At 33.7% G+C, this 72089-nt stretch overlaps 1 protein-coding gene and 1 long non-coding RNA gene across 2 annotated transcripts; one reads left to right on the top strand and one right to left on the bottom strand.

Moving 5' to 3' along the window:
* Window positions 1–1887: 1887 nt before the first annotated feature.
* On the bottom strand, window positions 1888–5042 carry LOC134266154 (uncharacterized). Its single transcript, XM_062748391.1, has 5 exons — window positions 4860–5042; window positions 4116–4333; window positions 3677–3916; window positions 3412–3480; window positions 1888–2459 (listed from the first exon to the last, which is right to left on the bottom strand). Exons 1-5 carry the CDS (start codon window positions 4922–4924, stop codon window positions 2446–2448), a joined length of 606 nt encoding a protein of 201 aa, XP_062604375.1. The 5' UTR covers window positions 4925–5042; the 3' UTR covers window positions 1888–2445.
* Window positions 5043–27886: 22844 nt separating this feature from the next.
* On the top strand, window positions 27887–34723 carry LOC134266160 (uncharacterized). The gene is made up of 3 exons (XR_009991906.1): window positions 27887–28018; window positions 28358–28522; window positions 34385–34723. It is a non-coding gene; the product is annotated as an uncharacterized LOC134266160 (long non-coding RNA).
* Window positions 34724–72089: the final 37366 nt, after the last annotated feature.

Raw genomic sequence — 72089 nt, 5'->3', positions numbered from 1 at the left:
TTTTCAATGTTTAGAAAACCTTTAATTCTGCATATCTACTCCCACTCCAATCTCCATACACCAACACTTAAACTTATATGCCCAGGCTGCAATAAAAAAGATGCTAGTTCTTCTGACCTATCAGATAACAGAATTTAAACAAACTCATGATAAAAGAAATAGAACACGTGGTTTTCGCTCGTAAGAGTTTTTGAGAAGAATTTTTTTTTGCAAATTTTATGCACATTTAGGGACAATTTAATATTAATTCTACCGTGAACAAACATACAGAAGCCCGTTTAGGACCTATCAAAAATATTTTTGAATTCGTCAAAACGATTTTTTAAATTCGCTATAACGAATTAAATTTTTTATTACAGATTTATTGAATTCGTTATAACGAATTTCAGAAGTCGTTATAACGAATTCAAAAATATTTTTGATAGGTCCTAAACGGGCTTCCGTACGGATCTGATTACAACAACTGTTTTGTTAAACCCAAGTTGTAATTTATTTTCTGAACCGTTTGCAGTAGTTTTGATCATGGTATCGTATGGCGCAGCCAATAAAAAGAGTGTTATCAGTCAGCAGATCGATAAACAGATTGATAAGTCGTCTTATCTTACACTTCCTAGCTACCTTATTCTAGATTACTCTGAAAATGACATTCATACTGGTAGGTTAAAACTCATTATGGCTTTTTCGTACTTACCAATTATGTTCATTCTATCCATTTGGTTCACAAATTCACAAAGGATGTATGACGACAACACGATATGTTGTAAGTCAGAGGACAATGTTCACCGGGAATGGTTCAACAAAAAAGAAAAATTTCTTACCTTTCGCCTTCAACAATCTAATATAACACACGTTCAGCAAGAAGAATTAAAAAAACTCAGAGCTGAGAACCAGGAAATTAGAAGTCGACTAACTATTCTTGAAAAATTATGGGACTCCAGTAAAGGTAGATATAAAACGCAAATAGTATTAAATTCATAGAAAAGTAGTGGGTAGTACGAAAGAACTCATAGGATGCATTAGTGAAAACTAAAGAAAATAATAACTCCCGTAGAAATTAAAACCTGGCGTTGATGTTTTGTCGTCGAAAAAAGATCAAATAGACATAGAAAATTTGATTTTGTTAAAAAAAAATAATAATGATAAGAGGCCATTGTTAACACGTTGAATCGTCGACGGATTTTTCCGTTATTTCCAAATCATGACAAGGAGCAGACGGCGGGTTAGACCAATAGGCAGGGGATGCTCACTAATCCATGGCACCCCATCCCCCATCTGATGTTTTAGAGGTCCGTGCTTGCTCTGCCCCGTATTTTTTTTTTTATTGTTTAATGGTCTTTTAAACTTGAATATTGTTCGTTATCTCTATGAATTCAATTATCATATTTGCATCCCATAAGAACTTGACCTCCGTTGAAAATTTATTCCTATCGAAACAGTGTGAAATTAATAAAAAAGATTATGTTTCGGGTGAAAATCATTATACAAATATGGACTCCATGTAGGTCAATATGCATTTATAATGACCCAGGATGACAGATTATTGACCGAAGATACATGGAGTATATCGACCGAGGGCGCTAGCCCGAGGTCGATATACTTCATGTATCTTAGGTCAATATCTGTCATCCTGGGTCATTATAAATGCATATTGACCGTGCATTGAGTCCATATTTATTATATTATATAAATAATAATTTCCGAAATTTATTAGTACAATGTATATCTTCCTCATGTTTACAGAGACCTAGTATTAACCATAAATAAGTTGAATGTATATGTTTCAGAATTCATTGAATGTTACTCAGAGGAATTGTTTCGGTAATAAATTTTAACCCATATCATAATAATAACGCAAGATATCTATCTTGGAATTTTGTATGGCTGAGATAACAAAAAAAAATCATTTAAGAAAATAAACAAAAAAAATAATGATAATATTCTCTCTCCCTCCTTTCACACCACACTCAAGCTAGAATAATATGAAACAGTGATAAATATACAAATATCTGATACAATGTAAATTACTTTAAATCAGCAGTCTTTTTGTTCAATTCGCGTATCAGATAATAAGATTAACAAATAGCTGTTCTTTATAAGAAATTAGAAAAAGTTCACTTTAATAAATAATCTGTATAATAGTTTTTGGAATTTCCTTTCTCAAATTTTATTTACAAACACAATTCACTGAAATTCACTATTCATGTCACTAGTCACGCTGAAGGACTCCCGCCACCACGTGCTAATCCGCCCCGATAAACTCACATGCGGACAATCGACAAAAGAGACTTGCTGGTCTCACCCTCCGGCTTGGAAAGAACGTCCTACGTCCTAAAATACCACACACCTTCAGCACCCGCATGACCATCCATACTGTCACCTCACACCACGTATAGGTCTCTTATTGGTGTCCGTCGAGGATTTTAACCAAACACTCCTCACGTCTTACTACGCTGTACGAACTGGAAATATCATACGTTTAACTAACCCTAAGATAACTTTACACAGAGAAAAAACCAAACAAAAGAACATACTTACAATAATGAAAACTGGTTTAGTGGAGGTAGGTCTAACTGATCCAGTCAAATGTGTCACATGGTAAAGTGGTTGTAGGTCCTACTGCTCCAGTCAAGCGTGTAACATGGTTAAGTGGAGGTAGGTCATACTACTCCAGTCAAGTGTGTCACATGGTTAAGTGGAGATACACCTCACTGCTCCAAATCAAGTGTGTCACTGGTTAAGTGGAAACCCATACTACCAGTCAAGTGTGTCACAAAAAATAATAAACAGAAACTAAACATGCATGCATTCACACAAAACTGAACAATAATTGAATCAACTTTATTATAGATCATACTGCTCCAGTCAAGTGTGTCACATGGTAAAGTGGACGTACAAGTAGCTCATACTGATTTAGTCAAGTATGACCGTTAAGTGGAGGTAGGTCATACTGCTCCAGTCTGCTGAAGAGACTCATGTCGAACAAAAATTCTCCGTTAGGCACTTAAAAATTGATTCAGATTTGTAGAGATTCCTTTCTTCCTTGCTCAACATTCACAACTTTTGTAAATGTTCTCATATAGAAGCGATTGCAGTTATCTTCATCCTTTTGAACAAATATTTTTCTATTTTTTTCTCCAGGAAAGAATGATATAATTTTTTTAAAGAAAAATTTGGTACATTTAAGGGTTTCAAATAGTTACTGTGTATTTTGTTATTTACAGTGCATGCAGTGGTACTGTACAGTATACTAGTATATATTTGATATTCCTCTTACATTGCATTATCAATCTTTGTTTTCATTTTTGATCAAGTGCAGTTAAGACATTTAAAAATTAATAAGAGGAGAAATATCCTCGTTTTAGGATATCAGAAAATAATGAATTTTTAGCATTTATTTTAGAATATAAATACCTGGACACCATTCTGCCAGAGGTTTTGCTGATGAATCGGGGTAATTGTTAGCACTATGCATGAAGAAGCCTGCAATCAGTCAAGATATCACTGTAGTACTTGTACACAACTCTTTTATCCTGATAATTGTTAGCATTATGTATTGAGAAAAAAAAACCTTCAATCAATGAATATATTACTGTGGTACATGTTTTTAGAGTCAATAAATTCTTTAGCTTAGATATTATAATAAATGTAGTACTAAAATAGATTATTAAGCATTTACTTTTATGTCTAATTGTTGGAGGGGGATTTCGACCCATTGAACAGGTTGCGTCGTCTTTTAAACGGTAGATTTTGCAATCCGATGAATACGTAAAGGTATAACAGGATTGCTTTTCTCTGCATATCTTCTCACACTGTTCTTCAGATGTTACACTATTGTAAACTGTATCTAAGCAGAACTTAAATGGAACCTCGTCTTTCAGGGATTCTTTTGCCGTGTCCTTCATACATGCCTCAAGTTCTACAATACAAATGCGGTAGATCAAATAAAATTGAAATGAAAAAAGTTTTAAACAACTAAAGTTGTGCATTGTTTAGCAATATTTTTGTCACCAATTGATATAGGAGATATGTAAAACTTAGAATACATGAAAATCCATTAAGATATGATAAATAACTCATGTCAAAGTTTTACTTATGTAAAATTTTCTAAAGTATACCTTCACTATTACTTTCGCAGATAAACATCTTTTCTTGAGAACAATCATCTGTGATGAAGTTCTGCTCTGTTCTGTTGTAGTAAAGACAAACCATATCACTCGGACCTGCATCACTTATCTTTACTGGAAGCTGAGGATCTAAAGATTTACAATTTTCTAACATGCTCTCATTGGTAGAGGACCGAAGGAAGGCTTTAATCCATACTCCAGTGGAATGACTGAAACCAAAAAAATCTAATAATATTTAGAAAAACATAATTAAATTGTTTGAATGATGCACAGAAAGATATGAGATATGAAAATAAAGAACAGGGATCATGCTCATATTAACATGTAATCATCCTGATAACGAACAGTATTCAAAGCATTCAAAAATCCAGAAAACAATACAAAATAGGAGCAGAGCAAAAACGGACCTCCAAAACATTGGAAGTGGGATCAGTTGCCATGGAGTGAGCATTACCTGTCGACCGGTCACACCCGTCGTGTGCTCCTTGTCATCCGGGAAATAAGGGGGAAATCCGTCGTTAATTCAGTGTATAAATAATGGACTAACAATTAGTATGAAAAATGTCAGTCAGCATTCCCTTCCCATCAGTCATATCTGTTGAGTGTTTCTTAAATTGTCATAATCGAACAAACAGGAAAAAAAGTAGACAATGCAATCATTATGTTAGTTCATATTTTATTGTTTATAAAGAGATGATTAAAATCATCTTAGGATTTTACAAGTTCTTAACATACCTGTAAATTAATGGAGTCAAAAACAATTCATCAACCTCCTGTAAGACTAAATCTATGAGGTACATCTCAGTTAACGATGTTATCGTAACTAAAGTCCTGTTGTTTTCGGCGCATGTGTCGTACGCTGTGTGCCATGACGCAACCGGAAGTTGGACTCTGTATCTACATTTCGGATCTTTCACTGGAAAATAAAACTTTAATTTGTGACTGGTGCTTTGAAAACCTCAAGATATGTTACATTAAATATTACCCCAATTATTATTCATTTCATAAACTGTTTCGATGTTGTGTTGATATGTCCCAAAGCATGCAAAACTAGAGTCATCGTTTTATTTCCGTCTTAATTTTTTGCAATTGTCATTCATTTTCAATCTCAAGTCTAAAATGCACTGTATAAGCACGTTTTCTTTTACGAAACAGTCACTTTCCTCTTATGAAACAAAATGAATATGGGATAATATCTGAGAATTTTACAAAACATTTGTCAAAAACGTGAGAAAACAGCTTTATGCACCATATAAGCGATACATACGAAGCATTTTTATATTACAAACTTGCTTACTTCAATTATATTAATTTAGGTAATCAATTGCCTTTTTAACGATGATTCGGTAATTCGTTTTTGCAGGGCAAATAAATAATGCTTGACGATAGTTCAAAGATAATTAAATCAAATCCCACCAAGAATAGTATTTTGCCCTGCAGTACAAGAGTACCCGAACTTTCTATAGACTGGTGTAACGACACTTAAGGTTACGTTTGCCTACAAGCACATAATAATAATGACTGGAAAACTTTTCAAACTACATCATTTTTTTCATTTCCTATTTATTTTATTTTGTGTGAACTCTTTAGCAAGCAAAAAAAATTCTAAGAACCACAAGACTATACGTATCCCACTTTCAATATTAAATTGGAATTGCATGGATCCCTGATTGTTCTTTCCCACAAAGCTGCATGAAATTTAACACCATTTTACTGGTTATTTAGGGAAACTCAGTTAACCTTAATCATTATACCAAAGTCTAAAAAAAAATTAATAGGTCAATTTATGTAAATTAGAAACATCTTGCTTCCTTTGTCCTGATATTTACTTCATTTTTTTTTTTTTTTTTTTTTTTTTGGTAAGTATCCGAGAAATTAAAATTGAATTTTTCATGAGCAGAAGATGCATTTTATCGACAAATATCTATATTTCTATATATGTTTGATGAGACTGTTGTCGAAGGGTTTTTCCTTGGGGGAAGGATAGAGAGAAATTTGAAGAAGGCTGAAGTATACCATGCGTAGATATCCGGGTCAGCCTCAGACATTCCATATTGTGTCAAAAATGTTGTTTTGCAAATATATTTACAAATCAAAGATAAAAAACATAACAATATTGATATATTCCTGCAAAATTTACTGGAGAAAAAACTGAAAATACAAATACATTTTCAAAAGACGTCTTCAAGAAACACTTTATTCTTAATATGTTTTAATTGTAAACAAACGAGAAAGACATTGTGGGATGCGAATTTTCTTGTTCCACACTTCGAAGTTACTCGTGTAAATGTACATAATGGGTACATTGAGCGATTTCGTGCATCACACTGTCTTTTGTCCATAAATGCGCACTTTTTATGACTTTTTATTCCCTTTAAAACACTTTTTTGAAAGGTATTGGCATAGCTTACATGGATGCTTTGAATGGTAAAAAATGTTATTGAATTAACAGACTTTTTTATATATATATTCATAGGTCATACTGCTCCAGTCAAGTGTGTCACATTGTTAAGTGGAGGTACATGTAGGTCATACTGCTCCGGTCAAGTGTGTCACATGGTTAGGTGGAGGTAGGTCATGCTGCTCCAGTCAAGCTTGTCACATGGTTAAGTGGAGGTAGGTCATACTACTACAGTCAAGTGTGTCACATGGTTAAGTGGAGGTACATGTAGGTCATACTGCTCCAGTCAAGTGTGTCACATCGTGTAATGAGTTCTTTGGAATTTTGTATGGCTGAGATAACAAAAAAAATCATTTAAGAAAATAAACAAAAAAAATAATGATAATATTCTCTCTCCCTCCTTTCACACCACACTCAAGCTAAAATAATATGAAACAGTGATAAATATACAAATATCTGATACAATGTAAATTACTTTAAATCAGCAGTCTTTTTGTTCAATTCGCGTATCAGATAATAAGATTAACAAATAGCTGTTCTTTATAAGAAATTAGAAAAAGTTCACTTTAATAAATAATCTGTATAATAGTTTTTGGAATTTCCTTTCTCAAATTTTATTTACAAACACAATTCACTGAAATTCACTATTCATGTCACTAGTCACGCTGAAGGACTCCCGCCGCCACGTGCTTATCCGCCCCGATAAACTCACATGCGGACAATCGACAAAAGAGACTTGCTGGTCTCACCCTCCGGCTTGGAAAGAACGTCCTACGTCCTAAAATACCACACACCTTCAGCACCCGCATGACCATCCATACTGTCACCTCACACCACGTATAGGTCTCTTATTGGTGTCCGTCGAGGATTTTAACCAAACACTCCTCACGTCTTACTACGCTGTACGAACTGGAAATATCATACGTTTAACTGTACAAACAGGCATCCGGCTGGTGTTATTACCGCTCCCTGATCTGACCACACTGGCCTAACCGGTCACTTTTATACTCACACCTCACGCTAAAAATAGCTTACACACTACACCAGTCTATGGAAACCAACTACCGTCAAAACATAGTCAACAAAATAATAAACAGAAACTAAACAACCATACATTCACACAAAAACTAAACAATAATTGAATCAACTTTATTACATGCACCCCCATTTGGATTCCAGGGGGACTCTACAACACAGTAGCAAAGTATTTCGGTTTTAGCTTGTAAAAAACGGATACATATTTGATTGGTGTGCAAAAATTAAGAAATATAATTCAAATTTTATCTCTCTCATGCATAGCTATGATCTTTCGACGTATTTGTCCCCAGTTCTTGAATCTTCATTTTTCAATCTTTAAAATTAAAATATTCATATTTTTATTTAAATATTGCATCACTATAGTGACATTTTTTTAAAATATGCATCTGGTGTTTCAAAATTGGTTCCGTAGTAGATTTACTAAGTAAATTTAAGCGAATCTGTTGATGCATGTTTTTTTCAACTTGTTTGTCAATATCTTGCCTCATTTATGAATTTTATTGCGTTCGTAGAACATGCATGTGTGTGTCCAATGATATGAGAGACATGCATCCAATATGCAGTGGTTAAGGATATTGCTATAAAAGTTAGGGTAGATGGCATTTGAAAACTAGGTCACCATAAAGCTTTGTTGTTAAGTTAAAAATGTCTGATAATGACGGGGTGCAATTGGTAATCACAGACATTTTCATGGGATTGTTAGGAGACATGGTCTCCAAAAACTACTTTTGTATTATTAATCAGATACTCAAGGATCTTTTCAAAGTCAAATTCAAAGTACTAGTGTTTATAATCAGATTTTTTACAAGAAAACAAAGGTAACAAACGCCCAAAGACAAGGTACGTTAATCAACAAGTTCATATTTTTATCAAAATAAGCCTTGCATGACTTCAATTCATCATAATAATAAAAGAAATACATAATCTGCGCAGCTAATATAATGAAGAAAGCCTCTTTGTGTAATCTAAATTTGATTTTGTCAAAATACTTGATATTTATAGCTAATTTACTTACATATATTATATGGTGAATAATCTAGTTTTTGGTTTATTAAATATTTTGGCACTCTATTTCGTTTCGGATATTTTACTTGAAAAAGACATTGCTGGTAATATAACAACCAAGCTCTATGATAATCGTGATGACTTTTTAAAAACTTTTATCGTCAACTGCCCTTACTTGCAGCAATATACCTTCATCACCTGCAAACGGAGTTTATAGAATCTTAATTGATCTGATACGCAAGAGCATGCTTTACGTATGAACATTTGTTTTAAAAGAAATAGATTATTGAAAGAAAATTTGAAGAAACAATTTCAGTTCAAAGCCATCATTTCGTAAGTTCTATGATTGATACAATGACCGTGTCAGCAAATTCAATTTATCATTGATTCAAACGCAAACTGACATTTTTCATACGCATTGTTAGTTTATTATTTATATATAAGGTTATGAATAAAACCATACTTTTGCGTATCAAAGCAATTGGGGGACATAAACACAAAAATCGTGATGGCTGATTAGCTGATTAGTTTAAGGTACTGTTTCAGCAATTAAGCATATATATATATATATATATATATATATATATATATATATATATATATATATATGTTCGTACAAAAAAATCAGAAATTCCAGCAAAGTAATTTTAAAAAAACACCAATCAAAGATGTATGTTGAAATTTTAGCTTTCTTAGTTTGATGAAGAAACATTTGTTTATGACATCAAAGGTCTCTTTAACTTATCGTGCCGAATATTTGTACAAAGCGTTGAAATGTAATAATTTTTTATGTTTGAAAAAAAGTGAGATTATAAATCCTAAAGTTGTTCGAGAATTTTAAAACCACCATTTGATTTACATTGCCTTTTGAAAATGTTGTACCACGATACTTCTGAAGTTTTCTCTTCACGGTAGTGAAGTTAGGATTGGGGTTTCGTTTAATATTTAATGGATCCTGCAATCTTTGCATGTCAGTATTTTTTTTTATGAAATTTGAACACGTTGAATCCAGTATAAAGTGAGAAACCAAATTTACTTCCACTTCGTCTGATAATGAAAAGGGGATGTTTCCACATCTTATTTCAAACAGTATTTCTCTGTAAACGCATTACAGTGATGTGTTACACTTCAAATGCTTGCTATGGAGAGGGCTATGTATTTTACATAAAATATGTTCAAATCAAATTAAATGCTTGAACAAAATTTTTAAATCAATTAAATTTTCTAATTTCGGAATTATAAACAAGTTATGTTAGTGACACACTGATGCCTCCGAATGGCAACTTAAAGCAAAGGTTAACCTTTCTCAAATGGAAATCAAATTATTTGGTACCCAAAGTAATTTCCTCTCACAAGAAATACACTTGAGAAATGTGAAAGCCCTTTCATCAGCTGTTGAAAAGTTATGGCCAAAATTAAAAGTTTTTAGAATAGGAAGTTAATATTCAGGGTAAAGGTCAAAGGAAGGTTTTGACACAAAGATGAAATTTTTGAAGTATGACACCTATAACCATTACTGCTTAAAAGTTAAGACCAAGGTTAAAGTTTTTTTTTAAAATAGGTCGATATCCTATGTAATAAAAAAACTCTTCAGAGCTAATGTTTCTTTGTTGATGTACTCGATTTTAAATAGATATCATCTTATCTTATCTTATCCTAAGTCAAGGTCAAAAAGTAAAAGTTGTTGGTATTCAAAGGAATATCTTGTCACAAAAATTTTATATGTGAATTATATAGAATCTGTAGCTTTACCGTTCAAAATTTATAGCCAAGCTTAAAGTACTTTAAAAGTAGGTCAAATCTCAGGACAAGGTCATAGAGTCAACGTTGTTGGTGTCCAATGGAAAGTCTTGTCACAAAAATTACATATGTAAAGGTTAAAAGTCCTATCAGTAATTGTGTAAGTAATATAGCTAATATTAGAGTTATGTAAAAGATTACAAAACTGGATCAAACTTCAAGGTTCAGGTCAAAAGATCAGATTTGATGATATCCAAAGAAATGTCTTTTTATCAAAAATACACCTGTGACATATAAAGCCATAGCCTCAACAATTAAAAAATTGGTCAAGGTTAAAGGTTTTTGGTACAGAGAAACAGACGGACAGGGGACAGGACAGAAACTATACATCTTCTCACCTTCGATTATGAGGGCATAAAAAGATGTCACAAAGTCTTTATCAGCTGAAAAAAAAAAGTGATCATGATAATGACTTTATTTTGCAAATATATTTTATAGTTTTTAATCTTGATAACGTTGAAAAAATTAGATAAAAGGGTAATTACTTTTATATATTTTTGCGTTTTAACATTACATAATGGAAATTTTATATTTTGTAGATGTAAATAATTTGATTTCACGAGTGTTTCATGATTTTGCGAAAAAATATTTTTACGACAAACAGTGATGGCATTGTTTAACGCTTGAAAAAACATTTGTTTTTAACGTTGTTGTTTATTACAATTGTTACGATGATACTAGTTTTGGAACTTCTAAAACATTAAAGCTATGGGGAAAAAAAGAAACATCAATGTTTTTGTTTGTTCATCAAAGGTCAATTAGATCATTTTTTTTCCCCGGTGTTAAGAATGTTTTTATATATCCTGAAATCATGGTTATCTTTTCAACCGAAATTTCTTCGAAGGTACATGTATATGTTATGTTTATTTTTCATTATGAATAGACATTTCCTGATTTGGAATGCTGAACATAAATGTAAGTATTCAAATGGTGGATCAAGGCGAACTCTCTAGTCCAAACAGCTTCTATGACATTCATGTCACAACATAACAAAGCAGTGGGTCATTCGTATAACAGATGCAGTTCTATTCTGCATACTGTTTCCTCTCAAATGTAAATAAAATAATAAACAACAATGTCAAAAACTTCACTGGGAAACTAACTCGGTTGGTACTTGATAAAAAAAGATGTTTATAATCACTGAAAAGATAAATTTTCTGATTAAATATCCTTTTGAACATGTATATATTGTTATCATCATTTTTTGCAAAATATAGGAATTAAATAATATAGTAAAAGATGGTACAGTCTTAATCAGTTGAATAGATCAAGCTGATTTGCATTTTTTGATGTAAATCCCACACAAATGGTTCACTCAGGCAATTAAAATTTCTTTAAGGAATAAAGCTTAATTTCAACTTATATTACGAGGGTTGTCCCAAAATTTCGTAGACTGACCTAATATCTTTTAAAGAAATTAATGCATCTTTATAAAATTTTCAGGGTGGATAAAGCGTGTTCTTGGCAGATATATTATGAAATTTTTTCATGATTACTTATAACATGTAAACAAAGTATATGCATGTACAGGTATGAAATAATAATAATTTGAAAACGTTATATTTCTACGCTCTTTTCGTCTGTTTTCGCTATTGGAGTCGCACAATGGAACTCTTGCCCATTTCTTAGCCCTGTCTTTTATTTTAATACTGTTATTCACATATACATAGAGAAACCGTTTAAGTCATTTTAAAAACCAAGGATGAGAAGAAGTTTCCTAATCTACCAAACATTTATGACTGGTACATTTCTGTAAGAGTGAATTCAGGATCAAAATACTTGATCATAGTCCACTGCGTCACCTGGGTCAACGCAGACGCCATTTTTCACAAATTCGGATTTCAACCCCATGTATATAAAAGGTTATAAAATTCATATTTATCAAAGCACAAAAATATGAGGAAATATAGTTAATTACCCAATATTAAGATTTTTCATTTCCATTAAAAAAATACGGGGTAGTAATTACTTTTCCGTAGGATTTTAAATATAATATACCAAATTTAAATTGAAACTTTTGGGTATTGCGCCGCCTTCTTGCACCAGACAATGAAATGTGTCTTTTAAATTGGAATAATTTGTGTAGTTACTCCATATTTGTCCATAAAATTATTAGATAGTGTTGGTTTAATCTATATACGAAGTTTCATTAATGTACATGTATGGCATAGGGTTCCTACAAAAGAAGGCTTGTCTACGGAATTTTGGGACAACCCTTGTATAACATAACTTGGAGCAGTTTACGCTTTATAACTCGCGAAGCGGTTTATAGAAAAGCATTAACGTCCCCAAGGTTTGTTATATCGTATAATATAAGATTAAATAAGCTTTATCCCTTATAATTTAATTTCAGTGCAGACAATGAGACAATTTTTCCGCCGAAAATTAATTAAATTTTAAAAGTAACGCCGAGCGGAGTAATACGTTTTTTGTCGTAACTCATTGTGACGTAGGCAAGCTATGTAATACAAAATGAATAAAACTTTAATCCAATCAAATGACGTCTTACAAGTAAAATCTAATTATTTGTGTATATAAAATGATTTAGAAATCCAACGGTCAGAGTGAATCTATGTAATTTTTCACATGAAAATTATACATTCAGTGTTTTATATGCTCAATGACGCTGTAATAACATTTAAGTACAAAATGTAGTTGCTAGCTGCTTTATAGTGAAATCATCATGTAAGAAAATTATTTTATTAGAAAAGTGACGATCTGGGGCTCTCAACATGAAGCTTGCTAAGTTTTGACTTATGTAGGGTCGTAAGTATGGTTTAGGAATATTCTTAGGACATATCTATGTACTACCTTCGGGCTGAGAATAAATCATTCTTAAATTTCAATTTCATTCAATTGCTCATTTAACACAGGACTGCTCCAAAGGAATTGCCATGAAATATTAGAAAACAATCCTAGGCTAAGAGGGAAAGATGGTGTTTATACTATTGGTGTGGGCTTAAGAATCACTCCCGTTTATTGTGACATGACTACAGACGGAGGCGGCTGGACGGTGAGTACGATTTGTCTCATGAGGACAGAAAAAAAGTAATGTCCATCTTCAAAACATAATGGTATCATTTAAACCTAGTTGTATCTTCTTTTCAATTATTATCAGTTATAATTGTAAGTTTAATTAAATTTTGACAGTTTATAAATAAAAATTGTGCTAATACCCATGGTCACTTGAGTAAATAACAATTCTGTAAAGAATTCACGGAAGTATAAAAAAGGAAATAAGCTAATAAATGGATATCTTTGCTCAAAGAAGTAGGGGTTTAAAGGATCGACAATATGATTAATTAAGTTCTAAATTTAAAGCACTACTATTTATTTTCATGACCGTGTAAGCGGGTCTGGTCTACATATATCTTTCGATGAAACTTAAGAATTTACTTCTTCCTACAAAAATTGCTCATGGTCTAAGAATGTGCCATGACGTTAACCTAAGGTCATTTGGCAAGTTCAAGGTCGCTGGAAGAAACTTTTTCATAAATCGTGTCCGACCCATATCTTCTGTATACACTTAGTGAGGTCCCATTTTACAGAAAAATTGCTTATGACCAGAGGTTGAGCCGTGACTTGACTTAAGTACATTTATGCAAGTTCAAGGTCAACTTTAAGAAACGATTCATAATTATCTATGAAAAAAACCTGAATCTACAACTTTGCACAAAGATGACCTGACGGTTTGTCATGACCCTGACCCAAATTATTGCGTGCAAGTTCAATGTAACTAAAACAAACAATGCATAATATGTAGTCTAGTCCATATTTTACTTATGGATAAGTTTGGTGTTTTTTTTTCTTTTATACAAATATTGCTTATGGCTTGAAGGTTTGACTTGACCTTTATTCAAGGTGCACGTTCAATGTCACAGGAAGGAAATAGAAATATGTACATGAATGCCCCGCCGAAGGTATAATTGTAAAGCAATATGAAAATTTGTATGAAATTTGTCCAGAATATCTTGAAAAGTGTTTGCATTTGAATTGCTTATATCAGTGTAACGTATTTACAATTAATCAAAAGGGATCGTACCTGGTCATTTCCAGGGTTTGGGGTGTTCATCATCAAATGATTCAAAATAATTGGTATGATCTTAGTGGACTGCCGAAATATACAAATATGTCCTAACCTTATCTAGGTAATTTAAAATCAAATGGTGAATCAATGTAACAATCGGAGGCAATCAACAAAATCAAATGGGGAGTCCTGATCTAAAATTTATATAGGATGCCCAGTCGCCCTCGGACTACCGCATGTACTGTAGGATGCCTTATTCAGGACAGACAGTATATGTGATAGCCCTTCAACCACTACACTCATTTTAAGATGCCTTATTCAGGACTCACAATGAGTATAGCAGCCTGGACAGACTGGTCAGCCAATGCAGACGAGACACAACAAACTATGGCTAGCCTCTATGTTGGAGATCAACCAAGTTTGTGGCAGGCCTTAACTGGGTTGGCCTTCCAAATCCACTCTCTAACTGTAAAACAGCCGAGGGATATAACACCTGTCTTCTATCCTTGGCTGCATCCGACGATCTCCCCACTGATCACTGCGGAGTCTCGCTATTTATATAAAATAAATGTCACGTGATGAACAAAGACTAATTGAGAACTCCGCATGGTCAAACTTGAGAATTCCGAAATCATTACACTACCCATGCCTCCAATGACATGCGCCCCGCATGTACAACTTAAAAACTAAATGATTCTTAACAAACAGATTACAAATTGAAAGACATGAAAGATATGTACAAAAGATTCCCTTTCTTTCTTTTTTTTTACCACTATATATAAAACTATGTACAACTTGGTAGAATCATTACATGTTATCTTGCATGTCTGTCTCATTCAACATGGGGAAAATCATGCCTTAATGGATTAGCATGGTATGGTGTGCTCGTAATAGAAAAACCTATCTGGCTCGCCATCATCGCCTCATCTTACATACTAAGATTGTCAGACCTAGTATATGCACATGGTAGGTTGGTCGTCCTATTTGTTTTAGGTCTTGTGCCCTCACTTAATTAAACCTATGGCAGTCCGCCTACTTTCAGGTAATCCTGAATCTCTCGCGGCCGTTTTTGCTCATTCTCCATTTATACTGGCCTGAAGCTTGCTTAGCTCATGCTCTAAGGCAGTCATCTCCGTATCCACAATGTCACTCTCAGACATATCCATAATTTATTTTTAAAAAATCTACTAAGATCAACCAAGACAAAAAAATGTAATAATAAACTTTAATATGATTGAATACAACCCCAAATCCCGACGCTGCCACCAAATTTTGTAACGTATTTACAATTAATCAAGAGGGATCGTACCTGGTCATTTCCAGGGTTTGGGGTGTTCATCATTAAATGATTCAAAATAATTGGTATGATCTTAGTGGACTGCCGAAATATACAAATATGTCCTAACCTTATCTAGGTAATTTAAAATCAAATGGTGAATCAATGTAACAATCGGAGGCAATCAACAAAATCAAATGGGGAGTCCTGATCTACTAAAATTTATATATGATGCCCTGTCGCCCTCGGACTACCGCATATACTGTAGGATGCCTTATTCAGGACGGACAGTATATGTGATAGCCCTTCAACAACTACACCCATTTTAAGATGCCTTATTCAGGACGGACAAGGAGTATAGCAGCCTAGACGGACTGGTCAGCCAATGCAGACGAGACACAACAAGCTATGGCTAGCCTCTATGTTAGAAGTCAACCAAGTTTGTGGCAGGCCTTAACTGGGATGGCCTTCCAAATCCACTCTCTAACTGTAAAACAGCCGAGGGATATAACACCTGTCTTCTATCCTTGGCTGCATCCGACTATCTCCCCACTGATCACTGCGGAGTCTCGCTATTTATATAAAATAAATGTCACGTGATGAACAAAGACTAATTGAGAACTCCGCATGGTCAAACTTGAGAATTCCGAAATCATTACATCAGTATGTATCAGCACATTAAGTTTGACACTGATTGAAGGAAAACAATTTGATAAAAAGTGAGGTCAAGGTCAAATGAAAGGTCAAGGTAAAAATGTTGATGCTGTTGAAATGTTTACATCAGTATGTTACACCATATGACGTTTGACACTAATTTAAGAAAAGTGAGGTCAAGGTCAAGCAAACGCCAAGGTCAAAAACTTTTGATTCAGTTGAAAAGCTCTCATCTGTATGTATCAGCATATAAAGTTGAAAAAAACATTATGAATCGTTTCTTTAGAATTGACATAAACACAATTTGATAAAAGGTCCAGGTCAAATGCAATACAAAGGTCAAAATGTTAATGTAGTTGAAATGCTTGTAAATACACAAGTATGTATCAGCATATTATGTTTGACACTAATTTTGGAAAGAAGAGGTCAAAGGAAAGTTCAACATCAAAATTGTTGATACAGTTAAATAGTTCTCATCAGTATATGAAGTTTGATAGAATATCTTGGATGGTTTCTTTAAAACTGAGCTAAACATCAATTTTAAAAAAGTGGTCAAGGTCAAGGAAGGGTCAAGGTCAAATAGTTTGAAACAGTTGTACAGCTATACTCATTATGTATCAACATGTGAAGTTTGATAACACCATCTGGAATGGTTCTTTAAAACTGAGCTGAGCACTAATATAATAAAAGTGAGGTCAATGTCAAAGGAAAGGTAAAAAAATGTTGATGCAGTTCCATAACTTTCATCAATATCTATCAGCATACAAAGTTTGATGAAAATATCTTGGAGAGTTTCGTCTGTTTGTCCGTCTGCAAAAGTTTCACATATTCAACTTTTTCTGAAGAACCACTGGACCAATTTTAGCCAAACTTGGTAGAAAGCATTCTTGATTAAAGGGAAAATTAAATTATTAAGATAAAGGTCCAAGTCCCCTTGAAAGTGGCGATAATCAAGACAAAAATAGTGTGCTGAGGACCATTAATTGTTCAAATCATAACCCATGGGAGTAAGGCAAGGCCAGAACAGGGAATCAAAATTTGCCTTGAAATATATGGGAAAATCCTTAATATTCTTCTCAAGAACGTCAGGGCCAGATAAACTGAAACTTAGATGCGAGCACTTTATGGTAGATTATCTAAATCATGACCCTTGGTGGTAGGGGTGGGGTCACAACAAACATAACAAGGCGTAAGGTTAAGATAACTCAGTTGTGTGATATCGAACTTGTACCCCACCCTCACAATTTCAGATTCCAGGGTAGGGGACTGGGAGGTACCCCAGCCCGATCATTATTCGCAAAGTATAATATAGTTCGGCTAGAAGCTAGTAAGTGGTAACTGACCCCTAGTACCAGACCCACAAAATTTCAGACCCCAGGGTAAGGGACTTTGATGTCTCCGAGCCCGAGGTTTATTTCTATAGCATTATAATATAGTGGTAAAAACTGGAGGGCCATATCTTGGAAACTAGAGATGGTACCATCACTATTTTCTAATATAAGTGGTAACTGACCCCTAGTATTATACCCACAAAATGTCAGACCCCAGGATAGGGGACTTCGAAGTCTTCGAGCCCGATGTTTATTCATATAGTATTTTAATATAGGGGTAAAACTGGTGGGGGTCACATCTCAGAAACTAGAGATGGTACCATCACCATTTTTTCATAGATGTGGTAACTGACCATTAGTACCCCACCCACAAAATGTCAGACTCCAGGGAAGGGGACTTCGATGTCCCCAAGCTTGACGTTTATTCATATAGTACTTTAATGTAGGGCTAAAAACTGGAGGGCCAAATCTCAGAAACTGGAGATGGTACCATCACCATTTTTTCAGGGAAGTGGTAGCTGACACATATTACCCGATTCACTAAATTTCAGACCGCAGGATAGGGGACTTCGATGTCTTCGAGCCCGATGTTTATTTCTATAGTATTATGATATAGTGGTAAAACTGAAGGGCCATATCTTGGAAACTAGAGATGGTACATCACCATTTTTAATATTAGTGGTAACTCACTCCTAGTACTCTACCGTCAAAATTTCAATCCCTAGGGTATGGGACTTCGAAGTCTTCCATCCCGATGTTAATTCATGTAGTATTATTATATAGGGGTAAAAACTTAAGGGCCATACCTCAGAAACTAGAGATGGTACCATCAAAATTTTTTCAGAGAAGTGGTAACTGACCCCAAGTACCCAACCCACAAGATGTCAGAACTCAGGATAGGGGACTTCGATGTCTTCAAGCCCAATGTTTATTCATATAGTATCATAATATAGGGGTAAAACTTGAGGGCCATATTTCAGAAACTAGAGATGGTACCACCACCATTTTTTTTTATAGAAGTGGTATCTGACCCTTAGTAACGTATCCCAAAATTTTAAACCCAACGCTTGTGTTTAAATTTTGAATTGCAAACTGCGTTCTAGAACGCAGTTCACTTTTGAATTGCGAATTGCGTTCTAAAATCTGAACGCCCCATTGGCGCAAGAAATGGTTCATTTTTTATATATATCTATGAAAAATTGCATTTCGTGCTGGACAAAAATGCTATTCATTAATTGAAAACAATGAAAAATAACCCCCTTAAATTAAGTGTTGTCACAGCTTACCCGCTATCTCCCAATCATGACAAGGAAGAAACAGCAGTTGTGACAGGTCGGCAGGGGAGGCATATTCCTCCATGACACCTGATTTCACCTTTTTTTTCTTTCTCATCATTTATTTCCCAGACCTGTAACAGTCGACAGCTGATAAGTTGGGCAGCTGCCAGGGATGGGGCCCTGACTAAGCTCCCTCTATAACAATACATAATAGTAATCCCTACAGCACCACGCAGGGTGCTTTATTATTTAAATACAAAGTCACACATAATTTTACATCTAATACATATTATAAATCAAATTACATACGTATATATAAATATGGAATCAGTTTTGGTGAAAATGTGACAATAAAATGTAAATATATAATATCTATGAAAAACGTAATTGTATTACTATATAAATCTGTACTTACGAAAACAGGTAACATTTAATCAAAGTCTGTAAGCATATCTAATGTTAATTTTAAATTTCTGTTGAAGTTACTCTTATTATTACCTGATTTCACCTTGATGTTTTGGAGGTCTCCTATTTTTATTAGCTCACCTGAGCCGAAGGCTCAAGTGATATTTCTGATCACATTTTGTCCGGCGTCCGTCTGTCCGTCTGTCCATCTGTCTGTCTGTAAACTTTTCACATTTTGGACTTCTTCTCAAGAACCGCTGGGCCAATTTCAACCAAACTTGCCACAAAGTATCCTTGGGTAAAGGGGATTCAAGTTTGTTCAAATGAAGGGCCACGCCCTCATTCAAGGGGAGATAATTGGGAATTAATGAAAATTTGGAGGCATGTTTTAAAAATCTTCTTCTCAAGAACAACTGTGCCAGGAAAGATGAAACTCGTGGGGAAACATCCTCAGGTAGTGTAGATTCAAATTTGTTCAAATCATGACCCCCAGGGGTAGGGCGGGGCCAAAATGGCCGACCAAACTTTTACATAGAAATATTTAGGAACATTCTTTAAAAATCTTCTTCTCAAGAATGACAAAGCATTAATTATCATATTTATATGGGAGCATGCTCAGTAAGTGTAGATTCAAGTTTGTTCAAATCATGACCTCCCCCCCCCCCGGGGTAGGGCGGGGCCAAAATGGCCGACCAAACTTTTACATAGAAATATATAGGAACATTCTTTAAAAATCTTCTTCTCAAGAATGACAAAGCCATAATTCATCATATTTATATGAAAGCATGCTCAGGTAGTGTAGATTCAAGTTTGTTCAAATCATGACCCCCGGGGGTAGGGCGGGGCCAAAATGGCCGACCAAAGTTTACATAGAAATATATAGGAAAATTCTTTAAACATCTTTTTCTCAAGAATGACAATGCCATAATTTATCATATTTATATGGAAGCATGCTCAGGAAGTGTAGATTCAAGTTTTCAAATCATGACCCCCGGGGGCAGGGCGGGGCGGGGCCAAAATGGCCGACCAAACTTTTACATAGAAATATATAGGAAAAATCTTTAAACATCTTCTTCTCAAGAACAACATAGCCATGATTGGTCATATCTAGAAGGAAACACCCTCATGTAGTGTAGATTCAAATTTTTTCAAATCATGACCCCCGGGGGTAGGGCGGGGACAAAATAGCCGACCAAAGGTTTTAAAGATATATATATATATATATATATATATATATATATATATATATAGGAAAATTTTTAAAAAATCATTTACTAAAAAATAGCAAATCCATGCTTAGTTATGGGCCTACTTTTTGGATTTAAACTTTACAATAAAAAGCCATTTTTTTTTACTTTTTCCTACCCTTAGTGCTCAGGTGAGCGATGTGGCCCATGGGCCTCTTGTTGTTTAATGTCTTAAAATTTTATACAGGAGTTGGACACGGATAGTCTCAGTATTCCTCAAAACTCTCTATGATAAATGTATATCAAAAAAGGGTTGCTATGTGTCATGGAAACTATGGCAAAATACCATAAATTAGGAAAATAGCCCATCATAAGAGGCCCATAGTTTATGATTGCAGCAGTGCAAACAAGAGGGAATGACTGTTTCTAATTAAAGCTGGAGACCTGAGGCTTTTTATGCATCATAGGTATATTCGAGAAATTTGGGAAATCAGCTATTATACAGAATATTATGTAAACAAAGTATTCAAAAATATTGAGTTGAATCCATTACTTTTTACTAAGACATACACTTAAAAATTAAAAGTCTTTATAAGTTGAAATGCAACATTAAGTGGGCGAAGGAAGAAATATGATACTTCTTATCGGTTGGAAAAGGTTGCCATGGCTTAATACCGCATGCTCAAAAGGATTAAAAATTCTATATTCATTTATCTTTTAATCTGATCGTATCTTTAAAAAACTACACTTCTGTTGATCATTTTTAAAGGCAATAATGTTGTCTTTAATTACGAGGGCTGTTTAATAAATAATGTCCTCGGTGCTCAGAAAGAAGCAAAAGATACTTTTCAATGATTTAGTCTTCATGATTTTACTTATTAATCTCTATTAATTCAAACACATGTCCTTAACATTTTTTAAATCCAATTTCTGATTGTTTTTAGAAGTCATTTTTTGACCCTTAGTATACTGGAAAATTTTATGACCTTTAGTATACTGGAAAATGGCGGATTCAATGATTTCTTTGACTTTTTTTTCTTCTTGAAAGGTTTTTTTTCACGTTTGGAAATAGAAACAAATCAAAAGGTCAAAGATCTGGCCAGTATTGTTAATATGAAAAAACATTAACTTCTTGTTTATCCCGAAAACCCCTTTACTCTTCAAAGAATGCGGGTTTGGACGCTGTCATGAAGAAATTCAATGTAGTTTATTCCTGATTCTTGGTCCTTCCTCTAATAAACCGTTTGATTTTTTTGCAAAAATAATGTTTTCTAGACTCCTCCAGATATCAAACTGTCTCCCCGAATACGAATTGGAACAACAATACCACTATCAAACTGTCTCCCCGAATACGAATTGGAACAACAATACCACTAATATTTCAGAAAATTGCATCTAAACCTGTCTTTGTGCCCTCGCATACCTTTGCTCTTGTCAGACCTTCGCCGTTTGCTCTAGTATATCTTATGGTAAATTTTGTTCTGATGGTTTTAAGCAATAGATTCAAGTTCCAATATATGTCTGAATATAAAAAAAAAAAAACGTGGATAACTACAATTACTGATATTTTAAAATAATTGTTAAGACTTTCGTATACGCTGTTGTTTTCACTCATTTTTCAAAATATAGGGTGACCTTTTAGTACCAAGCTTTTTTTTTACTGTCAAACGTGTCTTAAAAACAGTGTAAACTACTTCCGATATGATGTCTATTAAATTTTCTATGTGTCGTTAAGTCAACCATACATCATCAAATACTAGTAGTATTTGTTGACATTTGGCAATCAATACATAAGTTGTTATACTTTTTGTTGGCATGAAGGGTGCCCATTTTGATGCCCATTATATATATCTTTTTTATCATTGAAATCCACTTTCTCATTTGTCTATAAAACAAGCATTTGTTGCTGTAAATGACACATATTTTAGTGAATATTTCTTTGGGTTATTTAACAAGTTTTACAGAAGCTTTAATGAAGCTTTTACTTTCACTATAGTTTACTGATTCTTTACCATTCATTTATAATGCAGTGTCTCGAATAGCCCTTGTTTCCTAGCTTCTCACGATGAAACTTTGTGAGGAAAAGCGGTCACATAAACTGTTATAAATTCAGTAAAGATTCAATAATGAGAGATTGATTGATTGATTGTATATTGTTTAACGTCCCTCTTGAGAATTTTTCACTCATATGGAGACGTCACCGTATGCCGGTAAAGGACTTCAAATTTAGACCTATACTTGGCACTCAGGGCAATTGAGCAGTGAGGGTTCTTTATCGTGCCAGCGCCTACCGTGACACGGGACCTACGTTTTTAAGGTCATATCCGAAAGACCCGTGACTTTCACTTCTGATGCCGAGCGGTTGGCGAAGGAACAGTCGCTACCTATTTTTACGTCTTAGGTTTGACGCTGCGCCAGGAACGAGAATCGAACCCGGGCCTCCCGATCACAAAGCGAACGCTCTACCACTAGGCTACCGTGAACGGTCAATAATGAGAGAAAGTCGGGTTTAATGTCATATGATACCTGTATTGTATGCCTTACAGTTCAGGTCATTATTTATTGAATAGCCCTCATATATTTACATTTAAAAAAATCAAACAAAATCCAATAAATCGCTGTAAAGCGAGTAGGTTGACTTAGGAGAGATCAGCATCTTGGTTTGCGACGGTAGGTTTAAGCTAATAATCTTTGATTTTAACCCCAAACATGTTTATTCCGGCCCAAGCTTCTATATTTGTATTAGAGGTAGCTAATATGTTGATACTAGTCCCACAGAAATCATAGCACGTGACTTCCGCTGTAATGTAGATTTAACAACATTTTATAGAATCTAGAAGTGTTTGACCTGAGAAGCTATCATTTTAAACATAACCTCGGCTTGTTCTTCTCCCACAACTCCCTTTAAGAGATGCAGTGATGATGTCGATAATTTTGGAAATCTTTCCAGTCCACAGTGCAACAATACAAATGTGATGGGATTTATGATCATACACAGAGACGTAAGCGTAGCCAAGCGTATTGGTCTTACAATTAACCTTTAATAAACAATGTCTCATTGCTACCCTATGTAAATCAACAGCTAGGTCTACATCATATTCGCACGAATCTTTAATCTGTCTTAAGGAAACTTAAGAATAGTCTTTTTGAAAAGATGAAGGTAAAACCATATTTAAATTCCCCGACACCAGAATATAGGCTCGGATCTGTAATTATGGCAAATCATAGGCTTCTCAAACCCCCATGTTTTACTGAAGAAAATGCAGCCGAAATAATCCGTCTTTTCTTTAAACTTTGATATGCCAATAAAGGAAATGACGCGGTTATTAAAAGTAATATTCTTAATAAAATTGAAAAGGGTCGCAGTCTTGTATTCCACCATATTTAAGTTAAAGACTACATCTTGAATTTCCTACAAATGTACATCGACTATTGCTTCAAAATTTTTTAATTAAAAACTTTACATGGCCTGTACACCTCGGGTATTTAAAACATAATTCAATTGTTTTCTTGTCCTTCTTAGCCCTATAACTATAGGCCCGATGGCAACGTTATTACAGGTGATGTTAATAAGTTTATAATGAATACATTATATCACTTATTTTAAATAAAAAGAACACCGATCCTTAAACTGGGGTCGGAATTTATTTCATTAATATTATGGAATCTGTTGAAAATTTCGTCAGACGATGGGCTAGATATGAAAAACATGACGTTGACACTTTGTCAGAATGGGTTAAATGAATCAGATCCATATAAAGTCGCGTATTAAAAAACTGAGGGGTAATATGAAAACCATCTATCCTTCTGTGTTCAATAATCTAGAAGTGAAAAAAGAATTTGATAGCTCATTATATAAATTGTATTTTAGAAGAACTTGGATTTAATTCCACGAAAGGTAATCCTACATAAACTTCCTTTTCTAAGGAAGACATTCTTCAAATTCATATTTCTGTTTTAAATATGCATAAAATCCATAGAGTCAAAATGAATTTGAACTACCCTCCAGTCTTGTGTTCCACTATATTTCAAGTTAAAGACTACACCATGTATTTCCTACAAATATACATCTACCATTGCAGTCCAAACTTTTCAATTACAAAAACACTTTACACGGCTTGGATACCGACTATCTGAAACATAATCCTCCTTTGTGTTCATGTTCTTCTTCGCCCTATAACTATAGTCCTGCTGGACACGTTATTACAGGTGACGTAAATATAGTTCGTAATGAGGACCTAAGATCACTTATTTTAAAAGGTCCTAAATATAGGGAACCTCGATCCTTCAACTGGCGTCGGAATTTCATAAATATTATGGATTCTGTTGAAAATTACGCCAGACAATGGGCCAGATATAAAAAGACGTTGACACATTGTCAGAATGGATTATATGTATCAGATCCATGTTAAAGTCACGTATTAAAGATTGAGGGGCGACATGAAACCCATCTATCCTTTTGTGTTCAGTAAAACAGAAGTGAAAAAAGAATTAGATAGATTACACGATCGGTACGTACTAGTTCCTGCCGACAAAGCAGGTAACAACATTGCCTTTGTTTGTAAGGCTCATTATATAATTTGCATTCTAGAAGAACTTGGATTTAATTCTACAAGTGGTAATCCTACCTATACCTATACCTCCCTTTCTAAGGATTGATTGATTGTATATTCTTTAACGTCCCTCTCTAGAAATTTTCACTCATATGGTAACGTCACCGTGTGCCGGTAAAGGGCTTCGAATTTTGACCTATACTCGGCACTCAGGGCCATTGAGCAGTGGGGGATCTTTACGTGCCAACGCCTGCCGATGACACGGGGCCTTGGTTTTTAAGGTCTCGTCTGAAGGACCCGCAACTTTCACTTCAAAGTGACGGGCGCATGGCGAAGGAACAGTTGCTACCCATTTAACGACAACGTCAGTCGCGGTCGAGATTCGATTTCACGACTACCCGATTACGAGCAAGCGTGAACGGTTCCCTTTCTAAGGAAAAAGTTCTTCAAAATCACCTGTCAGTTTTATACACTTTTAATACTCCACAGAGTCAAAATGAATTTGAACTACCTTATATACATTGGATTCCGAATTCATAATTATCCTTACAAACAAAGATACAATGCAGGTTCCAGTAAATGTTCAACCAAGTCTCTTTCGTTTCTTCTCACCAAGATATTGACAGAAGTATATATATTCAAGAAGAGGTGTAAATCAGATAGGAATACTTTAAATTTCTAAAGAACTTTTGGACAATTTGAAATCACAAGACTTTACAAAAATCAACAGCTTAAAAACTTACAACATTTCAACTTTATATACCACATTTCCCCACAACAAATTAAAATCCAGGCTTTTTGAAAACATTGACAGCTGCTTCTTCAATAAACATGGAACTCATAAATTTACTTACCTCGTCACTGGTCATTTGCAAAATTATTTTGTTAAAGCAGATTCTGATTGCACACATAAGTACTCTAAAGTTGACAGCAAGAAGATGCTTGATTTTCTGATTGACAATATCTATGTGGTTTTTGGTGACCAGGTATTCCAACAATCTATTGGAATTTCCATGGTTATAAATTGCGCTCCGTTATTAGCAGACTTATTTTCAAATTCATATGAAGCAGAATTTTTGCAAAATCTTATGCGTGAAAAGAAGAAAACGCTTGCTATGGCCTTCAACTCGACATTTAGATATATCGACGACGTATTGTCAATAGATAATGAAAATTTCCATTCCTGTTTACAGGTGAAAATAAATTTCAGAATATGTTATCTTGGCGCTAAAAGTGTAATATAAACTTAAGAAAATATGCTGAGCCAGGTGTAAATCTTTACTGAATGTGATTTGTCTATATTCGTTTTTTTATTGAAATATTACTAATATTTTCCAAATATATTTCATTTTCCAGTTCTTCGGAGAAAAAATTCTAAGAACCATCCTCTTTTCTTAACTTGTGACATGATATTCAATCTTTTTCAAAGAAAATAATTGTTTGTATCATCTGTCCTTAAAACAATTCTACCTCCCTCCTGCAGAGGATATCTCACTTCTGGTTTTCCAGTGGTCTGTATTTTGGCCCTGCCTCAAAGATTTGCTAAAAAGATTTTTCAAATGATTGTTCACTCTTTTTTTTATTGTATATGTTTGTATTGAAATGGACTATTCATCAAACAGTCCATCGTGTTACTTTTCAAAAGAATTAAAAAGTATATTATTATTTATCTCAACGATTTATACTCCTTTAGTTGTAAGATTTTTCTAGCAATACCTAAAATAGAATCAAGATAGTTCCGATTGATTCATTATATACTTAAGTACTTTGTGAATATTTCATATTATAATTGTTTTTTATCCGTCATGAAGGTATTGTATGTAGATTAAAACAATAATTTTTAATGTTGTCAAATATTAGAGGTACGAGGGGTGATCAAAAAGTTCGCGAACTATCTCTATATCTACAAAACCACAATTCAGATTAGAATGAAATTCGGTTCACACATAGCCATACACAAAATCTATAAATAGCATATGCTAAGTAAAGTTTTTCTCCTTGTTTGTGACGTCATAATGTGAAAATGACGTCACTATGTAGGTCACTTGGGATGAAAAATGGTTGTCTCAGTCGAACACGCTCAACAAACGACTGTACAGTTTGTTGTATATCTTAGAAATCGCTCTGCAATATAATATAATAATTTGTACACAGTTTATTAAGATAAATGAGTTCCTATAGATTTAATTAATGATTGAATTGATCGTTTTAGTGAAGGAAGATAGATAGTTAAAAATGATACTTGTCATCTTGCCCAGTGTAAGCAAGATTGAAAAGATATGTCTTTTTAATTAAGCAATTTGCTATCAAAGACCTCCAATTTACATTTGAAAATTAGTTGAATATTTGAACAAAAATATAATTATTAAATACCTAAGATATCGTTTACTTTAGATTTTAAACATATAAGATACGATAAAAAGAAGGTACCCCTTCCATATCCACCTGGAATAAAGGTCTCTCCGGGACAGAAAATTTGTGTTTTAATAATCGCCATGCTTATTTATGGAAAGGATATTCTTATCCATCCATTCTGTTGCCGAGATTTGACCATTTCTGACGTATGAACTGTTCTTTTCATAAAAATTAACTCACATGGAAAGAAATATAAAACTCAGAAAATTTTTTCAACTTTTGTGACAGAACAACACGGAGGGGGTCACGTGACCGCCAATATCACTTGATTCGCGCATGCGCAGAACGGTGGTTGATGTGCATTAAAATCGGAGAGGATTCATTTAAAATATAATCAACATTGAAACCAAATATTGTTTCTTTTATGGAAGTTATTCAATTAGTTCGCGAACCTTTTGATCACCCCTCGGATCTTATCATTTTCAAAGGTTCTACAAAAAAGAATAGACGGCTCAACTGATTTCTATCGAACTTGGGAAGAATATAAAGTTGGATTTGGAGATCCTAGGAACAATTACTGGATTGGTAAAAATCAACATTTCTTTTTAAATACATACAACACGTTATGTATTACTTGACTCTGGCAATAAATCATATCAAAGAATATCAACGACATATGATGCAAGTTTTTTGGAATTTGATTCATTATTTGATGCATTTCTCAATGCTATTAAAGACACCAAGATATCGATGTTAATTTTATTTTATATACCTGGTATGAAAACTTTAAATTAATAAAATTTATAATTAGTCAATTAGTCAATACGATCACTTTGTTAAATCCGGATTTTTTTTAAATGATGGTAAGCATATAATTCGATAAAACATATTTTACTTTTTGGATTGTTTTCATCTGATTTAAAGGAAATGATGCAATCCATGCTTTAACCAGATATCAAGTTCAGAAACTGCGAGTGAATCTCCAGAGATTTAATGGGGACACAGCGTATGCTGAATATTCCACGTTTTATATCGGAAACGAGGCTTATAAATACCGATTGACACTCTCCGGGTACACAGGAACTGCAGGTTAACTACAATTATTATTTTCTAATACCTTTTCACGATATGTTGCTAGGCAACATACAAATTAGTATATAAAAAGTCCAAATAAATCTTTGCACGAAGAACATGCTCTGCAAGTGATGTGCAGCAGTTGAACTATATCCCTCGGTGTCTATAATATCGATTTCAAGGGGATGAAGCGAATCAATGTTTGAATAAAAAGAAATAATTGTATTAATGTGCATATTGAAATATATGAAGATAACGAACAGTATTCAAGATCAAAAGCCCGTTAAACACTGCAAAATGGGAGCATAGAAAACACAGACTTCCCAAACATCAGATGTGGGATCATGTGCCATGGAGGAATGAGCATTCATTATCGACCGGTCACACGTCAGTATTTGGATATTTTAGTTTATGCCTAAGGGTCTAGCCACCAGAATTTGGCACATCTGTTCATCCTCTGCCTTATATCATGATCAAAGCAGTCTTCTTTTGTCAAGAGAGGATGCACGTACCGTACAAACCGTACAAATTACTAATGTTGAGGTTGCGGGACATAACATGCAAAACTTATTACGCTGCAAGGAGAAAGACAATAGCTGCAGGGTCCCTCTGATAACCAAATACCACCCCAACATTGAAGGCTACACATTGGAGTACATGATAGTAGTGGTGATTGATCATGATTCAGAGGGACAGACAATAAGAGAAAAAATCAAGGAAACATTTTGGATGCACATATTGAAGTCATTCCGTCCAAATGGTATTAACAAACTAGCAAATAACTTTACCGGCATGAATGTGAACTAGACCCAATTCCTGATGGTTATTGTAGTATCTGGAATTAGCCAATATTTCCACAATCTGACCAGGAGACAGACAAAATCAATACAGGGTCCCAATGGGATGGATGGATAGGACGCCTGGAAAATTTGTGCATTGTCCTGAAATTAGTTAACCTAGTAGTGCCCGACGGTGAGGAACCTGATCAAAACATGATCAAAAGTTTTTATAGACGGTAGAAAAAGAGTCTTACTGTTACACTATGTCGGCGAGAGAACGTACGATATATACGAGGCTCAGAAGGGAACAACAACTCAGGATAACAGCGTTACAAAAAGGTACTTACTGATTATTTTCGCCCTAGAAAGAATACTCAGATGGAGATTTATAACTTTTATTGTTATAAACAAAAACGTTAATCCCTTGTTGAGTTCCTGATTGAGCGAACTGTGAATGTATTGACACAGACAGTGCAATTTCACAAAATATTCAGAACTGTAGGTCTAATCAGTTAAGATGAAGAGTACTTAAAGAAGATGACAAGACTCTTGATAAAATTATTCAGCTTGGTCGTGCAATGGAAATCTCCGACTCGCAAGCAACAGCAATGGAGAGGCTTGACACAGCAAACATAAACAAAGTGATTAACAAGCGACCATGTCGACATCACTCAATAACATTAAAGCAACGAAACCATGTCTCAAAACCAAAACTCAAAGGACAGTGTTGGAATTGTGGTAGACCTTTTCCCCACACGGACCGTCCATGTCCAGCAAAAGGACAACAGTGTCAGGACTGTCATTAAGTTGGGCACTACAGAAAAATGTGTGGAAGTAAGAAACCTCAGAAAGTGAGACCAGTCAAAAGAGAGGACAATAACAAAATTATAGTGACAGTGATTCTGATGGTTATTGTTATGGAGTTAAACTCATTGGACGGACAGAGAGTATCAGCACTGTTAGTTGACAGTGGATCCTCTGTGAACATTCTAGATGAGACAGATTATGAAAGGATTGGGAAATAAGCCTTAAACAAAGGAAAGGGCAAGGAAAATTAGTTCCATTTGTGTTAAGGACACAATTAAAGTGTTGGTCACATACGATGTAAAGATTGAAGCTCCTCAGAAATTTATTCTGTGTACATTCTATGTGGTGAAGGGGAGATGAAGATCCCTTCTAGGATACTCTACATCGAGTGAACTGAACATTATTAAAGTGATCAACAAAGTCGAAACACTTTGAAGTTATGTTGAGAATGACTCACCATCTGTTCCAAGGAATAGGTAAATTTCGAGGAGAAGTGAAGATTCATATTGATGAATCGGTGCCTCACGTAGCAAAGAAAACCCGTAGAACTCCATTTCAGCATCTACTGGACACAGTTAATATCGAATGAGAGATTTTGTCTGAAGAGTATGTAAACTTCATCGCCATGGAATCTTTCTTTAACACGGGCAAGAGAACTAGATGATGTGTAATGAGCTACACTGAAGACTTTACTTTGCAGAAGACCATCGAATGTACTAGAAATGGTGATTGGTACAATAGGTTGGCTCAATATCATATATCTCGCTGGGCATCATGGATACAGAGCATCCGGGCTACTTGTAATATCTGCGCCATTTTTGCGCCAAAAAAACAAAGACATTGAGAATACTATCAAAGAATGACTAAGGTATGCCCAAGAATTGGGGAGGAAGATACAGCCAGTTTGAAGAAAAGAAGGGGAAGGAGAAGACTCGGAAGAGGGATCAGATGGAAAGTGGCAGGGCGTAACTTTTTTCAGCTATATACTGTGGCAAACTTATAGTTCTACCCTTTTGTGTGTCTATTTGTCGGAAACAGAGACGTTGCAGATGCAAGAAACATTATTTTATTTAAGTAATCCATATAACGGGATCTATTTTAATATATTTTTTTTGTAAAAAGGGGCTTCGATCTTTTATTTTACCTGTACTTATTGATGCCTTCAATTAACTGATCTTGTGCATTCACAGCAGAGATGGGGGTTTACAATTTAATTAATTCCATAGTAGGTTAGGTAATGAAACACGCATTCAGTGACTACTCGGTGATACAGTCAAACTGCTGTCCCTCGGTAGTGGGGAAGACCTTGGAAACTGTTGCCCGAGACCGAAGTTTCCCAGGTCTTCCCCACTACCTCGGGACAACAGTTTGACTGTTTACCTCGTAGTCATTAAATGAGTATATACAATCTTTTGTATGCGTGATGTAACCTTAGGACCGTCATTTGTGAACACCAACAAATGAAAATGAGATTAAGCCCCGCCATTCTGTGACGTAAACGGTCCAACATCTCACTCAGCGGTCGAACATCGATTTTTTATGCCCTCTCAGTAAAACATTAGAAATGTTAGACTTTTCCCTTATAGGTTTCTGTAGAAACAAATTTGTAAAGGTATAACAATAAGCAGTGTTATCTATGCGACAATAAGAAGCAGTGTTTACTATGCAACAATGATTAGCGGTGTTAAATATGCAACCATACTTAGCAGTGTAAGTTATGCAATCATACTTAGCAGTGTTAACTATGCAACCATACTTAGCAATGTTAGCTATGCAACAATGATTAGCAGTGTTAACTATGCAACTGTAACGGTTTCGTAGTTATATTTTGGAAGTAAAAGTACGTTTCAGGGTTCAGAACATCTCCATTTTATTCACCACAGATTAACACATAGAAATACGAAATTGGTAACAGGAAAATGCTCTGAAAAATATAATAACAAATAATATATATATAACATAATATATTCTAATACATGTATATCCATGTCAATATAGCTAGTAATTTAATCTGCGGTAACAGATACACTGGATAAAGGGGGGGGGGTAACTTTTCACACGAATTACACATTATAAAATAGATGAATACCCCTTTCGATATTCTATTTGAAAAATAATAAAACCTTTATACAACAAAACTGATTTATATTTTACAATAATGTCTTTACAGACTTTACAACTTCAGAATAACCATAAAATATATAAAACAATAATATCCTACCAATCTATGGGGTCGAGCCTCTCCCATTCATGAGCGTCATTATCAACATCACTCACAACTTAGATCCAGATTATAAAACTACAAATTATCATAGTTTACATAAGTAAACTTATCATCATAAAAATATACACATATTTATTTAAAAAGAAACTATCTGTATCAATAAAACAGTTGCTCGTAAATCAGATTCTGAATGTGCAAGTGCTATGGAATTAACTTTGGCAAAATTACAGACTTTACAGTGAAATCAAATATTAGAAATCATATTAGAATTAGTATAAAGATGTTAACTTACCTTAATAGAGAGAACTATCGTCTAAGTCAAATGTCAAAAGTCTGATTTAGCCATTCTGAAGGCCATGAAATTCACAATTCACAATTTTGAAAGAGGCACTATTGCTTATCATAATTATAAACTTAGCATGCTTACTCTATTTACTTAATACTCAGAGATTGATCGGAGTATAAACAAAGAGAAAATGCACTTCCACTTTAAAACCAGTTTTGTACTTCACCCCAAAAGAACCACTGACCCTGGGGCCATTAAATTCACAATTTTGGAAGAGACACTCTTACTCATCATAACTGTGTGCTTTGTTAGTTTATTTTATACCAAGAAGCAGAGAAGAAGATTTTCAAAAGAAATAAGGCATTTTCACTATATATAATCAATATAGGGCCCCGCCCTAACACCATAATACTGACCCTGGGGCCAAAAAATTCACAATTTTGGTAGAGGCACTCTTGCTCATCATAACTATCTGTTTAGTTGGTTTATTTAATACCCAGGAGCAGAGAAGAAGATTTTCAAAGAAATAATGCATTTTCACTATATAATCAATATAGGGCCCCGCCCTAACACCAGAACCACTGACCCTGGGGCCATAAAATTCACAATTTTGGTAGAGGCACTCTTGCTCATCATAACTATGTACTTAGCTGGTTTATTTAATGCCCAGGAGCAGAGAAGAAGATTTTCAAAGAAATAATGCATTTCCACTATATAATCAATATAGGGCCCGCCCTAACACCAGAACCCCTGACCCTGGGGCCATAAAATTCACAATTTCGGTAGAGGCATTCTTGCTCATCATAACTATGTTCTTAGTTGGTTTATTTAATACCCAGGAGCAGAGAAGAAGATTTTCAAAGAAATAATGCATTTTCACTATATAATCAATATAGGGCCCCGCCCTAACACCAGAACCCCTGACCCTGGGGCCATAAAATTCACAAATTTTGTAGAAGCACTCTTGCTCATCATAACTATGTACTTAGTTTGTTTATTTAATGCCCAGGAGCAGAGAAGAAGATTTTCAAAGAAATAATGCATTTTCACTATATACTTATTTAGCCCGGCCCTATTACCAGAACCTCTAACCCCAGGGCCATGAATTTCACAATTTTGATAGAGGACTCAATGCTGATTATAATCATGCAAACAGTTTGACTGCTTGATGTCCAGGAGTAAAGAAGAAGATTTTTAAAGATTGCACTAATTTTAGTGGTTTTGGCCCCACTCCTCAGGCCACAGGGGGGCAGGGACCATGAAATTCACAATTTTTGTTCCCCTTTACCCACAGATGCTTCAGGTAAAATTTGGTTGAAATTGGTTCAGTGGTTACAGAGAAGAAGCTGAAAATGTTCAAATGTTAACACACGACGAACGACGCACGACGACGGACGAAAACGGATAGCAATAGGTCACCTGAATCTACTCAGGTGACCTAAAAAGAGTGTGTACTTCCAACCAAAGATCAAAGACCAGAGCCTTCATAATCCAAGGCAATAATAATTAGGTACAGCTGCTACCTGTTCTACCTGGGTGACCTTTAAGTATTCAATAGCAATACTTTTAAGTACAAATTAAAAACATGAAATATATTAAATAAACTAATAAATCTAATACTGTAATAAAACCAAAATTAGCAGTGTTAACTTTGCAATAAAGATTAGCAGTGTTAACTATGCAACCAAGTTAACTAACGCAGCAATACTTGCAATGTCAATACTTATTATGAATTTAATATTATCATTTTAAATGTAAATATTATCAATGTCCTGTTTCAGGTGATAGTTTGTCAGACCTAAATGGCAGGAACTTTTCAACAAAAGACCAGGATAATGACAATAACAATAACTGTGCTATAGATGGTCGTGGAGCCTGGTGGTACGACGGTTGTGCCAACTCAAACCTAAACGGGTTGTATTCCCTGTCTTCTAAGTATAGTTATAGAAACCTACACTGGGCACACTGGGTACTTGAAGCGCTTCAAAAGACTGTGATGATGATCAGGAATAAATAACTGAGATAAAAAAAACACCATCTGTAATATTTTATAGAATAATCATAAATATTAATGTGAGTTTGTCTTGTTAATATATACGTACTTGTATGATTAAGTCAGAAATAAGTTATGTTAGTTGTTTTGTTATTAGTGACGTATAAATATCCCCTTAAGATGCTGAAAAAAAAATTATTGTGCAATAACGTTTTATTCATGACATTTGATTTTAGCAAGGCACGGTGTTATTGTTATAGTGATAATTTTATGCTTTGAAATTATTATAATATTCAAACAGATAATTTATTAATTATATATTTATGATTATACCACAGCTGATTTTTAACTAAAATAAATGTATTATTCTGTGTGTCAATCAATATTGATTAGGATGAATGGTTCATAAATCAAATACGGCCATTCAACATTTTCAATGACACAAGACTAATCGAAATTAAATAGACAATCAGTTACGACTTCAGATCCATTCCTTATTCGACTAGTACACCTTTAAGCAGCTTCTTGGAAGAAAAACATAATTCAGCTTGATATTCGACTTTGACGACATAATTATTGCATATAAGTTTTAACCTTCACTTTACACTGACTACCAGATTCTACTATACAGCATAAATATCTTATTTACCTATTCTTATTAAGAACTATATTTCAAATGTTATTTATCTGAGTTATCCGAACTTGTAACGTATTTACAGAAAACGAAGGGATCATACCTGGTCATTTCCAGGGTTTGGGGTGTTCAACATTAAATGATTGGAAATACTTATTATGATTTAAGTGGATCGCAAAATGTAAAAATGTAATATTCCGGAAATTTATATTGTTATTACTAAGATTCAGTTGCAAGATTGCGTTTGTAAACATCCGCCTTAAAGGGTATATAAAGTCTGAATCAGCGTTATCAAGTGTTCATTCCAGCGCAAGCTGTGCTAAGAGTAAGACGTGTGCGAACCATAACAGCAGTAAGTGAAACTTAACAAGATAAAGTCAGCTTACAGAAGAAGTCCACCTTATAAAATAAATAAGGTGTAGTCTACACAAATTGTGAATTAATAAAGGCTGTTATGTTTTGGTGTGGCAAGCCACTCAGAGCTAACCAGCAACGGAGATTAGCCAGCACAACTGTAATTCGTCTGAAGCTTGTTGACCCATCTGGCAACCAGGCTGTTGAGTACAATGTGTCTGCCTGAATAAGGCTAACAGTGTGCACAGCAGTTGAAGGGCTGTCACTTGTACTGACTGTTTCTTGAATAAGGCTGCAGAACAAGCGTTAGTCCAAGGTTGGCCAGTGTTAGGGATAGGCTACCCACTGCCATTTACATAATCATCTGTAATTATTTGATTAACCTTTGAATATTGTCGTCGTGATTTTTAACCTAGATAAGGTTGGCCATCTATTTGTATATTTTGCAGGCCTTTGTAAACAATCATTTGTCAATCATATATTAAGAAAAAATATATTATATTGGAAATCATCCCCCAAAACCTTGATTCGACAAGGTACGACCCTCGATTGCTATTATTCTACCGCTCGACACGTTACATATCCATAATCACAGATATATATAGTCTATATTCAGTTGACGAGGAATCTAAAATCGGATGCTCCTTGGCCTTTTCAAGAAGACTATTTAAAAGTTTCAAAGGGACAGAGTAAACTTTTGTTCGAATACGATGCAGACCAAACTGTTGATTTACATAAGGTATTAATGAATCAAAAGAGACTTCGTGTATTGCAGGTTTTTTGTACGAACAATGCCCATGCCTACATTTACATCTCTGAGTATGGTTAACTGCGGACTGGAAAGATTTCCAACACTATCGACATTGTCATTACATCCATAGGGAAAGGCTGTCCCTAGTTTTCTAATCCAAAATTCTTCTCGTTGTCTACGTAAAGGTGTACTCAACGACGGACTATTTGTGTGGTGATAAATCTTTTCGAGAATTCTAACTTTCCTTTATAAAATAGAATGATCAAGTGAATTAAAATGTTTGTATAAAAGCTGCTGACCACCATGATTTATTTGAAATCGGTGATCTGATATTCTTTTGTTAAGCGATTCCTTGGTTTAACCGACAAAAACAAGTCCACACAGATTACATTCTATTCCATAAGCAACATTAATTTAGAAGATATGCAGTTCAGATGTTCCCACGTTTTAGTATAGAAGCTCTGTCCAGTAAGATTACTGGTGAAAGAAGTGTCAATTATCAAAATGTCACAGGTTTTACAGTTTCGCACAAAACATTTCGAAACAGATGACATGGGATCGAAAAAGGGATTATCCAATATATCTGTAATAGCAACTTTACACTCTTTCAATTTGGTATATGAGGTATTGGTTTTATACCAAAACTGGGAATCTGAAGACTGTACATATGAAAAATGTTTAATAACCCTGAGGATTATCCGAGGGGCACTATAAGACCTCCTTGAATCTGTGTCCCTTATAGACTAAAAGGAGTGACGCCTTTTTATACTGGGCGACGCGCCTGGCAGTATCATTTCGTTATTCTGTGTACTCATGCATGAATAGGTACCGAACGACAAGTATCCTCGGAACAAACTGTCTACAAGCAGAGATACATGTTCGGTGGTTAAAAGAAGGGTATGGAGATAACAAACAATATTCAATCCCAATGTCCATTAAACAATATACAAAACAAAGCAGAGCAAACACGGACCTCCGAAACATCAGAGGTGGGATCAGGTGCCATGGAGGAGTGAACATCCCCTGCCGACCGGTCACACTCGCCATGTGCTCGTCGTCATGATCAGGAAATAACGGGAAAAAAATCCATCGACAATTCAGTGTATAAATAATGGACTAACAATTGGTATGAAAAATGTCAGTCAACATTTGACTCTATGATAAATTGTATTTGCTGACAAGGTCATTGTATCGACCATAGAACATACGAAATGATGACTTTAAACGAGACTGCTGATATTCTTGTTTCATCAACTTGCTTGTCAATAATTTACCTCGTTTATGAAATTGTTCATACGTAGAGCATGCTCTTGCGTATCGAATCAATTGAGATATATATACTCCGTATGCAGGCGATGAAGGTATTTCTGCATAAGTAAGGGAAGTTGACGATAGAAAAAGTAAAGTCATCACGTTTATCATATAGCTTCGTTGTTAGATTACCATTCGTGTCGTTTTCAAGTAAATATCCAAGTATGAAGCAGAACTGTCGGACTCTGTGATATCTTTTATCTCAAGCTCACCAGGATATATCGTATCGACGTAGGAATGGAAATTATCATTATAAATTGACAACACGTCGTCGATATATCTTAATTTCGAGTTGAAGGCCATAGCAAGTGTTTTCTTCTTTTCACGCGTAAGATTTTGCATAAATTCTGCTTCATATAGATATAAAAATAAGGGAGCGCAATTTGTACCCATGAGAAGTCCAATAGATTGTTGGAATACCTGGTCTCCGAAAACCACATAGATATTGTCAATCAGAAACTCAAGCATCTTCTTGATGTCAACTTCAGAGTACTTATGTGTGCAATCAGAATCTGTTTTAACAAAATAATTTTGCAAATGACCAGTGAGGAGGTAAGTAAATTTACGAGTTCCATTTTTATTGAAAAAGCAGCTGTCAATGATATCAAAAAGCCTGGATTTTAATTTGCCGTGGGGAATTGTTGTGTATAAAGTTGAAAGTCGTAAGTTTTTAAGCTGTTGATTTTTGTAAAGTCTTGTGATTTCAAATTGTCCAAAAGTTCTTTAAAATTTTTAAGTATCCACATCTGATTAAAGGCGACTTCTTGAATATATAGTTGCACAGTACTCTTGAAGTTTTTCCTTCACTACTGTCAATATCTTAGTGAGGAGTAACGAGAGAGGCTTGGTTGAACATTCACTGGAACCTGCAATGTATCTTTGTTTGAAAGGATTCTTATGAAGTTTCGGAATCCAATATATATAAAGTAGTTCAAATTCATTTTGGCTCCTTGGAATGTTAAAAGTATTCAAAACTGACAGGTGATTTTGATGAATATATACAATATATACAATTATGATTTCTTCTGCGATAGCTGTTATACTTTCAGATACCAACAAAAAAAGAATTATTATATATTAAGATATAAAGCAAATCAAGAAAATACCCTCTCTTCCTCTTAGATGTCTGTTTTCTCTGAGATCATTTACCTATACTAGAAAAAGCAGAATGGGCTAAATATAACCGATGATTTACCCATCTGAAGTCACACATTTTAAGATAGCCATATCCACTAGAGTTCTACATGTAACTTCAAAAGTTTTTTTCTCTTCTTGTAATTGTCTAACGCCCCCACCCCCTATAAATATTAAAACCAGGTGTATATTATAAAAATTCGGCAGGCTAAAACGCGTTGTTTTCCTATAGAACTTTTCTATATATATTATTTAAACTTTAAGAATTATTTAAGAAGAATATAGAATTTACATTAGTGTGATAATTATTTTTTATGATTGATAATCATTAATTACGAAGGTTGTCCGATGAAATCGTGGAAAAAGCGTTTTTCTCGAAAAATAGTGGGCGCAATGAGCTAAAATTTTCAGTAAATGTTTATCTATCATATTTAAGTGCTTTATATTTTTTTGGATAAAATATACATGTAGACAAAAATAAAGATTTTATTAAGCTTGAATGTGCGCAGGGTAGGGTCCTACGGCACACGGACAAAAAGCCAAGGTATTATTAGAGAATACACGAGTAATAATTCATAATAAAAGTTTTAAATAGATAAATAAATATAAGATTGGGATAAAAAATTATGCTTATTCGATTCCATGCTCCATCTTGTCGCCTTTTAGAAAATTCAAGGCATTTGGTCAATTGTTGACAGTTTCCCGAACATTTGAAATAGTTATGTTCGAAAATTATTTAAAATTTACAAAATAAATAAATAAAAAATAAGGACGGTCAAATCTATACTTATTAATTAATAAATTTTGCAAATTAATTCCGAAACTCCTCTAGGAATACACTAGTTATAAAGTGATGCCTGGATGATATTCAAGCCCTGTTCACACGAAGAGTTTACGCCCTGTTCACATGGAGTGTTTAATTCACAATATTTACATTCAGTGTAATTTTCTTTATTAATTCCATTAGAAATCCACGACGTTCAACTTACTATAACACACGCGAAACCTTGTCACAGCGCGGTAGAACACACAGAAGGAATTACATGATTGTATTTTAAGTATTTAGGAATACCAAGATGTATATTGCTTTGATTCAATTTCATGTTAAAAAACTACCCTTGTAAAATTAACACTAGAGGTACTGTGAGCAATGAGCTCACTAAATGATACCCCCGCCTCCCATAATGTCCATGTGTTGCTATATTTTGTTTTACGGTAAATGTGTAAAGAGAAATAACTCTCCTATGAAATGTTATCCAGAAGCTTCTATGTGACGTTATAGGTAAACATATCATGGCAATGTCCATGTTTTGCTATGGGAAACTTAAATTTCGTGTCGAATAAAAAAAGTAAAATAGGAGGTGCACAATGGTGACATGAAATAAAGATTCTTTGAAAGTTTCAATAAATTTCACTCAGTAGTATAAGAGGAGTTGCAGATAATAGATAAAGCGTAACAGACGGACGGACAGACGGAAAGACTGACGGACGGACGGACGTACAGACGGACGGAAATAATATATACCCTCCACTTTTCAAGCGGGGCGTATTATAAAGTACGGCGAAAGTGCTTTTAAAACTAATATGTCATATTTTTATTTTCTCGCAATGTTTATTTGCGTTATTTAACTTTCCAACGTCACAAACGGCTTTTCGACTTCACGACCGGTTTTTACGTTTATCAAGCACGTCAATACTTAAGGGCGCTAAATTCACATTAAACATGAAGGAAATAAACAATTATGATAAAGAAAATTTAGAGAATGTATACAGTGGACCTTCAGATATCCGGATGCCAGATATCCTGATGCTTCAGTATCTGGACGATTTTTCAGCGGAACTGAATTTTTTAATGTTATTTTGTCTTGTTTATCTGGTGATTCAGATATCCTGATGCTTCACATATCCGGACAAATTGACTGGGAACAAAAGCGTCCGGATAAATGAGGCTCCACTGCATAAGCATGTTAGCGCGGTATTCAGTTTGACGGCACGGGCAGGTGTGTTATAGGACCGAAGATATCCCAAAATATGAATTCATGCTGAAGTAAATTAATGGGAATTAATGGGAAGTAAATCAATGCAAATCAAAATAATACAAATCAAATCCGTTCAGACGACAGCTAATGTGAAGTCAAACTAATGCGAATTAAGATTTTACTTCTGTAGCCCGGCGTCAGCACAGCTATTATGACGTCAATTGAAAATTACATCAGAAGATCCATTTGACGTAATGACAAAGTGACTGTATACACATTCTAATGATTACAAAATTTACCTTAGTTTTTCACTCAAAATAGCACAAGTACCTTTAGCTGACCATCGACAAGTGGCATTTGCCTAAATTCTGCCATGCATCAGAGTTTAATTTAGGAAACCCTTATAATTTAATTTTCAAATAATTGAATAACTGTGGTGTAAAATTGTGCTGCTTTTTATGAGTTCAAATTTGCCGCTCAATAAAACATCCCTAGTAGCGGAAGTGATTTGAAACAAGGGGACGTAATAACTGATACACAGATCTAGCAGCCATGATGTTTGTTTACTCGAGGTAAGAGCGAGTTACTGTTTGAAGTTAAAGGTACAATTATTAAATCTGGAATTTTCCATGTAATCCTATGGACTGGAAATGTGGGGATTGCATAGATACAGATGAATCAACTGGTTGTCAAGGAGGTGTGTCCCCATACCAAACCAGGTTATCAAGAAATGGTTTGCATTCCTTTTTGGAAATCAACCAATTAGAGTCTAAAAAAGAAACATAATTAAATTATTTCGAATAAGCTTCGCTTCACATGGAGCAAATGCGAAGTAATTTAATACGCAGTATAATAATTTGAATTAAACTAATTTGCATTGAATTCTCCGCGTGAACGCTAAGCGAAACTAATTCGCAATAACTTTACGTCTAATTCGGACTACTACGGAAACGTATAACCGCCTCGCGTTGATGTTTTAGAACGCGATATTATGATATAAAATGTTGTCAAATACAATGACTTCAAGCTTCAAGGTTTGGCGATATACGAGGGTTGTTCGATATGTATTGTGTATTGTACGATATCTCAAAAGCATTCGATTCAAATAGTCAAATAGACATTACATCCCTTCAAAGCATTCTCCGTGATTTGAAATACACAATTTTAATCTCTGAATCCATTTCTGAAATGCATCACGGTACGCTGATTTAGGTATACCTCTGAGGCACTGACTGACGGCTGAGCCAAGGGCCTGTCGGGACTTGTATCGACGACCAGATAAGAACTTTTTAAGTTTTGGAAAAACGAAAAAGTCGCTTGGTGCTAGATCCGGAGAGTATGGTGGATGTGGCAAGACGGTAACCTTCTCTGACTTCAAAAATTGCTTCATAAGCTCCGATGTATGTGATGGAGTATTATCATGAAGAAAGCGAACATGCCTAAATCCCGACACAGGACTTCGTTTCTGATAATATTTCTTGCGCTTTTTCAGTACAACATCTCGGTAATACCGACCTGTAACACGTTTGCCCTTCGGCACCGGAATTTGTACGGCTAAACCATCACAAGGGAAGAATATGCAATAAAGGACCTTCTTTGTGCTCATTGTCCTTTTGGCAACTACAGGCCTTCTACCATGTTTGGTTAGCCATAATTTGTTTCCAACTTTTCTTACTGGTTCGAAATAGTTAACCCATGTTTCGTCACCAGTAACTATGTTTGCAAATTGTCTTTGATTTTTAGCAGTCGCTTAGCGGTTTGTGTTCGTGCCTGTTTTGGTCATCTGTCAATATATGGGGTATCCATCTGGCAGAAATCTTTCGTACTTTCAAAATACGCTTCAAAAAAATAAAATGCACCCGCGATAGCGATATGCCAACAACTTTGGCTATATCACGAATCGTGTACCTGCCATCACTTTTAATTATTTCCTTGACTTTTGAGACATTTGTGTTGCCTGATACAGTAACCCGATTTTGCTGCATCTTCGACGGACACTGTGCCAGTCAGAAATTTCTGTCTCCACCTACGAACTGTCTCATAAAATACCTTATCTGACCCATAAACTTTTATATAAGCTCTAATTTCTTTAATATTCTTCAATATTCTCAACCCGTATCCCCATTTTTACAACAGTGGTCAACGAATGACTCTATTGATATGACGATTATTTTATAACCATGTGTAGTTGAAGGCTCGTGTTTATACTGTTGGCAAGGTATTGAATAGAGTTATCCAGGCGTATAAATATCGACGAAATCATGCAATGCGTTATCGGTGTTATTGTTAAAATCCACCTGTGACGTCATTCTTTTGTTTGAACGCTCCATTATTTATAAGGAATGGAGCGTTCGGAAAGTAGGTCAACCATTGTTATATTTAGTATAACACAATAACTTTTGATAATTTTTATTTCAAGCAAAATTACTTCACTTTTTATTAAATGAAATATTTACAGAGACTTGAAAATCGGATCCGGACTTGACACATTTACAATGGCTATTGTTATTGATATCATTATCACTGTCTTTATGTCCTTGGAGAATTTCACTCAAATTCCGTTTTTGTGCTGCGGTTGTTCGTTTGTAGTTCCGGATAGCATTCGATCTATGGCCAGTTACCTCCGAAATAAGCTGCTCATCCACGCCAGCGTGATACAGTCGAGTTGCTGCTGAAGCGCGTAACGAGTGGTTTGTTCTAAATCCATATAGTCCTCCCTGTTTGCACAGATCAGAAACAACATTCGCAAGTTTATGCCTACCAATGGGCTGAACAGAATACCATTGTTCCTCAGTTGGTTTTGCAAGTGGGCGAAGATAAAACGCGTCACACACTTTTACATCGGGACACTTACTTATATATTTCTCATAATATTTCACTATACATCTGTTAGGCATTTGCTTATTTTCATATGCTTGGACAGATTTTTTGGAAATTTTTCTATGTTTTAATCCACCTTGATTACTCTTTGATGTGTCCTCCGTATAACTAAGAAATTTCCCCTGAGTGTCCTCAGAAACAGATAATTGTGAACGGTCTCCTCTTTTTAAACTTCGATGCTCTTGTCCCCCACGTAAAGCGAAATGAAGGCCAATTAGATAGAGTAATGTATACAGAAGCTGTTCAGGATTGGTGTCCCCTAGAATACCTTTAGACCACAATATATCTTCCTCGTCCTCTGTAATTGGTAATGCCTGTTTTTTTTGCGCCACCGACATTATCTTTGGCCTTTGATTTCATAACATTATCCAAGGTGTTTTTTATTTGAGAAAACTCATCATCAATTAAGAACTTGTAGTTATATCCAAGGGTATCCATGTACAACTGTAAACAGATCACAAAACTATACAATGTTTCTGGTGGGTATTCCGATCCGTCTACTTTTTTGGCTTCACATATAAAACGTGACACTGTGTAATTCAACTCATCCATTGTCATTTTATCAATATCAACAAGAATGGGACTAATATCCGATCGACTTTTCGACATTTCATTCCGAAATCTTTGCCACTCTCTGAATGTGCTGACGGCCCACCGTATTTTCGATCTAGTTGCGGGTGCAAACCTGAAATGAAATAATTTTGAGTAAGAAAATAATCATCATTCTAAATTTGATATTGCATCTTGTTTTCATCTTCGATCCTTATAGTAAATTATCCTGTTCTATAAAACATGCTATTAAAATAGAAATATACATCTGTAAAACTTGAAAACTTAACTGTTTTGTTTGTAGTTCTGAAATTCTTTGTCCGTTTTTAGATCGCCAAAGCGGCATTCTTTTTCCACCTTTTCTGCCGTCAGAACGAGTAAATCGTCATCTGCATCGCTAATATCGGAGCATTGAGGCGCATATGGCTCATTTTGAACAGGTATTTTGAGATTGGGCTGAACTTCTTCTAACCCTAGTATATCAGATACTAAATTATCAGTGTCATAGTCACTGTTTGTAGTATCAACCTTGTAATGTCGCTGAGTCAAGAAAATTTCATCATCACTGCTAAATGCTTCCATATTGATATGATAAAGAATTAGTAAGGTATAGACTTTTATAGTTGATTTGTTTTAAATGACCCCTCCATTACTTTAACAATAGGTCACCCAACTCTTCCTGTTTTTCATGGTTGAGTTGGTGCAAATGACCTCTCCATTACTTAAACAATAGGTCACACCATTCTTCATGTCATTCTTTTCAAATGACCAGAAGTATCCATTCATAAAAAACAAGGGGCCCAGTAAAGGTGGATTTTAAGCGGGTCAATATACTCGTAGCGCTCCATTCCTTAAAAGCAATGGGCCTCGGCCCCTTCGGGGTCTCGGCTCCATTACTTTTAAGGAATGGAGCGCTACTCGTACATTAACCCTTACGTACAAAACACAATACAAATCGAACAACCCTCGTAATTATGATAACTTTCTCTGATGAATAAAACATTTCTGCTATGTTTTAGACGACTTATACACTTTGATATATCCAAGTTGAATTCCTGAATGTCACACTAAAATAATGTCTAAACATTATGCCGCTTTAGTTAAATATCGCATACAATAGTGCAATATAATAAATATGAAGACTTCGCTAAGACGACTCAATTTAATCAAAGAGAAAAATTCAGCAAAATTTGAACGACATGCAACATCAAATTTATACAAGATAAAATATTTTACTAGTCCTATTCGGGGCCCTAAAAGAGCCAAAAAAAAAAGGATTTACAAACAAAAGGAGGAGGATCCAACTGATAGAACAATCATGATCTTACATATAATGAGAGCAAATGATAAAACGTATATAAGAGATATACTGAATATGCATACATGTATTGTGTATGTTATAATAATATTATATTCAAAGGCAAGAAACTGGGAAAAAATACTTTAATGCATGATATCAAAATATCCTCAATTAAAGTAGATTACCAAGGAATCTAGCAAGTGATCTAAGGATATCAGGGTCTTCATTAGACATGAGCCAATAAAAATCATTATCATAAGATAGAGACTGAAAATTTTATGTTTAATTTTACAAATATTTATGAGTTCAAGTCTTTGTACATTAAGATGAGTCAAGCAAGGAAAAAATTAATATATTACAGGCCTTTCCCTAATTAAATAATAAATCTCATGAATATTGCTTCAAAGGACAGTCAAAATATTTGGAAATACACGTGTACTATTCAAACTATAATAACGATATTTTTAACCATGTTCTTAGCTTGGAGAACATATGCAGAATTATAAGCATTAAATATTTTCGTCTGATTTGATGTTATGCATTAAATATGACCTCAAAATATTGTAAATTCAAAATTTCAAGAAAGTTGTATATTTTCTGTAATAATTCAATTGGAAAAAGCACATCTGCGCATACTCTATCTTTTAACAGGATAATTATGTAGAATGATAAAATAAATGAAATAATTTGCATTTTGTCCTCTTTCTTTTTAAAGATAACACACAAGCTCATTAATAAGTGCTGTCACAGACACAATTTCCCCACCCCCAATCATGCTTTGATTTATTTGTTAAATTCAGATTTATGTTATAATTTATACCATCATATATTTTTTACTGTTTACACATTATTTTAGTGCGACATTAACGAATTCAACTTGGATATATCAAAGTTTATAAGTCGTCTTAAATATATCCAAAAAGTATTATTCACCAGAGATTGTTGTCATTATTAAATCGCCAATCCTTGAAGTAATTGTATTTGAAAACATTTTATATCATAATATCGTGTTCTAAAACAACAACACGAGGCGAGGTCTACTTTCATTTTCGGTAAACAGCCTCAAAATAGCATTAAATAGTTTTTAAGTATTAGCCTGCTAGCATTGTCAGATTTTTAAGATTTTGCATGGTTTAGTAATCAAAAGATTAAAATAATATAGATGCCAGGAAAATTTCAGAGGGATCAGATATAATTGAGGCGTAAACATTTCCTATTTATTGCCCACATCTGCTTTGAACCCTATGTATTGATCAGGTAGATGGAACATTCAAGCAATAGAAATCTGAATAAAACTAAGGCTATTTATATGAAACAAGTCAGCCAACAACAGCTATGTGATAGGCTGTTTGAAAATATATATATATGATAGGGTGAGTTAACCATGCATCGGACACAAATCTTGCTTCGGACAACTTTAGGTAATTAGCCCTCCTTCAACCTAAGAGTTCCATATATTTATTTGTTTCTATCTTAAGGATGACGTTTACTCAGGTTTCAGAAAACAGAAAGAAGTTTTTCCAATTCAGTTCAATAGTTTATTCTCTTAAACTGCACAACAGTATAGAGAAAATACAACATAAATTATGTGCAATACAATACAATACAGCATGCGTGAGAAAAATAAAATAAATGATGAAAAATTACAGTGTCATAAATCAAGCAACCAACTCTCTCAATAATACACCCAATAGATTTACATAGTATAACTAGTTGAATTTTATTGTTTTAGATTAAATAATGTTCGGACTCAAAACTTTAGTATTTGTATAGTATACATTAACCTGGAGGGGTAACTCTCTTATTAACTATAGTAATGAATTTACAAAGGTTATTGATAACGGATACTTTTTTACATGAAAATAAATTTGAAAACTTGAAAGCACTTGGTCGAGTTGTATATGTTGACGGAATTAACAGTTTTCTACTATCATTTAGAGCTGGACACGACATAATATAATAGAATTCGTCTCCAATATCATTATTACATAAAGTACATAGTCTTTAGTTTGAGGGTATATTACTCCATCGGCCTGTTTCTATGGGTAATTTATGATTACTGGTTCTAAATCTTGCTAATGTAATTACAGTATTAGTTGACACATCGATATTTAAATACTGCCTAGATGTAAAATTACTGTTAGTGAACAATTTATAAATTTTGCCTTTACTCGATGCATCACAATTTGAATTCCAATTTTGTACGAATTGATCAATAAGTGTTTGCTTAATTATATTTAACAACCATTTTTCATTTTCTACATTTTGAGACATCCAGATATAATTCAAACCACATTCTTGTAAAATATTTCGTATATATTCAATCCATTTAGAACTACAATTAACATTGTTGCACATTGATGAACTGTATAAAAAATTATATAAAATGTGACATAATTTTGTTTCTTTACATGTCAACAGTTTTACCCAAAATTTTATCATTCTCATTTTAATATTAACATTCAGTGGATATCTACCAAGCTCGCCATAAACCATATAGTTTGGAGTAGATGTCTTAAGATGAAGTATAAGTTTACAAAATTTTAATTGAAGTTTCTCAATAATGTTTACATTTTCAAATCCCCATATCTCGCAACCATAAAGAAGGATAGGTATAACCATTTTATCAAACATATCAATTTGACAATCAATGGACAAATTCAATTCTCGTGCTTTTTTTATTATGGCGTATATTAACTCTGGTTGCTCTTTGCACAGTATATTTTCTTGTACTATAAAATGATCCAGTTCTTGAAAAAAACACTCCTAAATATTTAAATTCTTTTACAATTTCAATCTCATTATTATTGTAAGTAAATACTAAATTAGAAGATTGCCTGCCCTTACCAAAAATCAAAATTTTTGTTTTATCAACATTCACATGTAATTTCCATTTTTCACAATACTTTTGAAAGCAACTGAGTTGATATTGAAGATCTTCCTTAGTTTCAGACATCAATACAGTATCATCTGCATAGAGCATGATCATAATTCTTAAGTATACATCTAACTTTTGTTCAATTTCTTCAGACAAATTTTTTAATCCAATAACATTTTTTTTCTATTAAGAATTCTTCTAAGTCATTTAGATACAAAGCAAAGAGAAAAGTAGACAAATTTTCACCCTGGCGAACTCCATTTCGACAAGAAAAATATTCAGAAAAATCATTGTTATGAGATATTCTAGACTTACAATCATTATACATATTAAAAATAACTTTAAAGCATTTTCCCGTTATATGGTATTTAACAAGCTTTTCCCACAGTCCTACTCGCCATACTTTATCAAATGCAGCTTTAAAATCAATAAAGGCACAATATAATTTCTTTTTCTTAAATAATGTCAGTTCTATCAATGAATGAAGTACAAACATGTTATCAATGGTAGAATAATTTGCCCTAAAGCCGCTCTGGTTTTCCTTAATAAGGTCAATATTATCTGCGTATGTGGTCATTCTTCTACACAATACAGATGTAAAAACTTTTCCAAGACAACTTAACAATGTTATAGGACGATAGTTTTGTGGATCGCTATAACTACCTTTTTTCTTATAGATTGGTTTTATATTTCCAGCTAACCATGCCTCTGGGACAATACCTGTATCAAATACTAGATTAAACAATTTTACATACAGTGACACCATAACGTTAATAGATGACTTAATGTACTCATTTATAACAGTATCAGGTCCTAGAGATTTATTGTTTTTAATTGTCTTCACCACATTCAGAATTTCATCTGGGGTAATTGGGTCATTAACAAAGGAACTATCAGCAAACGATTCCACAATATGATTGTCTAGTTCGTCATCTGAACCTTCTGATTCGTATTCATTTTCATTAACATTCTTAAAATAATTATAAAAATCTACAATATTTATGTTGTGATGCTCTTTAGGTCCTTTACCATTTACAATATTCCAATATTTTTTTGGGTTTGAACTTCTTAGTTTTTTAATATTACGTTGTAATTTAGCTCTATAATCTTTGTATGCTTTATTTAGAGTAGATTTATATTTTCTTTCGGCGTCTTGTAATTGTTGTTTGAAAATATTAGATCCATATAATTTGTATCTGCGTTTAGTTTTTTTACAAAATTTCCTTGCCTTGTAACAATCATCGTTAAACCATTGTTTAGTTCTTTTGTTTCTATTTGTATCAAAAGTGCGTGGTAAAAATGTACCAAATGTAGTTTTTGCCGAGGATAGTAATAGATCAGCCGTGCTATTAAACAGTTCTACATCGCTTTTACGAATATTATCAGGGTCTAATATTTTGTTGTCTACAGTTTGCTCAATATTCAGCAGTTCTAGTGCACTTATGTTATTACAGAATCCATTCGATTTAGTGGGATCCGACGATTTAGTTCTTTCTGGTAAATTTCTTTGTATCACATTTTCTAATTCATTATCACCACGTGTAATACAATTTAGATGACATGTCGGGGGCATATGAATATCCGAGTACAAACAATTAAAATCTAATACATCAAAATGTCTTACAAATTTAAAAAAATCAGCATTGCATATGAAATAGTCAACAACACTTGATCTTGTAGTTGTAAATTTCCCCTTTTCTTCATCTTTTGGTACTCTACCGTTCATAATATATAAACTATTTGCCTTACAAAAATTCAGTAGCTGATATCCATAAGCATTTGTCTTTCTATCATTATTTTTTCTGTCAATATTTACATTATATGTACCCAACTTGTTAACATCGCTTAAATTATCACAATCCTCATCTAAGGTAATTTCGTATTCAGACAATTCATTATCTTCAAAATATCTTTTTTGTCAGACACCCTAGCATTAAAATCGCCTGTCATACAAACAAATTCAAAATTATTTATTAAGTTTAAATATTCTAGTTCTATTTCATCAAATGCCTCTGGTGAACTATACAGTGAGCCTTGTGGAGGGATATATACAATACCAAATAAAACATCACTTTTACAATTAAACAAATCACCCTTCACCTTTAACCAGTAAACAAATTTACAGTCAGTTTCTATTGGTGTAATAAATTCTGACAATGATTTGCGAAATCCAACTATTATCCCACTTGATCGGACTCGCGCACATACGTGTCTATTTTTAGATAACAATACGTAGTCTTTCAGCTCAACGGTGTCAAGGTCGTCTGTTTTGGTTTCAGTAAAGCATAACAGATCGTAACGGTTCACTAGTTCGGTAAATTCGGGGTAATTTAGACGTCTGTTTATACCGCATACGTTAATAGAAAGTATTTTTAACACTGTATCCGAAGATTTTTTTGTTTTAACATTTGTATCAGGTTGTTTGATAGAATTTTCAAGAGAGTCAGAGTCTGATGATTCACTAAGATATCCGGACGCGTTTTCACGACACCCTCCATGGTCCTCCTATCTTCGACGTCCCGATCTTTTTCTGGATCCACCTCGGCCCCCGCCTCTGGGTCTCGGTGTAAATTCCGGAGCCGCTGCTGATAAGCGTGGGTCTGTACGACGTCCTAGCGGCAAGTTTGAATTGTTATCATGATCTTCTTCATCGTCTGATTCGTCAGGTGTGAAAAGTTCCCCATAAATAATAAGTTTATCGTAGATGAGTTGCGCTTTCTTCTCTTGTTGCTTCGCAGCTTTATAATACGGATAAAGTTTTTTTCTCTTTTCATTAATTTCACGAGGAAATTGTTCACTTATTCCAAATTGTTTATTTTCTTCTCCTGCTAATTTATATGCTGCCTTCCTCACCATTTCCTTTTCCTTGAACAGAACAAATTTTGCGACAATTGGCCTCACTTTGTCAGGTACCCTGCGTCCCATCCGATGAAAATCTACATTTTTATTTATCTCTAATTTTTCTTGCACAAATGTTTTTACTTTTTCTTCACAATTTTCATCTTTAGACTCAGGGATTCCGTAGAAAATCAGGTTGTCTCTCATTGTTCGAGCTTGTAATTCAACATGTCGACTGTTAAGTTCCTTAACTTCAAAACTCAGATTTTCCAATTTTGCTGTTAAATTAGCATTTGATCTCTCAAGAATTTGTATGGATTGTAATTTGTCTTTGATTTCGTTACCAATGACTTCATTTTCATCTACCTTATCACAGGTAAACTTCACACTTTTCTCTAATTCACTCACCGTTTTTTTTTTTCAATTCTTTTTCAATTCAATCACATCGCTGGTAACCCCTACCATTTTTTTCCAAAGTATAATATAATAATATGTTAAATCTAAAAAATTGATTTAAATGGATAAGATAATTAACGGGATTGCTCAAAACCCTGCTAATTACTAATTAATTGACTCAATATTCTTGAATAAATGAGGGCGTTTAATTAAAGTTATTGTGATCTCATTTACACATGCGTATTTTGACAATTGTGTACCCTATATAAACACTACTATGAAGGCGCATTGTATCATCATAAATGCTCCGCATTAAGAGTAAACTATGTTGCAGTATAGACATATTTAAACAGCATTGAGACAATACTTGGAAAGACAACATACTTGTAAGTAGCTGGGTTTTTTTTCATCCGATGTAATTTTAGACTTTTCACAACCTTTAATTGTACTGAATTGATATTATTTATTTAACACGATAAAAAGTCTTCATTTAAAAATAACTATTGACCAAATCTCCCTAGTATATATTGATTAAAATCTTTAATTTGTTACATGAAATTTTATTTTCTTCTTTGACACTTTAACAATGTGGTATTAGACCCCAAGATTTATTTCTTGTAGTGATTTTTGCTATATCACACACAATCAAGGATTCAGAACAAAAAGAAGGTAGAAAACAAGAACAGTAAAAGGGCATCCAAGCAGTTTTTATTCGAACACTGTCAATTCACCTGTTGATATACTAGTAGATATACTCAATGATTGCGTACTGTTCCTTAAGAGAATGTTTCACTCATATGAAGAACATACTCGTATACCCTGCATTCTAAGCTATAGAACTGTGAGGGCTCTTTATCTTGCCAACACCTAGTATGACACGGGACCTCGGTTTGACGGCCTTATACAAATAACCTTTGGCATAAATCCTGGTGCTGTGTGTTTGGGGAAGGAACAGCCATTACCTGTGTTTATATATCATATTTTTGGTGAAGGAAAGGGATAAGAATTGATTCAGGGCCTGCCAATTACCAAGAGAGCGCCCTACCCTGTAGAATAAAATATACCTATAAGTAAAAAAAATCATTGAGTACACATGTAAACCGTCAATACACTAATAGATTTCAATGGTATCTTTTTTCCGAGATTTTAATAACTCCAAATTTAAGACAAATAAATGTTTCTACTTACTAATCAGCAAATACAATTTTTCATTGAGTTGAATGCTGACTGACGTTTTTCATACCAATTGTTAGTAGATGCCTTATACACTCAATTGAAAACGAATTTTTTCTGTTATTTCCTGATCATGACAATGAGCACACGGCGGGTGTGACCGGTCAGCAGGGGATGCTCACTCCTTCATGGCACCTGATCCCACCTCTGGATGTTTCGGAGGTCCTTGTTTTCTCTGCTCCTATTTTGTATTGTTTTAAGGACTTTGATATTGAATACTGTTCGTTATATCCATATCTTTCTTCTTAAATTTTATCATTATGCCTTCCCGACTTTTTCTTATGAAATCGGGTCTGTCGTGTTGTAACCCTGTTCATAATGTTATCCTCATGAATGTAAACAATTAAGAAATAAATAACAAGTTTATAAACTTCAATGGGAATTGAAGTGGGTCGGACACGTGATCAAATCCTGTGAAGGCCGAAGGCCTTCTCAGAAGATTTGATCACGTACCAACCCACATCAATTCCCATTTAAGTTTATAAACTTGTTATTTATTACTTATATATACATTTGAGAGAGACTATTTGAATATTTTCGAATTTGAATTATTGCACTAACCGTCCGTTGTAGATTTTGAAAATGACGCAAGGTGTAAATCGGCTTACATGGCGGTTACGCTTCGAATGCAATAGGCTAAGGAATCTATTTCGAAGGGAATATTTTGTGAAAGGCTACTTGTGATCAGTAATAGTGAACAGACTGCTGTCTGGGAATATTTTTATTCGTGAAAAATGATAATCGATGCTGAAAAGACACAAGAAACACGTCCGAAGTTTGATGATAAAAAGTTGGAGGAATATCGGTCGCCGGAAAGGAATGGATGGATCCGATGGATTGAGACACCTGTCCGAGCCAGTTTATTTGTAATTTGATTAAAAACATTCTACGGTTTCAGTAACTAAAGGCATACTTATCGTAAAATACTGATAAACACGGAGACACTGGCGACAGCTTTACATTGAACTAAGAAAACGCTGAGGTGTTTGGCAGTTGTTCATAGCATGATTGCAATATTTTTCAACAGATTTACACATTTATCGTGAGTAAAATTTAAAGATAAAATAAAAATTTATCATGAAAATTTAATCAAAGGTCTACCCAAAAAATAAGGATGAACGTTAGAGACTGTGCAGCTGACAAAAGTGAAGAAAAAAGTAAACAAAGGCTAGGCTCCTCGTTTTTTCTATGTACACAGGTTGAATCGATAGCCCCAAAACTGTATGAAATATAGAAGTATAACTGTATCTGTTTAAGGCAAACAAATTCATCCTTTTATTTACAAATTGTTTACATTTGAAATAAAATAATTATCATTTCACTTGCTTATTTTTTTCATTTTTATACATGAAAAGCAAGTAGAGCAGGTCTTTTTATAATTTATGTACCGATAGATATCATTGCGCCGTGTGATTAGGTCATGTATTGACCTCTGACCTCTGACAAACTTCATACAGAATTGAAGATATTTTCTCTCTATATGTTTATATAATGGAGAGATTCCACAAATGTAAACAATAAAATATATACTGACTGTTTTCAGTAATACATTGATTTTAGCTATCTTACTCCAGCTTGCCGTCTATAAGATTGATCAAGGCGATTTTAATTTTTCTAACAGTTAGTATAAAACATAACAAAGGTTCTGCAAATAAGTGCATCTCGTCTCATGCTTGATTGGGTGTTGTTCGACAAATTTTACATTCATATAGTGATTTAGCCACATTTATTTGAAAGGCTTTAAATTTAGACCCTTACTCGATACTCAAGAGCGTTTATAGCAATAAGAGTTCTTTATCGTGTCAACGCCTACTGTGATACAGGACAAAACTTAATTTTGAGAGAGAAAAAATGTTTACAAAAATAAATCTTAACAATAAACCATTTTTCTTCAGAGATTTTATTTAATGAGGACTAATTATAAATTGGAAGTAATAACTTCATTTGTTTAAATAGTATTTCATGAGAAAAGCACAGTAATGTTCTGATGAGTTTTTGATGACATTTTTTGTTCTTTGAATCAGTGGGTGTTCAGGCACTTTAATAATTGTTGGCAACTCTATATTTAGTTAAAAATGCTAATGCAACAACCTTTTTAAAGGAAGCATTTCAATAACTCTAGAGTGTTTATAAAGAAAATCTTAACATATACATGTCATCATTTTGTCAGATTTTCGCTGAAGTATTACATATAAATTATCAGCCCTTTATTTTATACACTGGAAATCAAGAGATGGCATCAAAAAGTGTCAAGGATAATAATAACCTCTTGTTGAACCATAACAACCAATCTGAGCGCTATGCATTAATCAGATTTATAAAACAATGTATATGTATCTAGTCAATTATAGTATAAAGGATATGGAAATAACTAACAGTATAAATCAGCCTTACAATGAAACGCATCATTTATAATGTGATCTAATGAGGGGTTATATTTAAAAACAAGATTATCATATCGACCATCAAATTTACAAAATGCTGACTTTAAACGGAATTGTTGAGTTCCCTTTAAATATAACTAATCTGTTGGTACTTAGCCCAATTAAAAAAAATACCCCGCTTAGGGCAGGGTTTTGAGCAATCTCGTTTAAAGTCATCATTTCGTAAGTTCTATGGTCGATACTATGACCTTGTCAGCAAAAAAATTATCATTGAGTAAAATACTGATTGACGTTTTTAATAGTAATTGTTAGTCCTTTTTTTACTCACTGAGTTGACGACAGATTTCTTCGTTATTTCCATATCATGACAAGGAGCCCGTAGTAGGGGTGTGACCAGTTGGCAAGGGATATTCACTCCTCCATGGCACCTGATCCCACCTCTGATGTTTTGAAGGTCCGTGTTTGTTCTGCTCTTTTTTGTATTGTTTTATGGACTATTGATCTTGAATACCGATCGTTATCTCTAAATATTTCAGATATTGTATTCATTTTGATGGATCTAATGCAACCTCTGATGGATTGGAGGACCATGTTTTTTTATTCTTTGCTCCTGTCACAATTTGTGATAAATGGCATGGAAATATTCCCTCGCTGTAACTAAACCTTGAAAAAGAACAAAGAGTTCGCGTACTAAAAAAGTCTATTATAGTGCTCAAAACCAGATATAGAACATCTGCACACACACAACACGCATAACTACAACACTCGCACAAATAAAAAAAAAACAAACAGATAAAATAGATAATAAACAAAAAAAAATACAATAATGATAGTGTCAATGTACCGACTATAATAACGTCATACCAGAACCCGAAAAATGTTTCATTGAAATGTGCGAATAAAATCGAAATGGGAGACATTAACTGTCGAGACCAATTTTCTCTAGGAAGGACACACCTTCTCACTTCCACACCCTGCTCTGAACTTACACGTAGACAATTTTGTTCAAACCGGTCTGACAGTCTGTATAACTTAATTATAATTGACTTTTATTTGAATATATACATTTGTGGTATCTCTCCATTATATAAATATACAGGGAGAAAATATCTTCAATTCTGTATGAAGTTTTTCAAAGGTCAGAGGTCAATACGTGACCTAATCACACGGCGCAATGATATCTACCGGTACATAAATTATAAAATGACCTGCTCTACTTGCTTTTCATGTATAAAAATGAACAAAAAAGCTACTGAAATTATAATTATTTTATTTAAAATGTAAACAAGTATTTCATACAGTTTTTGGGTTATCGATTCAACCTGTGTACATAGAGAAAACTAGGAATCGAGTGTTTGTTTACATTTTTCTTCACTTTTGTCAGCTGCACAGTCTCTATCGTTCATCCTTATTTTTGGGGTAACCTATGGTTAAATTTTCATGATAAACTTTTATTTTATCTTTAAATTTTACTTACGATAAATGTATAAATCTGTTGAAAAATATCATTGCAATCATGCCTTGAACAGCTGCCAAACACCTCGGCGTTTTCGTAGTTCATTGTAAAGCTGTCGTCAGTGTCTCCCTGTTTATCGGTGTTTTACGATAAGTATGCCTTTAGTTACCGAAACAGTGGAATGTTTTTGATCAACTTGCAAATTAACTGGCTCGGACAAGTGGTGTCTAAATCCATCGGATCCATTCATCCCTTTCCGGCGACCGAAATTCCTCCAACTTTTTATCATCAAACTTCAGAAGTGTTTCTTGTGTCTTTTCAACATCGATTATCATTTTCACGAATAAAAATATTCCCAGACAACAATCTGTTCACTATTACTGATCACAAGTAGCCTTTCACAAAACATTCCCTTCCAAATAGATTCCTTAACCTAATGCATTCGAAGTGTAACCGCCATGCAAGCCGATTTACACCTTGCGTCATTTTTCAAAATCTACGACGGACGGTTAGTGCAATAATTTAAATTCGAAAATATTCAATTGTCTGTCTCAAATGTATATATAAGTAATAAATAACAAGTTTATAAACTTCAATGGGAATTGAAGTGGGTCGGTACGTGATCAAATCTTCTGAGAAGGCCTTCGGCCTTCACAGGATTTGATCACGTGACCGACCCACTTCAATTCCCATTGAAGTTTATAAACTTGTTATTTATTTCTTAAATGTTTTCGTTGTAGCCATATAATCCATTCGATCTCATGATCATATCACTTACATTTTAATATTTGGTGTATGCAATAACCATAAACGTAAATCTTCCTTATTCTTGTGTATTTGAAACCATATGAAGGGAACAATACTTTACATTTACTATTAATTGTTTTGCTCGACACACTACATTTTAGTCCCGATTATAGTTCAAACTTTCAAACATACGTTTTAATAACTCAGAAAATATAAATGCTATCTTTAGAGATTGTTATATTCACAGTATTATGTGGTATGAATTGGGCAATGTGATTCTAAACGCTTTGTTCTATTTAATGCTTTTGAATAATAAAAAAAATAAAATTGTGTTCTAAAATTCCTTTCATAGACACATTGAAATGTTTAAATGTTCTATAGGTAAATGAATGAATTTTCGTTTTTGTTTTTACAGAAAATGATTGGAAAAATATTTTCATTTTGGATTTTTCTTGTTATCCAAGGCGTAAGTACAGTGAATGGACAAGAAAATAATGACACGATTGCATGTAGAGTTAATGTTTCTAATATTGATGAGCACCGACAGTTATTTAAAAAAATGACATCAGATGGAAATAATCAATTTATCTATATATATCTACAATCCTCGCATTTCAAAAAAATCGCAGATGACGAATTCGACAAAAATAGAATGACTGAATGGATATGGGTAACTCCTGACTATGAACACCTTTTACAGTATCCACTAGATGTTGATGTTTACACATTTTCACTGCTGAGGAATAAAGTTGGCGAAATGAAATTGGAAATTGACATTGAAAATATTGAACTTTGCAAAAATGTTTCACATACAGAGTTTATATATATGTACATTTCAAAAGTAGCGGATTTAACAAAATCACATAAACTGTGTCATCGATATTTTAAAGATCAAGAGTTTAAAGTGCTTTTATTTAATTTTTCTCATGTATCTATTGGATATGACTTTGAATGTTTAGGAAATGCTTCTTTAAATCATGTTGAGATAGTATCTAAATCACCGATCATCTACGTTGTTGTAGTTATTGTAATTTTGCTAATTGCATATTATCCGGCTCTTCTTTCATTGGCATTTCATGAAGAAGAGGTCATCCAACAACTCCAAAATTTCACAAAAGCAGACTACCCGTATACCCCACGTCGTTGTCTACTTCATGCAGTATTTGATGGGTCAAGAAATTCAGTTGTTAGTACGCTAAGATTAACATTGATATTTTTCGGTTTTGGAATTACACTGTATGGGATAAAAAAGTTCATATGGAAACATTGTGACTGCATCCCCACTGATGAGTTGATATATCCAAGTGTTTTTGAACTGACCACTGGTTTTTGGGAAGATGATCAAAAAAATCGTGTAATTTTTGGCCTTGTTTTCCTGTATTATTCATATACTTTAAATTTTGGAGGCATATATTTCTCAGAAAAATACGGTGACAATATTATCATTGTTGACTTTTTAAATTGCTTTTGCATTTGTCAAAAACACAACTCATGCAAGTACTTTCAGGTTATTCATTTTATACCAGTTAAAAATTTTATGCATGAAGATGTGGAAAATAAAACAATATTTACACAGATTGTATACCGTTTTAAATTATTGTTTTCAAAAACCTTTTGGTGTAAAGTTCTTCTGTTTCCTATGAAATATTGCAAAAGAAAAACGTATACAACAATGAAAATAGTTTATGTAATTTCTGCTATACTGCATTTCCCTCTGAATGCTTGTTTCTTTTTGTTTCTTACTATTGTACCAACATGGAATATAACATGTAGTTTTGCTAATTTGCCGAAGGATATCGGTGATAAAGTTTTTTGTTTTCGTAAATGTGGTAAATGTTGCTCCAAAAATACTGTAGTATTAAAGCAAGTTTTGCTTCTGGTTTGCTTTACAACTGCTATTGGTTCGTTTTTCTTTTTTACAAACAATGTGGTTACATATGGAATAATATTTTTATTACAGTCTATTATTTATACTGTATTTGTTGCAATGCCTCATTTATATCTTACAAAGCTTAGTACGTTTGTTCTGATTGCTATGTTTTTCTTTTATTTTTTGAGTTTCCTGAAAAGTTTCTTAGATATTTACATAGCTCTTCTTTTGAAACTAATAGAAATATCAGGAAAAAACAAAATACCGATAAGATGGTTTGACAAAGTTGCAGCTCAATTTTATCCTTTACGCAATCAGTTGTTTTTATTGTTTATAAAAATAATCATGCTAATGTTCATTATGCTAATAGTGTATTCAACAATAGAGACCATACCTTTCTATGAAGAAAATAGTGGGAATGATTTTCTAACCATTTCAACACTTGTGATACCTTTAATTGCTCCTGGAATTTTCGATAAATATTGTTTTGAGGCCATTGATGATAACATGGAACGCAAAAACAAACTTATTACCGAATTAATGTCAACACTCGAAAACCCTATCGAAGAAGAGGACAATAACGAGTCATGTATGAAATTTTGTTTACGAATCATGCGTCAGTGGATAGAAAAATATATTAAAGCCTGTATTTGTTGCAATACCGTTTACGGTGAAGTTAGTGAAAATGATATTGAATACAAAACTCGCAATTTATTTCAAATTAATGATCTCTGTAAGATAATGAACGAACCTGAAAAAGAATGTGACGATAAGAAGTCTGATTTTGTATAAATTACATATATATATTGAGTGCACGTTGTTTTCTATTTTTGATTTCTTGAGAAAAAAAAATCAGTTTTTTTTATTATTAAATCATGAATGTCTGTGTGAAACAAGAATTTTTTATTTATCTATTTTTCAGAAACGCATGATATATTACATCAAGAATATTGAATATTAATTGTCAAATACAATGTACTTGTTATCTGTAATGACACATTATATATATGTGGAAATAACGAACATTACTCAAGCTCAAAAGTATTTTAAACAACACAAAACTGGAGCAGAGAAAACATGGACCTAAAAATATAGAGGTGGGGTCAAATTCTTTAGTAGCTGCAATAATGTAGCCCTCTCCCTTTTTTTGGGAGAGGATTACAACTTGTAAGGATCTCTCTGCAATTGGTGCAAGCATTTCGGTTCAAAATATTAATAAATGACTCTTAATTGCAGTGACATTTCTTACCTGAACTATGGAAATATTGACAATTTTTTGTGATTAAAAATGTATCATTAATCGGGATTATGATAATAATTGTAATTATGGTTAATAACTCCATGTTGAAGACGATTAAAGTTTATATTTAGACTTGCACGTCAAATGATTTTTTTGCACATTTTCTTGCAGTATTGAGGTCACCTCTAAATTTCACAATTGCAAGGTCATAACCAAGTTAAAATTCTAAGTTTAGTTTATAAATATTTTTACGCACTGTAGTTTCTGCTGCGATCTTACCTAGATTCTGTAATGTCGTGGTTAAAATCATATGTATGACCGAATGCTGTTTTTTTTTTGCTGGTAAAGGGCATGAAATGTTCATATTATAATTAAATTATTTTCAAGATTTCATCAGGATCGCAGCACTTTTCAGATACAATACCTTAATACTTATAGAATCAATTTGTAAAAGCTTACTATGATCCATTAAGTGTATGCCCTTGCATTAGATCGCTTTATTAAGACCTTCACATTACCCTTTAATGTACTTACATACAAAAAATACAGCAGTTTAAATTAATTTGGAAATATACGGAAAATATATTCATAAAATCGTGGATAAGACATTGAATCCAAGTTGATTGCCTATAACATATCTGTAAATGATATTTCATTTGATTAAAGAATACATTTTTTGTTAGGAAAATATCACTTGATTTGCCTCTCACTGCATACAAACTACGTCAAGTTTTACGAAATGACGTCATATCGATAAGTGCATTGTTATTAGTGACCTATTTGTAACTTGTTATGAGGGATTTAACTTACGACAACTCAGCATTCTGTGGTAAGTTCTAATGTAGTTTGATGGTTTCCTACGGGTTATAATAGCAGAGGGATTTTGTAAGATTCGGAAGTGTCAAAGAATGAAATCTTACAAATCCCTTTTGCATCAAGAGCAGAAGATACAGACTGGATAACATTGACCCTGGGTATTTTCCTGCTCCTCATAACGTTCACATAGATCTTCCAACATTCTATATTTCCAATTTTTCTGTACCAATTGCGTCCAAATTGCACATCTAATTTTACTCATATGAAGCAGAATTTATTCAAAACCTTCTTTATGAGAATAAGAAAACACTTGCTGCGGTCTTAAATTCAATAGTTCAATATACAGACGATACAATAGTAACTTCCATAATGTGTCAATTGGATATACCAATGAGCTTGTTATAAAAGATGCCACATCATTTATCTTTATACATTTTAACAGAAAGAGAAGTTGATGGCAATCTAACGTGATGATTTCATCTTTTCAGTTGTCAACTTTGCTACCTTATGTAGCAATATACCCTTATCACCAGCAGATCGGGTTTATGAATCTCAGTTGATTTAATATACAAAAGTATGATCTGCATATGACCGATTTCTGAAATAAGTCAACAACAAGTTGATGAAAGAATGATATCAACAGTCTTGTTCAGAGTCAAACATATCAATAAACAAATATCTCATAAATACTCTAAGCCACACCGATCGTTAAAGGAGACGGAGTCCTGAAAACTACAATGTGTGGACCCAGTTGCCTTAAACAATCGGTACTAAAATTGAAGTTATTGTTTCCACTTCCGTATTTTAGAAGTCTATGTTTACTCTGCTCTTAATATTTAAAAGGACCTTCGATTTATTCTAACCGGTCACGGTAGCCTAGTGGTAGAGCGTTCGCTTCGTGATCGGGAGGCCCGGGTTCGATTCTCGATCGCGGCGCCGCGTCATACCTAAGACGTAAACATAGGTAGTGACTGTTCCTTCGCCAAGCGCTCGGCACTAGAAGTGAAAGTAATGGGTCTTTCGGATATGACCTTAAAAACGTAGGTCCCGTGTCACGGTAGGCGTTGGCACGATAAAGAACCCTCACTGCTCAATGGCCCTGAGTGCCGAGTATAGGTCTAAATTTGAAGCCCTTCACCGGCATCGGTGACGTCTCCATATGAGTGAAAAATTCTCAAGAGGGACGTTAAACAATATACAATCAATCAATCAATCAATCGATTTATTCTGCGAATGGTAATCCAACGTATACTCATACTTCCCTTTCTAAGGAAGCAATTATCGCACACAGTGCAAGTTTACTCTGTTTAGTAGAACCGCCGTTCCGGATACTTTCATTTTTTCTAACCAATAAAAAATTAACCTTACATGAAAAATTCACCTTACTTTCTTAAAATACTGTTGCGTCATATTACCCATAATATAGGGTTATTGAACTTATATTGGCGAATATTTATACGAGTTGGCTGTTCAAATGCACGAGCTTGCGAGTGCATTTGAACAGCCAACGAGTGCCAATATTCGCCATATAAGTTCAATAACTCCTTTATTATATAGCTAAAACATTTCAACATAATTTAAAACAATTACTCAAACTAAAAAACCCCTCAAATTAATTATTTTTTAGTATCGGTATTCAAATTAACGTCTGTCCTGTTAGCGTTCAATATCGCATCATTCCGATGACCTTACCGAGCGATATGATTTGATTATTTAGGTTTTAATGGGTCTTATACGTACTATATTTTAATAAATAATTTCATTTTTGTGTGAAAAATAAACACATCTTACCTAGATGCCACTTCCTTTCTTAAATTTAGCTCTGAGAATTTGACCAGACGACTTTTTTTGTTTACAACGGGGCGTTCGATATTGAACGCTCGTATTCGGAATGTTTCGGGCATACTCATATTCGTAATACAAAGTTAGCGTTCAATAAAACGTCAAGATATTGAACATTAAAATTCTCTAGATTTTTGGTAGTATTTTGTTAGAGACTATTTGTTAGCTATTTAATAATGCAAAATATTGCACGAATGTTGTAGAACATCACAATATTTTGAATATACATCACACGATTATCGAATAAACATCACAAGATTTCGAGCATACATCACAAGATTATAGAATATACATCACAAGATTATAGAATACAGTTAATTCTCGATAAACCGCCACCTTTTGTAATTTAGAAATCATGGCGGTATAAGGAATTTGGCGATGAATTGAATTTCCTATCTTTTAGAACACAAGAAGTGGAGTTACCGTTCATAGAAATACAATTTATCAATTCTAGTCTTATCATTTCATGTACATGTATAATAAAAACATATTTCTGATTGAAAATAATTCAAGTATTTTTTTAATGTGCCGATTCGCAAAAAATGTGTAGTGATGAAATAAAGACAAATACATTTGTATGCATGTAAATTTGCACGTCTGATATTGAAAAAAAGATACTGACTCGATCGTCGATCGTCATTATATATTGCTGATAGTACGTGAAATGAATTCTTGAATAAATTCATTATTTATGGCATCATTGTTAATGAAACGCGTTAACAATTTATTCCTTATCATTATTTTCATCAAACTTTGCATTGTTTAAAGCAGAGTTCATCAAAATAATATCGTTATTGGCGTACTTTAAGAACGACCGATTTCGTGGCGAAGCCTTGCCTAAATGATTTAATTAAACAGAAAACAAAATTATTCTAACAGTTCATGTTAAAATTATTGTTTATTTAGTTCTTGTTTAATTACTTAATTACATGTACCTTGTCTGCCTTTGCATGCTTTTTTCAAGTTCAAGTTCAGTTTATTCACCCAAACCAAAATATTGGTACATGGGGTACAATAAAACATATAAACATTTCAAACAAACTGGTCAGAGGTACAAATGAGTATAATATATACAATACAAAATATGTTACAAAAAAAAAGAAGAAAATGAAAAAAGGGGGAATGCGACAAGTATAGGTTACATCATAGAAGCCGAGTAGTATTTATTATATCGTTTTCATGGGGCGTGGAAATCGAGGGCGCGGAGCGCCCGAGATTTCCACGCCCCATGAAAACGATATAACCAATAGTACGAGGCATCTATGATGTAAGTAACTTGTCGCATGTCTGATGACGTAAATTTCATTGAGAGTGTCAAAATTCAATAATTAAAAAAAGATTCATTTCAAGCTAGCCCTCCAACATGTCGGACGTTCTTAGTGAATTTGACTTTGACTTTTTAACTGAGTTTGAAGATTTTGACCATTTATCTTTGAGCCAGGTACCCGACAAATATGAAATCACAGAAGCAAATATCAAGGATTTTATCCATATAAAGTTTGGGGATTTTACCGTAACTTTCAAAATTTCAAAATGGATTAATCTTTTGAACGACCGGGCATTTTTAAACCGAGTTAAATAGATGTATTTTAATTTCTTTAAAGGCTAAGAAATAGCTTAACATATTCATTTTTCTGTGGTTTTATGAACTTGTGAAATAAAGTCAGATTTTTTCTCATGACCTGATTTCTGCCTCCTGCAGTGATATATGAAGGGGCGTGGAAAGTATTATATGATATATGATATGGGATATATCACCACAGAAAGATCAAAGAAAATCACCGCAGATATGCGACAATTACAGAGTAAGTAGTATATTAAGGAGGACAGACAGCGTCATAAACTTTTAAAATAAACATACATAATTTTTTTCAGAATTTTTTCGTTTTGAGTTGACATAAGTTCTGTAAATTTTATAATATTCGGTCTATGAGAATAATAATTACCTAGGTAATTCTTCCTAACATTATCCAAAGCTTTATACTCTAGAATAAAGTGAAATTCATCAGCAATTTGGCCATTACTACAAAGTGTACAAAGTCTTTCAGAAAGTGGTATACCACACCACCTTCCAGTTTCTACTAGTAAGTGATGATTTGTGGTGCGAAATTTTAGTATAATTTTATTTAAAGATTCTGTAATTTTGTCCTTTTGATGAATTATTTATATCACTGAATCAATTTTGAATAAATTGATCTTGTAGTATTTGCTTAAAAGTGGCACTTATCCATTCATAATACAGTAAATATTAACACCTTATTGGTTCCATACATTTGATAAGCCACACATGTTACAGATTTTCTGTATACAGTTTAACCATGGATTTGTTAAATTTCCATCACAATAAAGTTTTAAAGTATATTTGTATAACACGTTTACAATTTTATTTTGCGGGCCTGAAAAAAGTTTTGCACTGTAAGAAATCATTCTACTGTATATTGAAATATAAAGAGGAAAACGACCTGTTTCACCATAAACCATATATGATGGCGCGGAACTTTATAGATTAAACACATGTTTTAGAAATTTCAAATGTAAACGTTCAATTACATCTAGATTTTCATAACCCCATACTTCAGAGCCATACAGTAAAACTGGCACAACTACTTTATCAAAGGGATCAAATTGGCAGTCAGTCGATTGATAATTTAAATTGTCTGATTTTCCTGATAATGCCGTACATAGCTTTTTGTGCTTGTTCATACAGATGTCTTTTTTTTTGTTTTACAAAATGAACCCGTACGTGAGAACACAACACCTAAATATTTAAATTCTTTCACATTTTCTATAACTAAATTGTCATAATGAAACTGTCTTTTCAACATTGGTCCTCTCAAAAATACAAGAATCTTTGTTTTTTCAACATTTACATGCAATTTCCATTGTAAACAGTATGTATGAAATTCATTTAGTGCATGTTGTAGTTCATCAGCTGATTCAGTCAAAATTACAGTGTCGTCTGCTTAAAATAGTACCAATAGTTTAAAATACTTTAACAGTTCATTTTCAATATCATTTGTAATACTTTGTAAGCCTACAATATTCTTTTCAATAAGAAATCTTCAAGATCATTTATATACATTGAAAATAAAAAAAGGGGAAAGATTTTCTCCCTGTCTTACCCCGACATTACAACTAAAAAAATCTGTCGACATGCCATTCAATTTAACCATAGATTTTACACCTTTGTACATATTTTGAATGTATCGAAAACATTTGCCACGTATTCCACTAATATGTAATTTGGACCAGAGACCATTTCGCCACACAGTATCAAAAGCTTGTTTAAAATCAACAAAAGCACAAAATATGTTCTTCTTTTTTTGCATTAGAATATTAGATAATAATTGTTATGTTAAGATATGATCTATTGTAGAATAACCTTTCCTTAAACCTGCTTGATTTTCTTGTAGTAAATTTATTTCCTTTGCATAATCTTCCAGTCTCCTATTTAAAATGCACGTAAACACTTTTCCTAAGCAACTGAGTACAGTGATGGGACGATAATTTTCAGGCTTTGTTGGATCGCTTTGTTTTTGAATATCGGCTTTATTATACCAATCAACCATTCTTCCGGGACAATTCCATTTTCATATATCATGTTAAAAAATTTCAAATAGACCGGCATAATAGAGATAATGTTGATGAAATGTGCTCATTCAAGATATTATCATGTCCTCGTGATTTGCCATTTTTAATTTTTTTTTAACGGCCTGTCTTATTTCATCTTCTCGTATTACAGAATTTAAAAACTCATTAGATACATTGTTTAAATCATTTGTGAAAGGGGCTGAATTATCACAAAATGAGTTTTGCTCTTCATGATCACTTTCGATAACTTCTTTCAAAAACTTGAACATATCATTAATATTAACAGCACACTTTTTCTCTTTATCAGAAGCGTTTAAGATTTTCCAATAATCTTTCGAATTTGTTGAGCGTAGGTTCTTGAGTTTATTTGATAGATCAATTCTATATTTTTGTATGCATTTTTCCATCGTCTTTTTATACACTTTACTCATGGCAACAAGTTTTAGTCTATTTTCTGATGAATTGTGTCTATTGTGTATTCTCTTCGCTAAGTCAAATTTTTTCCTAGCCGTTCTGCAGTCCTTGTTAAACCAAGGTTTTTTTTTACGTTTAATCCTATCTGGTGTCAACATTTTTTGCAATCCAAATGTTTTTTTCGATGCACTTTTAAAAACATTACTTATTACCGTCTTCCTTGGAAGACGGTATTGTATAGTTGAAGTATTTTACAGTCTTCGGACTATGTGCACTTCCTCTCTTTTGTGATTGGTAGAAATTGCATGATGAGAAAATTTTCAATTATTTCATTGGTTGAAATGCTGTTCAAGGCAAGGGAGATAACTTTCTGATGATCTATTTTTCGTACGACTTAACAATTTTGCAAGATTTCCAATCTTAAAAATATTACAAAACGAACAACAAATCAGCGGTAATTATTTCTTAATAACATGATATTTTTTATAGCAATAAATAAAAAGGTCTCTTTAATTTCATTATAAATAAAATTTGATAGTTATTGCTTGCAGGCTTTACAATTTGTTATTATTCTTTTCCCCGTTCTTGTTTGAAGAGTGAATGGGAATCAGCCGATGTTTGCCGAAAGCTCTCGGCCAGTCAAAGTTTACGGAGATGAACGAGCGACAACCGTGGTAGGGCTAATGCCCGTAAAAAGCTAATTTAGACATACAAAATCAAGAAATTCAAAAGAATTATACGGCCTGTTAAGTGTAGATCTGTTTACTGTTTAAAATTGTTGCTAAAGACGGTAAGCCTTTTTGAAAAGCTCTACTTGTATCGTTTGGTACCTTTGAAATGTCAACTTCGCGAATTGTGTCACGAGTGGATAATTCATTCAAAAAACTTTCAATAGTGTCTACGCTAAACAATTAAATATTACTACGATACTGATCCGCTTTGTCTGGACACCAAAGTTTTACGCTTGATTGGTTCTTATTTGCGCTGTTATTTTCAGTTTTAGTATTAAGACTGAAAATTGTATAAGATAGTGGCTTATGTACATATGATAAAAGGTTACAAAAATCATGTACATCAAAATCTTGTATAACTTCTATGACATTCGCATTCGCTAGGACAAAGTCAACTGTACTACAATTTTTACAAGTAACAGCACCAATATTTTTATCATTTCCTAAACGACTGTTCACTATAAAAATGTCATTGCTTTTACAGAAGTCTACTAATTTATAACCAAAATTATTAACAGTTGTATCTTGAAGAATTCTCTGTAAAGGTATTGCACGCTTTTCAAAAGTAATGGATCGTAATTCAATTTCATTATGAGAGAAATCATCAGATATATTTACATTTGACAAAAAAATATCTGGAGTGAAATAATCAGAAAGATGACCAGTTCTGGCATTAAAATCGCCCATTAAACAAACATGCCCATTGTTATTTGATAAATTAATCATATCTTGTTCTATTTCGAAAAAGAAAACAATCATTGGAAGAGTATTTACTACCTTCAGGGGGGATATAACAAACTCCAAATAATATGTCTTCATTTGTATTAAAGAGTACTTTGCTAATTTTAAACCATAAAACGTATTTACACTGAGTTTTGATAAATTGAACATATTTTAAAATACTATCCCTTATAGCAACTAAAATACCGCCGGATCTAGTATTTGTCAATGTGTGTCTATTTGTAATGTATGTTACAAATCCAGGTATACAAATATTATCTGAGTCGTCCGTTTTGGTCTCAGTGAGCCCAATGATATCAAATTTTGAGATAAACTCCTGGAATTCACTGTAGTTCAATCTGTTTTTAATTCCACACACATTAAGGGATAAAAATCTTAGACCATTGGTCTGTTCTCCTGCGTGTCCCTCCTTAGTATTTTCTGGCGTCGATAACATCCTCGGTCGCTTTGGATTACGATCATTCGGCGTTTTATTTAGCCAGCCGGCGGCGTTGTTGTCACTGGTCCACTCAGCTGTGGGAGCGGTGGCGGATTCCTGAGGGGTGTACACTTTGCCAATTATGTAGAGTACATCTCGCACTAACTTGGCATCTTTATAGTCCTTTCTTGCTTGTCTTAAAATCGGGTAAAGTTTTTTCCTCTTTTCCTCGATTTGGGGCGGAAACTGTTCGTTAGCGTATACGTTACTTCCCTTCAGTGTTTTTTTTTTTTGCAGCATTCATCCTGATGTATTCTCTGTCTTTGAAGTAGGAGAATTTCGCTACTATCCTCCTCGGGTATTCGCTATATTCATCGTATCTGCCCATCCTGTGTACTCGTTCAAAATCGATATGGTAATCCAACTTGTACCTTCGTTGTAGAAAATCCTGAAGCACCTGCTCAGTGTCCTCCCAGGCTCGCTCTTGTATCCCTGAAAGCACCAAGTTATCACGCAAAGAACGTGCTTTACAACAGGGATAGTGTCAACCAATTAGCCGCGCTTCACTGACCACATGCACCTGTGGTGGTATATCGAGATAATTGACAATTAAAAATGGACTTTTGTTGTGAAAACAGGGTGGCGAATGGCAGTATGCAAATTTGGCGTTATAAAAAGAATTTTATAAGGCAGGAAAAACGTTCTTGGGAAATCATGGCGTAATGCGAAAATGACGATGAATCGAATGTTGATATTCTTAATTGACTGTATACATCACAAGAATTTGAATATACATAACAAGATATTGAACATACATCAGAAGATTTCGAATATACATCACAAGATTTCAAATATACATCACAAGATTTCGAACATACATCACAAGATAATAGAATATACATCACAGGTTTTTGAATATACATCATAGGATATTGAACATACATCACAGGTTTTTGATTATACATCATAGGATATTGAACATACATCACAAGATTTCGAATATACATCACAAGATTTTCAATATACATCATAAAATATTGAACATGCATCACAAGATTTCGAATAAACATTACAAGATTTCGAACATACATCACAAGATTATAGAATATAAATCACACGTTTTTGAATATACATCATAAAATATTGAACATACATCACAAGATTTTCAATATACATCATAAAATATTTCGAATATACATCACAAGATTATAGAATATACATCACAAGATTTTCAATATATACTCTTCAAAAAAAGAAACGCATAGCAGGAACAATGCCCTGAAAATTTGTGATAGTTTTGTCATACCTTTTATTTTTGTATGGATACGATGTATTCGAGTGAAATGAATGATTTTTTAATGCAGTTGTTAACTTTACAGCTATTCTACAAGTCTCACATACAAAAATACGTGATTTTGCAAAATTTCCCCCAAAATTTTGATCTCAATTTTCATTTGTTGAATTCCCATGCAATTCCTTCAGGTACAAAGGGGCTATCAAAAGCGGGGGTTCTCGATATTTTGAATCTGGTTTTATCTCAAAAATGACGCTTCCTAAGGTTGCTGCATCTGAATGTTGCGTGGCACAAAAAGGAAAATAGGCGACTGGAAGCAGGGGTACCGCAATCTACAATTGCAAGAGGTTTTAATGTTACACACAGACAATATCTAACCTATAAAACATAAACCATTAAGATTGAACACCCAATGTTCGCAAAAAATATGGTAGACTACATGTGACATCAGCAGCACAGCATCACTTCCGAGGATAACGCAAATTGCATGAATGTAATGCAAGGACGTCATCTAAAGCATTAGCTATCCCTGAACTGCACAGATCATCTCACAACATCGTTTTCAGTTGACTACGAATTATTGCAAGAGGATTATTCATGCCATTTTTTCGACCCCACAACACCCCAAATATCGACTTCAAAGATCTCAGATGAATAGAGTATGACCACAGCATCACTGCTGAACATTTTGGTGAACCTGCTAGTCCAGAATGTTTATCTGAAAGCCTCTTACAAGTTTAAGAGTGCTAATGCTTTTTAATGAAGGTTAGATAGATAACTGCCTCCAGGACGTTAAAAAAGTTGGTGGTGGTAGTGTAATGATATGGAAAATGGTATTATAAGAAAGTAAGATTGATTTGGTTCGAATTCAATGGACTTTGATGGAAAAAGGTATTCTAACCATGTTCTACCTACACATCCCCATTCAATTTTGCAGCATCCTAGAACCGTATTGCAAACTCACAATACACAGCCACATATGGCTCGTTTGATACACCTATTCTTGCAAAGAAACAACAACCTGTTTCAGTCACAGTCACCTAAATCGCTAGATTTAATCCAAATTAAGCAGCATTGGACAAAATGGATTGATATGATTTGCTAAGGACAATCGCATCCCCAGACTCTGCAACAACTGACTAAAGTTCTTGATTTGGAATGGGAGAGTATTCCTATACAGTTTTTATTACACACGTTTGCTTCCATCAGATGCCGTTTGTGGCTATCATTTGTGTCTGCGGGGGGCATACCAGATATTGATCTTTAATGGTCTTAAACTGACTATAATTTTAAAATTGTTGAGTAATTATGGCATTTAGATAGTATTCCTGTTGCTTACCACATTTCTGTTTTATCAATGCATCATTTTACTAAATAATTTTTATGTTCAATGTGTCACTAAAATTCTACGATGCGTTTCTTTTTTTGAAGAGTATACATCATAAAGTATTGAACATACATAACAAGATTTTCAATATACATCACAAGATATTGAACATACATCACAAGATTTTGAATATACATCACAAGATTTTGAATATACATCACAATATTTCGAATATACATCACAAGATTTCGAACATACATCAAAGATTATAGAATATACATCACAAGTTTTTGTATATACATCATAAGATATTGAACATACAACACAAGATTTTCAATATACATCACAAAATATTGAAAATACATCACAAGATTTTGAATTTACA

The sequence above is a fragment of the Saccostrea cucullata genome, unplaced genomic scaffold, assembly GCF_032062105.1.
Source record: "Saccostrea cucullata isolate Sc308-1 unplaced genomic scaffold, CSIRO_AGI_Scuc_v1 ctg1292, whole genome shotgun sequence".
NCBI classification, from domain to species: domain Eukaryota; kingdom Metazoa; phylum Mollusca; class Bivalvia; order Ostreida; family Ostreidae; genus Saccostrea; species Saccostrea cuccullata.
The sequence above is the reverse complement of the archived record's forward strand: the minus strand, read 5'-3'. Positions and strand labels throughout refer to the sequence as shown.

Bases quoted from the DNA above. Each gene is read 5' to 3' on its own strand.
- LOC134266154 (XM_062748391.1), bottom strand. From the start codon at position 4,924: ATGTACCTCATAGATTTAGTCTTACAGGAGGTTGATGAATTGTTTTTG. The intron at 4,334-4,859 runs GTATGTTAAGAA...TTTTGGTTTCAG, and splicing joins TTGACTCCATTAATTTACAG to TCATTCCACTGGAGTATGGA. The intron at 3,917-4,115 runs GTATACTTTAGA...TTTGTATTGTAG, and splicing joins CTGCGAAAGTAATAGTGAAG to AACTTGAGGCATGTATGAAG.